The 60948-nt window shown below is 42.9% G+C and overlaps 1 protein-coding gene across 4 annotated transcripts; it reads right to left on the reverse strand.

The window, feature by feature from the left end:
- Window positions 1-27010: 27010 nt before the first annotated feature.
- Window positions 27011-60421, reverse strand: LOC117525900 (arachidonate 15-lipoxygenase B-like). Of its 4 annotated transcripts, none has more exons than XM_034187845.1 (15): window positions 60340-60421; window positions 59908-60083; window positions 58841-59045; window positions 58636-58717; window positions 49719-49841; window positions 47759-47862; window positions 43487-43653; window positions 43136-43279; window positions 31246-31449; window positions 31006-31092; window positions 30741-30910; window positions 29488-29609; window positions 29231-29331; window positions 28982-29152; window positions 27405-27584 (listed from the first exon to the last, which is right to left on the reverse strand). In XM_034187845.1, exons 2-15 carry the CDS (start codon window positions 60058-60060, stop codon window positions 27405-27407), a joined length of 2013 nt encoding a protein of 670 aa, XP_034043736.1. In that variant the 5' UTR covers window positions 60061-60083; window positions 60340-60421. The 4 variants fall into 4 exon arrangements, with proteins under 4 accessions (XP_034043737.1, XP_034043736.1, XP_034043735.1 ...); XM_034187844.1 differs by having other exon boundaries at window positions 60274-60397; XM_034187846.1 differs by lacking the exon at window positions 60340-60421 and having other exon boundaries at window positions 27011-27584; window positions 59908-60060.
- Between the last annotated feature and the right edge of the window lie 527 nt (window positions 60422-60948).

Genomic DNA, 60948 nt, shown 5'->3' on the forward strand with positions numbered 1-60948 from the left:
CTGGCTAATATTTTAACTTCCTTGTCCTCAAACATGTGGTTAGTGTCTTTAAGGTGGAGATTAACTGCAGACTGAGGTCCACTGGCGCCCTCTCTGCGATGCTGGTATAGCCTTTTGTGTAAAGGTTGCTTAGTCTCACCTGGTCCCTTATGTTGACGGTGAACTGTCCGTTCTTTTACAGTCTTATACACCCCTCGCAGGGCCTTCTGGTGGTGTCTGGCCCATCCTTCTAAGCTCTGAGCGTCTATGGAGGGGCCAGACCAGACAACCAATCCAATGGTAGCCATGCGTGTCTACCGAACACAGTGTAATGAGGAGTCATCCCTGTCGTGCTGTGAACGGTGTTATTATAAGCCTGGACCAGGGCTGGCAATTTATCTGGCCAAAACCGCTGTTGGGTCTCTGGGAGAGAGTTAAGCAACTGTAAATGGGTCTGGTTATATCGTTCACAACCACCATTCCCCTGGGGATGGTATGCTGTTGTTCTACTCTTATGGCACCCATACAGTTGACAAAGCTGTTTCATCAAGGATGATTCAAAGGCCGCTCCACGATCGGAGAGTATTCGTTCTGGGTAGCCAAATGTCAAAATCCAATTACTGTATAACGCTCTGGCAGTGGTATCTGTGGACTGGTCCCGAGTAGGGACTGCAACCGCATACTTTGAAAATAGGTCGGTTATCACCAGTATGTATTGATACCTGTCTTCCGGGTGACCAAGAGACAGATAATCAATGCCGACCACTTCAAAAGGGTAGGAGGTCTGAATAGGTTTCAATGGGGCCCTGCCATCAGGCCCAGATTTATTATACACGCAGTGAGGACAAGAGCTGCACCACTTCTCCAAATCTTCCTCCATTCCAGGCCAAAAGCAGCGTTGCTGGAGAATCATCTTTGTTCGAGCCCTACTTGGATGGCCCGTCCCATCATGGTAGGCACTCCATACAGCCAGCGTTTCCTGCTTGGGGACAAGAACCTGAGAGATTACAGTCACAGTCCCCACATCCTCCCATCGCCTTTTCAGCACCCCATCCTCTACTTCAATCTTATCCCAATACCTTATAAGGCCTTTCAGGAATTTGGAAGTGTCAGCATATACCTCAGGGCACGCTCGTTGCAGCTCTTTGTGCAGTCTTATACAGCAGAGGTCAGGGTCCGCCTTCTGCCGGTCCTCCCACGATACTCCTTCTGCCGTAACTTGAAGTGACTGCACCAGGCCATCATCCTGCTCAGGCAATCAGGATAGAGCATCTGCATTTCGGTTCCAAGTGCCAAGCCAATACTTTAGGGTATACTTAAAGTTAGCCAACTGAGATACCCACCTCTATTCCACTGCACCCAGACGGGCTGTATCCAGGTGTACCAAGGGGTTATTGTCAGTAAAAACTGTGAATTCTGCACCATACAGATAATCTTTAAATTTCTCTGTGACCGCCCACTTCAATGCCAGCAGCTCTAGCTTAAACAAACTATAATTTTGGTCATTGCACTCCGTTGGTTTGAGAATGCAGCTCACGTAGGCAATCACCCTCTCCTTCCCGTCCTGTACCTGTGCAAGTACTGCTCCTAGGCCCTCAAAGCTGGCATCCGTGTAAAGACGAAAAGGTTGAGAAAAATCTGCATATCCTAGAATTGGTGCATTTACTAGGGCCCCCTTCAGCTTATCAAAAGCCTGCTGGCACTCTTCCAACCAGGCAACTGGAGCTGTACGATCTTGAGCAGTACCATGGGTCAACGCGTTAAGAGGCAGAGCGATCATAGAAAAGTTTGGTATAAAGCAGCGGTAGTAACCAGCAAACCCAAGGAATGACTTCACCTGTTTTGCTGTCTTAGGGACAGGCCAGTCCTTCACCACCTCCGTTTTTGCTGGATCAGTAGCCACTCCCTCCTCACTGATCACGTGCCCCAGGTATTTCACGCTTCTCTGGAAGAGACAACACTTCTGAGGCTGCAGCTTCAACCCATGTTCTTGCAGCTTCGCAAAAACTTCCTCCAGGTGACGCAGATGGCTGTCAAAATCAGAGGAGAACACCACAACATCATCTAAATAAATGAGCAAAAAGTCATTTACCATATGGCCCAAACACCGCTGCATGAGCCTCTGAAAGGTCGCAGGTGCATTACATAGCCCAAAGGGCATCCTCTCAAATTCATAAAGACCGAAAGGCGTGGTAAAGACAGTCTTCTCCTGGTCAGCTGGATCTACCTCAACTTGCCAATAACCACTTGCCAAATCCAACGTGGAATACCATCTAGCTGCTTTTAACCCTGTTAATGACTCCTCAATGCGGGGGAGGGCATAAGCATCCTTGTGGGTCAGTGCATTCAACTTCCGATAGTCCACACAAAATCGCCAGGAGCCATCTTTTTCTTACCAAAACAATAGGTGCCGCCCATGGGCTGGAACTTTCCGGTACCACTCCACTCTCCAGCATATTCTTCAGCAGGGACCTCAATTCTGTGTACAAGCTCGGGGGCACCGGTCTATAATGCTTCCGGCTTGGTGGAGCTGTGCCTGTGGGGATCTGGTGCTTGACCACTCCCGTGCATCCAAAATCCTCCTCGTGGCATGCAAACACCGACCTCCAGCGAAGTAACAATTCAGTCGTCTCCTGTTGCTGCGCTTCAGTCAAACCACTCCCCTGCAAAGACATGACTGGGTGCAAGTCATTCTGTGTCTCAGCTATATCAGCAACACGCCTTTACTGCCACCTCTATAACATCAGGGGCCACACTGTTCAGCACAAGGTCCTGCTCCCCCCGAATTGCCGCTGGGTCCACTTCGGTGACTCGGGCCAACGGTAGTCGCTGAGGCACCTCTACTGGATAAGGATTTGGATTACAAAACCGGCAGGGTACTCGTCCATCTTTTATGGTGGCCAAAGTCCGCCCAACCAGCCACTCCCCATCACTGCTTGGGAGAGGTTCGATAACAACAATACAGTTAGTAGGAATATCATTTACCTGTGTCCATAACACCATCTCCGTGTATGGGGGGATGGTCATGGGCAACTGGCGTGGAAGTCTGGCAACCCCGTCCACTGTAGGTTGGGGCCCGCTGATGGCGATCCGCTGGCACTCGGTGAAAGCTTTGGTCCACACCTTCCCTTCAGCTGAAGGCAGAGTGGTTTTGAAGGCTGCTAGCCCTGGGTGGTTGCCCTGAGTAAGCGAAGACCAAAGATCTTGAATAATATTCATGCCAAGGATCCCCTTCTCTGGCCCAAGACATCCATCTTCCACAATAATAATTCCCTTTCCATAGATTTCAACTCCAACCACAGAATTTACAGTCACATAGCCTTTATGGAATCTGTAAGCCATTAGCAGCCTGCAGGGTTAGTCAAGGGACCTCTGCAGGGCTAGTCAATTTGATCCCTTCCATATATTTCCTAAACAAAGCCTGGCTCATCAAAGATACTTGTGACCCTGTATCAAGTATAAAGGGGATTGTACAATTATAACTCAGGGTCTGTTGCCGCAGCAGGTTCTGGGGCCTGTATGGAGTGCGCCTTGGGCTCTGAAACAACCGCCCCCACTGCTTGGCCCTCAGCTGCAGGGGTGGCTAAAAATCCTGCGGCTCCCTTGTTCATGCCACTGGTAAGAGGGGGTCCCTGCTTGTGGATGTCCCATTTGAGATTGTGGGGTTGGAGATGGAACTCGGAACTGAGCTTTAATATCCTCCACTATTACAGATGACATAGCCTTTAATTGCTCTTTAATATCCTTCCTTAACTCCCCCAACAGCTCCTCCTTCAGCTCAGAATGCATCTTTTCCCTTAATTTCTCACTGTCAAAGGTGGTTGGTCTAGAAGGAGCGTAGGCTGCGACACGATTTGACACCAGCACATCATCCTCTTCCTCAAGCTCTTTCCCCAAGGCGCGAGCCTCTTTACAAGCAATTTTAAAAGTCATATCATCTCTACGCCGCATTTGGTGACTAAGTTCCTGTTTAAGCGGCCCTTTAAGGAGACCAACCATAAACTGATCCAAAAGCAGGTCGTCCTCCCCAGTCCCATCTACATCAGCATCTTGCCACCTAGAAAACACTTCACGGAGGCGTAAAATAAAAGTTTTAATTGATTCACCAGCCCTCTGTTTACAGTTAAAAAAAATTTACACATAATTTTGCTTTTGTGGCAGGCTTAGCGTAAAGGTTTTGTAAAAAAGCCAATACCTTAGCCCCAGTGTCCTTTTCAGTTGATTTGGCTAGCATTAGCTCCTGCTTGGCTTCCCCTTCCAAGGCTCCCAAAACAAAATCTGCCTGCTGCTGTGGATTTAAACCTTGCGCCCTCAACATTGCTTCCACCTTTGCAGCTTCCCCATTGAATTTTGGAATCCATGCGGCCCCATAAACCATGGCATCATATAGCTGCACTGGGGCCTGGTTGAGCTGGGTCCATTTCTCAGCAGTAGCACTGGTTATCCTGCCGACAACGCCAAAGAAATGTCACCAATCAGGGTCTTTTAATCACCAAGTACAACTCCTAAGAAACAGCCCAAGCTAATGTTGGCAAAATTGAAAACAATTTATTCACAATTAAAATAAATAAGTATTTAACTAAAACTACCAAAAGTCAATATAAAATGTCCGGAACCAGTAAAAGATAATAAAAATAAAAAAAAAGAACCCAAAGCCTCAGTCAGAAAGAATAAAATCACAAATATCTTGCTTTTTAAAAAAAAAAAAAAAGACTCTGCATAGAGCTGGGCATTGACAGTGGGGAGCTGAATGATTATCCCTCCTTTTTTTTTTGACAATACTCCGCAACGTCCGAGTGGTCCCGGGGCTCAGGTCAGACCTCCACTTCGCGGGCGCTGCCCATGCATCTTGTCCTCTCCATCTCCAGCACCTCCGGCCACGGTCCGCGTCTCTCCTCCTCCATACCTCCACACACAGCCAGCTGTACAGACCAGAGGGAGGGGCTGAGGGCCATGCACAATCTCAAAAAGGTGCGCACGCACACACACACAAGCAGTCTGGGAGACGTCCCTTTTACTTAACCATATAGCAAGCGTTGTGCGCGCGTCCTGTCCTTTCGATCCCCTGCGCCTCTGGCCGCAATCTGTGTCTCTCCTTCCCTGTGCTTCCACACCCAGCAAGCTGTACAGATTAGAGGGAGAACTCTAGCATAAACCTCACCAAGACGTGCACGCACACACACAAGCAGTCTAAGACACGTCCCTCTCTTAACTGTTTAGCAGCGTTGTACGTGTCTCTCTCCGTCCTGTCTCTCTACCTGGCGTCCTGCGTCCGCGTCTGCACCTGCGTCAGGCTTCCTCTCTTGTGGGCCTCCCCGCTCCAAGTCCTCCTCCCACACCCACACTCTCTGCGCTTTTATCCCAGTCTGTGGGCCACAGGGGCCAGTGGTAGAAGTTCATGGGGCAATGAACATACAACATACAAAAGCACACACGTGCAAAAGAACCAAAACACAACAATCACATGATGAAAAGAAAAAAGCACGGCAAATCACAGCACAACTATACATGCAACTGACAAGCACAGCAAAAATACAGAAAAAAAAAGACAAAAAAAAAAGCAAGGCCCCTGTGACATATTTGTATTGTAAATTGTGTCGGTAGCATGGCCCAAGCAGAGGGTCACCCCTTTGAGTCTGGTCTGCTTGAGGGTTCTTCCTCAAATCATCAGACGGAGTTTTTCCTTACCACTGTCACCTGTGTGTTTGCTCTAGGGGTTGGTAAGTGTTGGGTATTTTCTCCTCCAAAAATTCTTAAAACCTTTAACAAGACAAACAGAGTCAAAAAACACCAGTGAGACAGAAAGTCAAATTTAGCTCGCGAGGAGTGCAAACAGTCCGTACACGTAGTACCACTGAAAGCACTAAGGACTGTTGCGCCTGCTCACTCTTTTTATTAGGAAAACCTACCCACAGCGTGAAACTTGTCCTAAGGGGGGGGGGGGGGGGGGGGGGGGGGGGAGAACGCATGACAAGTTTCTTCAAGTAAAACAAACACATACGTCAATAAGTGCAGCTGCGTGGAAAAAACAGTTCCTTTGTTTAATCATATCTTTGAAGGTCAGCACATCTCGTTCTTGCAGGCTCCTCTGTTTGCACTTATCATCTGTTCTGCAAAAGCTTGGAGTGTCCTGTTTAAAACAGTAAGCATTTGTACAGCATAAGGTCAAAATAACCTCCATTTCTTCACTCCCAGTCGTTAGTGGCTACAGAAACAAAGGTTGTGCTGTCAGTGTAATAATAACAAGTACATTCTCAGGGTTACGTTAAGACAGGTGCAAAACAGCTCAATAACATTTCATCAGAACAAAAGACAAAGGAACAAATGTTTAACAGTGATAAAAATATATATATATGAAATCTTTAACATTTCCCTCCTGTTATCGCTTGTTAAACATATAGTAGGCATCACCTAGCTTAGCACTTCTTTTGAGATTTTCACTAAGAGGTTCATCATGGTATGTTCTACAGGCTTACACCCCAGAGGTTATCTCATCATTGTCATCATCATCGGTGTCTGGGTCATCATACTTCCATTGGTCTGGGTACAGGTCATGAGAGCCCTCTTCCTCCTCGTCATCGTTTTGCCCCAGGAGTGGATACGAAGCTGGTCCCCCTCCTGGTCCTGGACCTATTGCTGTGGTTATCATTCTATTTGCAAGGCCTCGAAGACATGGAATACAACAACATCCACACAATGTTAGAATTGCAGCAAATACTGCTATAGACACTAATAGTGAAGAAATCAAAGACCTCCATTTTCCCATCCCTTCCAGCCACCAATCCCAGCCTTCGGTGTTTACTCCACTGTGCTCTTTCATCTTCCTGTTCAACGTCCTCAGCCCGTCGATGGCTTGAGTGAGGCTGCCATCTGCAGCTGTGTTGTTGGGAATGAATGTGCAGCATTGTTCTCCGAACATGGCACAAACACCTCCTTTTTCTGCCAACAACATATCCAGAGCAATACGGTTCTGGAAGGCCATAAGGGACGTGGCTTCTAACTGTGAATGGACAGCCTTAAATCCTTCCTCAGTCCAATTTCCTAATTTCTGCACATTGTAGTGGATGTAGTTTATTCTGTCTACGTTCTTATTAATTGAACACCACCAACAGATGGAGGATTCGAATCCAGCTGCTATTTGATCAGCCAGTTTATACTCGTCAGGCACTCCTCTGGGGACTCCTATTGCATCAATATATGTTGGATCTTCCACTCCTTTCCAATCTCTTTTTACTCTATGTCTGGTTATGCCTTTCTGCCAGTCTTCAGGAACGAGAGAGGCTATATATGTCATGACTTCTTCAGGTGTCATGGGTATAGCTTTAACCGGTAACAATAATGATATTAATGCACAATAACCTGACACATGTCTTGGCAGTCTGTCAAAGATTCTGTTATCACCACACCACCACCATACGTCACTCCTACTGACAGGTTTGAATGTGGAATTACTATGGACCACATCCTTACACCAGGCAGTGTGGTTTAAGCTACCCAAAGTCTTACTTGTCCCTGTCAAGTTTACACATGTATGGTTAGCATGTCCAACTTTGCTTGAAAATAAAGGTTTAATCTTAGTCAATTTGGTCAATGGATAGATCTTGTCCCACTTAGAACAATTGTTGTTTGCTGCAATGTATGTCTGTGTCATTACAGTCAGCAGACAGTCTTTGGGTAATGCTGCCGGTATTACCTGTAATATAGGTCTGGGTCCCATACATACAACACAGTCCTTCTTTGTAGCTAGTCCTGCCTGTTCTGCCATTAAAAGCCAATTATTATTTTGTCCACTAATTCCTGTAGTTACTAGGAACCAGTCATCTGTTTTCATGTCTTTTGTATTTCTTATGGATGCACCCTTTGTCCTGCTGAGATCAGTCATAACTGGTTGCTTTAATGTCTTGTTAGCTGTAGCCATGATATTATCTTCACACAATATCAGGGAGAAGTAGGGGTCAGACCCTGTTTTGTGGACCCACAACAAAAACAACCAACATTCTGGATCCGGTGTTCCTGGTGGGATTATGGATTTGTTTTTTGTATCCACTGCAATCAGCAAGCTATCCTCTGTTTGATACATTTTGAGGAATTGGCTTTGGTACTTAGCCCACCCGGTTTGAGCCCAACTAGGCGTCCATCTGTCATACCTATCTGCCACCAAGGTCTCCCATCTCTTATCCTGTTGATCATTTGTCATATACCAATCATAGCCACTATACCATGATCCCTGTTGATCATCCTGTGTCCGTGTCAAGGATGTAAAAGGGACTTTGATTACTACTGAAGCATTTCGGGGAAAGCAGGCCTGTACACCAAATTGATATGCTCTTTGTTTACTACATCGATGCCCTACAGGTATAAGTGGATTGGGGCCTCTGTCCTCTCTTTTTGGCCTATTTAGTTTGTTGATGTGTCCTGTATTGTCGTGTCCGACACTTATGGCTTTCACTAATAAGCCTAATCCAAAAAGAAAAGTAGCATAATAAGGACTGTCCATGGGGTCCAGGGACCCTCGTTCTTTTTGTTTTTTACTTTTGCCATTTCTGCACACTACAGCACACCTATGTTCAGAACAGTGGCTTCTTAATGTCTTCTGCTAGCTTTCGTGTCTAACCTGGATCTTAACACCAAGCTCACACACTATTACTAGTCTTATCCTACTGTTCTTACTGTTTGCCTGTGTCTGCAGAAATGACTTTCTTACAGTGAGTTAAATGAATCCATGTACTTCTTTCCCCAATTTTCAAGGCTGTGGGTGTTGTGAGTAGTACTTGATGGGGCCCTTCCCATTTAGGTGAATGCCAGTGTTTTCTCTTGATGCTTCTTATCAACACCCAGTCTCCAGGTACCACTTTAGGGTCATCCTGTGGAGAAATGGGATCATCAGTGTTTGAAACTCTCCCTCGTTGTCTTTCTAACATCTTCCTCATGTAATCTGCCAAATTGGCTTCCTCAGGTACATCCCAAATTTGCCCATAATATGGCAATCGGTATTTTCTGCCAAACAATGTTTCATACGGTGTCAACCCCATGGTACTAGTTATGTTTATATACATTTTTACCAAATCTACACAATGTGTCCATGGTCTGCCTGTTTCCTCCATTGTCTTTCTAAGTCTGTTTTTTACTGTTCCATTCATCCTTTCCACAAATCCGGCACTTTGTGGATGATAAGCACAGTGATTTTTGAGATTAATCTGTAGCGCTTCTCCTACGTATTGCACTATTGTATTAACAAAATGCGCTCCATTATCTGAATAGACTGTTTCTGGTATTCCAAATCGTGGAATGATGTCTTTGCACAGTGCTTTAGCCACTGTAAGTGCATCTGCATGTTTTGTGGGGAACAATTCTACCCATTTTGAGAAGGCATCAATTATGACTAAACAAAATTCCTTCCCTTCATGTTTACTCAGCTGTATATAATCCATATGAATCATTTGAAAGGGATATTGTGGTGTTGGAAATTTGCCTCTTTGGGGTCTCAAATTGCCTTGTGAGTTGTGTTTTGCACATGTCATGCATGCTCTACAATGCTGTTTTGCATATGCATCGAACCCATAAAGACAAAAAAATAGATTGCAATTGCGATATCATACCCCCTGATGAGACATGCGTCACGCCATGGCTCATGATAGCTGCCCATTTAAACATATTTTTTGGCAATATGGGTTTCTTTTGTGGTCATAAGTACAAATCATTGCATATGTAGCTCCTTTATTTAACCACATTTGTTTTTCTTTTTCAGTTGCCTGCTGTTGCATGTCAGCAAGCAGTGTATGGCCTAAATGCAAATCCGGAGGGGTTTCGTGTAGGAGAAAAATAGAAAAAGCTGCTGCTGCCTTTGCGGTTTTGTCAGCAAAATCATTTCCTTTTGAAACACTGTCAGAGCCTTTGGTGTGAGCCGCACATTTGCATATAGCAATTTGTTTAGGCAATTTCACAGCTTTCAGCAGTGCAGTTAGGAGTGTGGCATGAGTCACTGGTTTTCCAGATGATGTCACCATTCCACGCTCTTCCCACAGTTTTGCAAACACATGCACTGTGCTGAAAGCGTACTGGCTGTCTGTATAGATTGTTACAGCCTTTCCTTTAAATAAATGACAAGCTGCAGTTAGAGCTACTAATTCAGCTGCTTGCGCTGAGAATGATGATGGCAACGAAGTAGAATCCAATACTTCTGAAGTTGTGACAACAGCATATCCAGATTGTGTTTGTCCATAAGCATTTTTAGCGGAGGATCCATCCACATACACAATTGTACTGTGTGGGATGGGCGTATCCAAAAGATCAACACGGGCCTTCATACAGACAGTTGCTACATCAAGACAATTGTGCGGCTCACCATCCTCAGGTAAAGGTATCAATGTGGATGGATTCAATGTTGTACATCACTCTACCGTAAGGTGTGGTTGTGATAATAGCAAGGACATGCACAAAAGATGTCTTGCTGGGGACAAAAAGCTCATGTTTGTCTGCAACAGAAGTGCAGAAACTGCATGTGGAACTTTCAATGTCAGCTGATGGAATAGAACAACATTACTGCTACTTTGAACAGCCATAGAGGCTGCAACAACAGCTTGTACGCATGGTGGTAGAGCACTTGCCACTGCATCCAATTTAGATGAGTAGTAGGCAACTGGCCTTAATTTTGAGCCATACACTTGTACCAAAACACTAGTCATGAACTTATTCTTACAATCAACTGTTTGAATGAATGGTTTACTATAATCTGGTAGTGCCAAAACTGTGGATGACACTAATGTTTGTTTGACTTTTACAAAAGCTTCCTCAGCATCTTTGTTCCATTCCAACACGGTTGACATTGAAATATCATCTTTGTACATCAAATCAGAAAGTGGACTAGTCAATTCTGCATAGCAGGGAATCCATGCCCTGCAGTAATTAGTCAGTCCAAGAAATGACATCATCTGTTTTTTAGTTTGTGGTTTCGGAGCATGTAAAATCGCTTCCTTTCTGTCAGACAGGATCGTGCGCCCTGTGGCTGATAATTCATGTCCTAAATATTTTACTTTATCCCTACACAACTGAACTTTGCTTTTACTCACTTTGTGGCCATTATCAAATAAGAAACATAATAATGCTACTGTGTCAGTTATGCAGTTTTCTCGTGTGTCAGAGGCAATCAAGATGTCATCAACATACACTAATAGTTGGCTATCTGCCGGTGGAACGAAATTGGCTAAACATGCTGACATGACTTGAGAATAAATAGTTGGACTCTCTGCGTAACCCTGCGGTAATCTGGTAAATGTATATCGTTGTCCTTTAAAGGTAAAAGCAAACCAGAATTGACTATCTGGGTCCACTGGTACAGAGAAAAATGCATTACTGATATCTATTACAGAAAAACAACTAGAATTTGATCTCAATGAGTTTAACAGTGTGTGCAGATCTGGAACACATGGAGCTCTTTTTACTACAGCAGCATTTACAGCTTGGAGATCCTGTATCATTCTCCATCCTACTGAGGGCGGAGCCTTTTTTACAGGAAATATGGGTGTGTTACATGGTGAATCTGGACATGGCACTATAACTCCTGCTGTTAACAAATCCTCTATTACTGGTCTGATTCCTTCAATTGCATCAGGTTTCAATGGATACTGTCTTACACATGGTCTGTATTCTGTTTTTGGTCTTATAACTACAGGTTGTGCATTTTTAATCAGTCCTACGTCTGAAGGACCTGTTGTCCACAATCCTGATGGTACTGAAGAAAGAAGATCATCTTCTTCAGGACTCAACTGAAACACTCAGGATTGTGAAGTGGACACATCAATATGTGTTCCAGCTGTCAGCACTAATGAGACATTAACTGGCACTTTATACAATTTAGTTGATGGACTGAACTCCGTTCGTGGTCCAACTCTGCTCCAATCAGTGGCTGACAAAGCTGTCATGACTGTCAGTCCCAAATCTTGCCATTCTGTCAAATATGGTTTACAAAGTGACACATGTAATGGCATACTTGTGAATTTCAATTTTAAAACATCTTCAGTGGCACCTGTCACTGTTATGACAGCTGTTGAGTTGCCATCATGAATCAAATCTGTCATTGTCAGCTTCACAGGTGAAATGTCTTTCAATTTGTTTTCATAGTCACCATCCGGACCTGGAGGATCTTTATGCCACATTGTGACATGCAGGTCAGGTGGTGACATCTTTTGTTCAGGATGTTTCAGTAGGGCTGTTGCTTGCAAGACGACATCTTTACCCCATCCTGCAGCATCTTCTTCAGAAATGTCAAATGTATAGTAATAGTGGAATGTGGGGTCATCGCTTTCTTCTCTCACCATGTTAACACCTCCTGTGCGCTCAACAACTAATTTCCCTTGTTCCACAATTATGGACAAGCCCAATGCAGTCAATCCATCTCGTCCTAAGAGGTTAACTGGACATTGTGGCATGCTCAACACTGACATAGTACATGTCAGGCCAAATGGATCTGTCAACGTTATGGGTTTAGTGAGAGGGACATTTGATGTTTGCCCATTTGCTGAGCGAACTTTGAACGTTTCGCTGCTCAATTTATGGACTGGTATATTATCATTGCATGTAGTTCTACATGCCCCTGTATCACAAAGAAACACTACGGGCCGCCCATTTACTAACAAGGTCACTTCTGGTTTGGGTACTGGATTTCCCAGCAAGGCACACAGATCCATATCACAATCAGACTGCCTATCTGATGTGGAGTCATGGATTATGGATTCTAGTCATTGTGGATATTGTGGCTGCGGAGGAGTATTTCGCTGTGGAGCTCTTTCCGCATTCGGGGGTGGATTTGGACAATTCGTAGACATATGTCCCTCTCTTCCACAGTTCCAACATATCAGGGGATCACGGGGTGATCCTCCCTGTCTGTTCAGTGGTTGCTGTGGCGGCCATGGTCCTTGACGTTGTGGTTGTCCACCTTGTCTATTCTGCCATGGTTTTTGGGGACGTTTCCATTGTTTTTGCTGTCTCATATTACTCTGCTGGTAATATATTTCATCATCCCCTTGTGCCACATACACTCCTTTGTCATTACTTCCTGTCTGCTTTTTCTGTTTCAGGACCTCCTCGGCATGACAACAGTGAGTGTGTGTTTCTTCTAATGTGCCAGTTGGCAAGCCAGTCCAGTGTTTCTGTATCCAAGCTTTTATATCCTTATTGGAATGCTGGATCAGAGCGTTTTTTAATTGTTGTTCATACACCGGTGTTCCTGGCGATATGCCACTATGGACCCTAAAGACACTCTCAAATCTGCATCTAAACTCTGCCCATGGCTCTCCTTCTTTCTGAGTTGTCCTAGTAATTTCAGTATAATTTATCTTTGGGCCCAATACTCCTTTTGCTCGTGTAATCATAGCTTCCACTCTTGTCTGCAACACTGGATTATCATGCTCCAGTGGCTTTCTTTCCGCGTCTACAGGATTCCAGTCCCCACGTACCTGACTCCACTTTGGGCCACATGCTTTCATCCATACCTGTTGGACCTCAGTTCCATCTAGGTGATACGACTTTCTAATGTTTTCTATGTCTTGCATGAATCCCTCAATGTCAACATGAGGTGATGGTATCATGTCAACTGCTGCTTTGATATCATCAGCATTCCATGTTCGATATACAAGCATGGTTGATCGGTGCCCTGGAGTTCCTGCACGAGGATTTGGTACTTCTATCAAAGGATAGGTACCTTCCTGGTCACTGTGTTCCTCCATGGGAGGAGCTGTAGGCACTTTTGTTTGACTGCGTGTTTGTGGCTTTCTTGTTTTTCACTTTTTACTTTAGGTCGCACCGCCATATCATACTGCGGTGGCGGCACATCATCATCCTCTGGTAGAGGAGGGTACAAATGCGTTGTTGCCGGCGGTCCAGCCGTCGGTGGTTTCTGAGGTTGTTCAGGTTCTCTGTGCTGAATTATCACATCTTCTTCTGCCTTACCTACAGCTTTCTTTTTCCTTGCTTTCTCTAATCGTCGCTTCTCTGCTCCCTTCCGTCTGTTCTCTGCTTCCTCCTCCCAAAATGCCACTAAATCTGCCCCTATTTTCTGCTTCTTTTTTTTTATCACCTTTATGTTCCTTTTCCAACCTTTCCTTCAGTTTTTGAATACTAGTCAGGTTCAGTCGTCCGTCAAAGTCATGTTTATTTATCCAGGTCTCCAATTTCTTTGTTGCTTTTGGATTTTTTGCTTCCATAAATTTCCAGTCGTCAGTTGATAAATTTTCCTTATTTTAGACGTCTTTCCCCCCATTTTTATTATTCCTTGTTATAATTTGGACTTCAGACGGGGGCACACCTAGGGTGTTCTAAATCTGAAGTTTCACTTTCTTTGGACGTGACAATTAATTTGCCGTCGTGTGGTTGATTCCTTTCACCTCCCCGTAGGAAGCGGAATCACTTGCCTCTGCATCCACACACACGGTTGTCACTTACGTTGTCCAAAGTATTACACTCTCACACTTTTATTCTCAAAACCGGTATTACTTCGTATTAAAACAGAGGAGTCCGTACCCTCCTTCTGGAATTTAACTACGTGCGTCCCTCGCAACCGTAGAGGAGTCCGCCCTCCTCGCGGAGTTTAACTGCTTTACATTAACAGACTATTCCACGCCATCGCTTACGGAGTTTAACTGTTTATGTGATCACACTTTTATTCCCTACCGGTACGCGTATATAAACAGAGGAGTCCGCACCCTCCTTCGGAATTTAACTACGTGCGTTCCTCGCCATCGTAGAGGAGTCCGACCTCCTTACAGAGTTTAACTGTGTTTCATTAACAGACGATTCTGTATCATCGCTTGCGGAATTTAACTGTTTATGTGATCTGATCACCATTCACTCAGTACTGTTACAAAGAAATTCTACTCACTGACTCGACTTCCTGTCTGTCTTCTTCGGGAAAATCTCGTCAACCAGACGATGCCACCGGCGGTCGACAATTGCAGACACGATCAATCGATCGGACCTTGGCCAAGGATTTACGTCTGGACTTGGCGACCCCGCCGGACACCTCCGGTATTGTTGAGATCCCGGACGTAGCCCCCAGTCAATGTTGGGTATTTTCTCCTCCAAAAATTCTTAAAACCTTTAACAAGACAAACAGAGTCAAAAAACACCAGTGAGACAGAAGTCAAATTTAGCTCGCGGGAGTGCAACAGTCCGTACACGTAGTACCCCTGAAAGCACTAAGGACTGTTGCGCCTGCTCACATCTTTTATTAGGAGAAACCTAACCCACAGCGTGAAACTTGTTCCTAAGGGGGGGGGGGGGGGGGGGGACGGGGGGGGGGGGGGGGGGGGGGGGGGGGGGGGGGGAGACGCATGAAAGTTTCTTCAAGTAAAACAAACAATACATCACTAAGTGCAGCTGCGGGAAAAACAGTTCCTTTGTTGAATCATATCTTGAAGGTCAGCACATCTCTGTTTCTTGCAGGCTCCTCTGTTTTGCACTTATCATCTGTTGCAAAAGCTGGAGTGTCCTGTTTAAAACAGTAAGCATTGTACAGCATAAGGTCAAAATAACCTCCATTTCTTCACTCCCAGTCGTTAGTGGCTACAGAAACAAAGGTTGTGCTGTCAGTGTAATAATAACAAGTACATTCTCAGGGTTACGTTAGACAGGTGCAAAACAGCTCAATACATTTCATCAGAACAAAAGACAAAGGAACAAATGTTTAACAGTGATAAAAAAAATATATATATGAAATCTTTAACAGTAAGGTTAGACCTTACTTGTGTGAAATGGCTTGAGGCAGCTTTGCTGTGATTTGGTGCTATATATATATATAAATGAAATAGAGTTGAAACAGAGAACTTGATGCCTTGTTTCTCATGGTCTGAGAATCCTTCAGGTGCCTTTTGGCAAACTACAGGTGGGCTGCCATGTGCCTTTTACTAAGGAGTGGCTTCCATCTGGCCACTCTACCATACAGGCTTGATTGGTGGACACATCTAATGATCGAGATCCAGGATTGCACTTGATGTGGATCACTGTGTGAAAAATCTGGGCAGTTCTGCTGGAAAAGCCTGGTTATTTGGTGGACACACATTTACAAGTCATAACAGAGAGGTTCTGTATATTCGTCTGCAGATATAGTAAGTTTGAGGTCTTCAATTATTCTGGTCGGTGATCTTGCATTCATGGTGAAAAGACTTGGTCGTGAGTGTTGTGCAGCTCTTTCTGGAGCCTTTAACCTGCTAAGCAGCCTTGTTTCTGCCTCTTCTCTGTGTGCCTCTGAAATCAATATTTGAAGTGGAACAGTAATCCATGTGAACTCCAGCAGTATAACTAGCTCTGTCAATATCAAAATTCTTCTTAAACTGATGTTTAATCACAAATTTTATGTTGTGGGCTGCCTGCTCTGTCTGCTGCTGCTGCTTTTCTCCTCTCTGCACAGGTGGCGTGCCTCAAGCTGATCGACACACCTGTTCCACATGCAATCAGCTCCTGTATTTCAACCCTGTCTCTTCAGTCCATCATCGCCAGAAACTCAGCTAATCCACATGGTAAGCTTGGCCTCGCTACTTTTCCAGAAGTAGAATATTCTGCTAACTTTTTGGTGTTACCACACACCTGTTGTTCGAGCCCCAGCTCAGAGCTAACATCCTCCTTGTTGCTCCCTGCTCCAAGATCAGCTTTTTCTGCAGCCTGAGCGTGGAGCTCTCGCTCTCAGCAATTACCAGCTAAGTGTTTGTCATTTTGCCTTCACTGAGCTCTGCGAGGAATATAGTACAAACTGACTGTGAACTTTTTCTAAGAACAAACCTGAAGAAGAACCTGAACTGAATCAGTCTGTCTAATTATCTGCATATTGGGACCAGCTGTGATAGTTTGTCACTGTTTGACTGTGAGACTCACTTCTGGAAGTTATCAACCAGCACTCACCATCTGTCTCTCCCTCCAGTCTCGTCAACAGCTTGCAGGCGGCCACCTTGCTTCCGGATCCACCTTCCAGGGCAGAAAAAACTCGGGGCTGCGGTACTCCTGTTTCCACCGCTGTGCAGGCCGGTCTCCACACAGATAGACAGTCCATACATTCTGTACATCCATCCTTCCTGTAATAAATCCATGTTTAGCGCCATCTTTTCTGCTCCCTGCTTCTGGGTTCGTATCCATTCGTATCCGAACCGTAACAGGAGTTTCTGGCCATGTCATGGACCCAGCGGGGGCTGACCGGTTGCAGCAGGTGTTACAAATCCAGGGAGAGTATCTTGGAAAACTTCAGCAAGCCGTGGACTCTCTCGCAGGTCACGTAAACTCACTGACAGACCACATGAAACACTATGATACTCGCCTCTCAGACCTCTCCACCCAGATGTCTCAGCTCTCATTCAGCCACACACCACCTCCGTCCGCTCCGGTACAGCTTCTCACCTCCTCCTCCGGCGCTGCCTCCGCGGCACCCCTCAAACTGTTCATTTGTCACCCAGAGCTGTTCGAGGGGAATGTGGACACCTGTGCTGTGTTTTTAATGCAGTGTTCTTTAGTTTTCGATCAGCGCCTGTCACAGTATAGCTCCGATAAATGCCGCATTGCATACATCATCAATTTACTCCGGGGAGAGGCGCGCGCCTGGGCGACCGCGCTTTGGGAACAACGACTCCTCATTGCTTAATTCCTTTTTCAGCTTTCACCAGGGAATTTCGGTTAGTTTTTGATCATCCTGCGCGGAGGGATTCCGTTCACAACTTTACTGATTTAAAACAGGGGTCGCGAGGCGCCGCGGAATACATGTGGAATTCCGCGTATGGGCCACGGAGGCAGAGTGGAACAGCGCGGCACTACAGAGTGTGTTTGTCAACGGCCTGAATGACGCATTAAAAGATGAGCTGGCGGTCCAGGATGAACCTAGAGACTTAGACTCGCTTATCTCGCTTATCAGGCTGGATAATAGGATGAGGGAGCGGCGCCGTGACAAAGGCGTTGGGCTGGACACGGGTCTTTTCCTTCCGCTCGCCCCTCCCCTCAACACACATCAGGCCGCCTCTCCCAGCTCCATCGAGTCCTCCTCAGACACGCCGGCTCCCCCTGCTGGCGAACCTATGCAGCTCGGCAGGGCCAAATTGCCCCCTGAAGAGCGCAGATGGAGACTGGCGTCTGGGGAGTGTCTCTATTGTAGTGCTAAGGGACACAGCCTTAACACCTGCCCCATTCGGCCAAAAGACCATGCTCATCCGTAGGGTCCGGGTTACGGGTGAGCCAAGCCAGGTTCACTGGTGTGGGTTCTAATCGCACCCAAATCCCGGCCACGCTTTATTTTGACAATGAAACACTTTCGGTTCCAGCTCTTATCGACACTGGAGCTGAAGGCGATTTCATTGATACCACTTTTGTGTCTAAATCTAAAATACCTCTAGAGGCACTATCTTCCCCACTGTCCATGCATGCTCTGGATGGCACACCCCTTGCTACTGTCACTCACCGCACCGTTCCTGTTACGCTAGTGGTGTCAGGGAATCACCGTGAGTCCATACCAGTTCTACGTGATTCCGTCCTCCTCCCCCTGGTTCTAGGGCACCCGTGGGTATTCAGACACAATCCTGGAATCAATTGGCAGACCGGGGCCATAACTCAATGGAGCGAAGCCTGTCTCCAGGGGTGCCTTAGTTCCTCGGTTCCTCCCTGCATGAAAGTCAAGGAAAAGGTCACCATGCCCCCTGATTTGTCGTTAGTTCCTCTTGAGTACCACGACCCTTGGTGTGTTCAGCAAGGATCGTGCACTCTTCTTCCACCTCACCGTCCTTATGACTGCTCCATTGATTTGCTTCCTGGCGCTCCTCTCCCATCTGGGAGATTGTACAAACCTTTCCCACCTGGAACGCAATCAGTGGAGACCTATATCTGGGACTCCTTGGCTACGGGATTGATCCGGCCCTCTTCGTCCCCTGTGGGGGCAGGCTTCTTTTTGTTGGGAAGAAGGACGGCACCCTTCGCCCTTCATCGATTTCCGGGGACTAAAACGCCATTACTGTCTGCAATAGGTACCTTTACCCCTTCTGGATTCTGCGTTTAGTTCCTTGCACGGGGCGACTGTATTCACCAAATTAGACCTTCACAATGCCTATCACCTGGTGCGTGTTTGGGAAGGGGAGGAGTGGAAAACTGCCTTCATACCCCTTTGGGACATTTTGATACCTTGTCATGCCCTTCGGTCTCACTAACGCACCAGCCACGTTCCAAGCACGGTGAACGACGTTCTACGGGATTTTTTTATTATTTCATTTTGTCTATCTAGACAATATCTTGATCTTCTCTCCCCGATCCACAAACCCACGTTAAACAGGTGCGACTCGTTCTTCAACGACTGCTGGAGAATAGGTTGTTTGTAAAGGCAGAGAAATGCGGTTTCAACCTCAACACCGTGTCCTTTCTGGGTTTATCATCTCCCACAATCAGGTCAGACCTGACCCAGTGAAGGTCAAAGCGTTGTCAACTGGCCAGTACCATCTACACGCAAACACTTACAGCAGTTTTGGGGTTCACAACTTTTACCAACGTTTTATATGTGGGTTTAGTCAGATCGCCGCTCCCCTTTCCGCCCTTACTTCTTCCAAAACCACGTTTCAGTGGAACCCCCAGGCTGACTCCGCCTTCTCTGCTCTGAAAAAACGGTTTGCCTTGGCTCCAATACTTACCCAGCCTGACCCGGATTGTCAGCTCATCGTCGAGGTGGACGCTTCCGACACAGGGCTAAGAGCGGTTCTTTCCCAGAGGTCTGAGGGAGACAATAGGGTACACCCATGTGCGTATTTCTCGCGGCGCCTTACCCCGCTGAAAAGAACTATGACGTGGGTAACCGGGAACTCCTAGCTGTTAAAGAGGCTCTATCCGAGTGGAGACATTGGCTGGAGGGTGCCGCAGTTCCATTCATTGTGTGGACAGACCACCGCAATCTAGAATATATCCAGAGCGCTAAACGCCCGGCAAGCCAGGTGGTCCCTGTTTTTTGGTAGATTCCATTTCTCTATTTCCTATCACCCGGGCAGTAAAAACCTTAAATCAGATGCCCTATCTCGCCAGTTTTTGCTTCCCGAAGATCCGTCAGAGACCACCGAGACCATCCTGCTTCGGTCCATGGTTGTGGGGGCACTGACCTGGGATGTTGAGCAAGCCGTCCAGGAAGCCCTCACCCGGCATCCGGATCTGGGGGGGAGCCCGCACGGTCGGCTTTTTGTTCCGTTGGAGGTTCGGTCTCAAGTTCTGCACTTCTGCCACTCATCCAAATTGTCATGCCATCCCGGGGTCACCCGTACTCTAGAACTGTTACGTCGTTGTTTCTGGTGGCCCACGGCACAGGCTGATGTGAGGGAGTACATCCGTGCCTGCTCGGTCTGTGCCCATGGCAAGTCCTCCCACCAACTGCCTGTTGGGCTCCTGCAACCTCTCCCAATTCTGAGTCGTCCATGGTCACACCTCGGGATGGACTTTGTCTCAGGACTTCCTCCATCCCAGGGTAACACAGTAGTCCTCACAATCGTGGATCGGTTCTCCAAGGCAGCCCACTTTGTGCCCCTGCCAAAGTTGCCAACCGCCCAGGAGACCGCCGACCTTCTGGTCCTCCACGTCATCTGGTTGCATGGCATATCCCAAGACATTGTATCTGACCGGGGACCCCAGTTCACGTCGCAGGTTTGGCGGAGCTTTTGCACTGTGCTTGGGGCCTCGGTCACCTGTCGTCGGGCAGGCAGAGCGGACCAACCAGGACCTTGAGGCCACCTTACAGTGTGTCTCTGCTGCCCACCCGTCGGACTGGAGCCAACAATACCCTGGGTGGAGTATGCACCACAATTCCCAGGTCTCATCTGCCACGGGACTCTCGCCTTTGAAACCTCCTGCTTATCAGCCGCCCCTCTTTCCTTCTCAGGAGGACGAGGTTTCGGTCCCTTCTGTGCAGCTACACCTCAGGAGATGCCGGCGGGTGTGGAAGACCACCCACTCTGCCCTGCTGAAGACCCGTACCCGGATGCAGGGTCATGCGACGCATCGGACCCCCGCTCCCGCCTGTCGACCCGGCAGGAGGTGTGGCTGTCATCCCAGGATATTCCCCTCCAAGTTGACTCTTCGAAGCTGGCTTCCCGTATATTGGGACCTTTTGTCATCGACCGGGTGGGTAAATCCGGTGGCTGTCCGGCTCTGTCTTCCCCGCTCGCTGCAGATCCACCCGGTCTTCCATGTCTCCAGGTTGAAGCCGGTTAGTGTGAGCCCACTGTGTCCTCCGGCTCCTGCACCACCCCCTGCCCAGATGGTGGGACGGTCATCCGGCCTGGACCGTCCGGAATCTTCTGGATGTTCGTCGGTCGGGGCGGGGCTTCCAGTACTTGGTGGACTGGGAGGGCTACGGGCCCAAAGAATGCTCCTGGGTCAAGCAGGGGCTCATCCTGGATCCCTCCCTCATCCGGGACTTCTATCGGGAGCACCCTGATCATCCTGGTAGGTTGCCTGGGGGCTCCCATTGAGGGCTGGGGTACTGTTTGTGGGCTGCCTACTTCTGTCTGCTGCTGCTGCTGCTTTTTCTCCTCCTCTGCACAGGTGGCGTGCTCAAGCTGATCGACACACCTGTTCCACATGCAATCAGCTCCTGTATTTCAACCCGTCTCTCAGTCCATCATCGCCAGAAACTCAGCTAATCCAACTGGTAAGCTTGGCCTCGCTGCTTTCCCAGAAGTAGAATATTCTGCTAACTTTTTGGTGTTTCCACACACCTGTTGTCGAGCCCCAGCTCAGAGCTGACAACCTCCTTGTTGCTGCCACTCCAAGATCAGCTTTTTCTGCAGCCTGAGCGTGAGCTCTCGCTCTCAGCAATTACAGCTAATTGTTTGTCATTTTGCCTTCACTGAGGCTCTGCGAGGAATATAATACAAACTGACTGTGAACTTTTCCTAAGAACAAACTGAATAAGAACCGAATGAATCCGTCTGTCTAATTATCTGCATATTGGGACCAGCTGTGATAGTTTGTCACTGTTGGACTGTGAGACTCACTTCTGGAAGTTATCAACTCAGCACTCACCATCTGTCTCTCCCTCCAGCCTCGTCGACAGCTTGCAGGCAGCCACCTGGCTCCGGATCCACCTTCCAGAGCAGAAAAACTCGGGGCTGCGGTACTCCTGTTTCCCACCACTGTGCGGGCCGGTCTCCACACGGATAGACAGTCCATACATTCTGTACATCCATCTTTCCTGAATAATCCTTGTTTAACTCCATCTTTTCTGCTCCCTGTTTCTGGGTTCGTATCCATTCGTATCCGAACCGTAACAGTTTAGCCGCAATGATCAGTGACAGATCTGTAAATAAATATGTATGAAATATTGTTCTGTATGCTTCACAGATCGCAGAGTTTGAAAAAAGACAATTTCTACATTGCTGTCTCAGGTAACATTGTCACTTGATGGAATACTTGAGGCAGTATTTTGGTGGTATCTTGGCATCTATTCTAACTCCACTGTGGTGGTGTACAGAAGCAAAACTACAAAAATGGTCACTGTCCAAATACTAATCGTCACCTCTTGGCTGTCAAATGTGCTTTTATTTTCCACTCTTGTTACTCCAGGTACTACAGGCTACTTCACTTGACAAGTTGGTCCTGCTCAAGTTCAACAAAGGCCATCTGCCTTTATTCCCAGAAGAGTTGTGGTTCTGTGAAAAGGTGCAAATCAAATCTCCAGAGGGAGACACCTATGTCCTTCCCATTTACCACTGGATCCATAACAATGAAGTTAACATTTATTGAGAGAGAGAAGGTTTGTAATCTCTGCATTTTCACTGGTTGCAGGAATATTGTTGTGGTCTGGCCCCTGTGTGTCTTTCTGTTAATTGTCATTGTGTTACAGTCCTGTGTTTCTGTCTGTTAGTCGTGTTGTTTCCCTGTTTGCACTCTTGTCCATCTTTGAGTTCCATGTTAGTTTTCTGTCTTTTTTTCCCTTTGTTTTGTACTTGGTTATTTTCTGGAGTTCCTTTTAGTTTGATTATTATTACTATGGTATGTTTTAGTTTCTACTCATCACCCCCAGAGTTCCTTGAGATTTTTGACCCTTTTGTCTTTGTCATTTTCTGTCTGTGTTTGTAGGCATGTCTTCATCACCTGGTCTCCCCCACAGCTTGCTCCTCGTTTTCGAATCACACCAACTCTCGCTCATCTGTTTATTTGTGTTCACTATTTAGGACTACACTGTTTTCTTTTCTGATGCCAGATTATTCTTTGACACCTCCGATGAGTTTTGCTATTTTTTGTGACATCTCTGTACTAATTGCCTCTTTGTTTAACCCAGTTGTTTGTTGCCTTCCTCTGCCTGCATTTTTGTTGAGTTTACAGTGATTCCTGTTGTGCCCTTTTGCACTCCCTCTGTTTGTTGAACTGGACTCCCGTGTTTTGGTGAATAAATCTTTGTTTTCCATTTACATCCTGTGTGGTTACTGCCTGCATGTTTGGGTTCATCCTGTAACTGAGCACATAACAAATATTGGAGGCATTCCTCAACATGGATCCAATTCTTTATATACTCAACAAAAATATAAACGCAACACTTTTGGTTTTGCTCCCATTTTGTATGAGATGAACTCAAAGATCTAAAACTTTTTCCACATACACAATATCACCATTTCCCTCAAATATTGTTCACAAACCAGTCGAAATCTGTGATAGTGAGCACTTCTCCTTTGCTGAGATAATCCATCCCACCTCACAGGTGTGCCATACCAAGATGCTGATTAGACACCATGATTAGTGCACAGGTGTGCCTTAGACTGCCCACAATAAAAGGCCACTCTGAAAGGTGCAGTTTTGTTTTATTGGCGGGGATACCAGTCAGTATCTGGTGTGACCCCCATTTGCCTCATGCAGTGCCACACATCTCCTTCGCATCATCCGTGAAGAGAACACCTCTCCAACGTGCCAAACGCAGCGAATGTGAGCATTTGCCCACTCAAGTCTGTTACGACGACGAACTGGAGTCAGGTCGAGACCCCGATGAGGACGACGAGCATGCAGATGAGCTTCCCTGAGACGGTTTCTGACAGTTTGTGCAGAAATTCTTTGGTTATGCAAACCGATTGTTTCAGCAGTTGTCCGAGTGGCTGGTCTCAGACGATCTTGGAGGTGAACATGCTGGATGTGGAGGTCCTGGGCTGGTGTGGTTACACGTGGTCTGCGGTTGTGAGGCTGGTTGGATGCACTGCCAAATTCTCTGAAACGCCTTTGGAGATGGCTTATGGTAGAGAAATGAACATTCAATACACGAGCAACAGCTCTGGTTGACATTCCTGCTGTCAGCATGCCAACTGCACGCTCCCTCAAATCTTGCGACATCTGTGGCATTGTGCTGTGTGATAAAACTGCACCTTTCAGAGTGGCCTTTTATTGTGGGCAGTCTAAGGCACACCTGTGCACTAATCATGGTGTCTAATCAGCATCTTGGTATGGCACACCTGTGAGGTGGGATGGATTATCTTAGCAAAGGAGAAGTGCTCACTATCACAGATTTCGACTGGTTTGTGAACAATATTTGAGGGAAATGGTGATATTGTGTATGTGGAAAAAGTTTTAGATCTTTGAGTTCATCTCATACAAAATGGGAGCAAAACCAAAAGTGTTGCATTTATATTTGTGTTGAGTGTAGTTTTGATAATATTATGCCTTGACTTTCAATCTGTTTTTTCTTCTTTGAAGCTCTGGTAATCTTTGAAGATGATAATAATGATGGCATGTGCAGCAGGAAGACAGAGTTGAAGCAGAGATCAGGGGGACTATTGGTAAGGATCATGATGCAACCATACTGGCAACACTTTGATATATTTGGCTCATTAAGAATGAATAAGTAAACACCATGCAGGTCTGCCATTGTTACTCCACAAGGAGGTTATGTTTTGTCGCGTCCGTTTGTTGGTTGGTTGGTTGGTTGGTTTGTTAGCAGGATTACTAAAAAAATCCTCAACAGATTTCAATGAAATTTTTACCAGGGGTGTATCTTGACCTAACTTAGAAGTCATTAAATTTCGGTAATGATCCGGATCCAGTAATTTTTTTTAAGGATTCTTTATCATTGCAGGATAGGGGCCAATTTCAACATTTTTGCATCTAACTTCATGAAGACGGTCACAAAGGCTGAACAAAAATTAAGTTACGACACAACAATAATTTAGCATTTGTTTCTCCTCGTTGAATAAACTTATTGCAAAATAAAAAAAAACTTGTGTAGTTCATGCAGTTTCTCTTTATAAATACATTTGCTGAAGATCTAAGGGTTTAACCCTCTGGGACCAACGCTGTCATATACAACGGCTGAGACCAAGCTTACTAAATTATAATAACTTTTAATGATATGAGATAGAAAACTTACTTTTTGCTGAAAAGTTAACTCCACGGACTTTCGAGCCACCGTCCACCATCTTTGTACTCCTCATAGAAGCTGTGTGATGACGTGAGCAATGTGAGTGTCCAGTCGGAATTGGTTCACTGTGACATGGTTTTCCAAAATCCAATAGTAGGGCAGATTTACCTCACGTGACACACCAAAGATTGTTTTTAGGAGTGATGTGTTACTAGTTTATTATGGTTTGCTGTGTGTTTTGAATAAATGTGTGGAAAATTATTTTCCACTTTACTTTTTCCTTTCTTATTTCTGATTGTAAACCATTATTGCACTTATAAAACACAACTATAGCATATATATTTTGAAAGTGCAAGTTGTCCTAAAAAAAAAAAAAAATCATAAAATTTGATTGTGGGATGCAGGGAGAGCTGTTAACAGCAATAATAAAACATTTATGCCAGGTGAGTGAACTGTCCAAAAAATGCCATCGGACCCCAGAGAGTTAACCACTGAATCTGAAACATGACGGTAAATGCGTGAAATGATGTGGAATAAGTCTCTTTGCGAAAGGGTATTCCATGTGATGTCAGTGACCCTATGGCCTTGGCGGAGGTTTGCGCTCTCTGAGTGCTTCTAGTTTACTAATGTATATTCTCATGAAATTACATATATTGTAATATTTGAATGTGTATAAAAACCATGTGTATAAAAACTTCCTCCTGCACACTTAAGTGTAATAATTAAAATACAATACTTCCTTTGAGTAATAATTGGAATTCTTCACCTGTTTAATGCCCTTAACCAGTTATCATATTTATTTTGTTCTAGTTGGGATGTTTATGTGGAGAAGATTCTTCACTGCATCAAAGCCTCTTCTCCTTGTTCTCTGCCATATGAGGTCCAGTTCTCCAGCACCAAGTTTGGACAGTTTTATCTCACCGCAGCTGTAGGGTGAAGACCTCAGATTCTGTCACACACAAGATATTTCTCAGATGTTGTCAGGTGTCATGTTTCTGTAGGAATAGTTTACAATTCAGCAACCTTTGGTGTAAATCCAAGGCAAGGGTTGATAAAAATTTCAGTGCTTTTAAAAATATTGCAGCAGGGGCGGTGGACAAGTGGTTAATGTGCTTGGTTTCAGTGCAGAAGGTTCCAGGTTCAAATCCCACCTCTGCCACATTTCTCCATGTAATGTGGAGTTGCGTCAGGAAGGGCATCCGGCGTAAAACCTGTGCCAATTCAACATGCAGATCCATCTTGGATTTGCTGTGGCAACCCCGAGTGCAAACAGGGGAGCAGCCGAAGGGACATACTTACTAAAAATATTGCAGCAGTCTGGATTTAATACATTAAAAAAAATTATCTTTATTTCTTGACCATTCTTGATTCATGATGTCATGAATATCTATAATCTCCACATGCTTCATGATTGGTGCTGACACAGATGTGATTGAACAGATAGATATCTGTAGTGTTAGAAGCAGTATCAGAGTCTGCTTTATTGGCCAAGTATGTGTATACATGTAGCATGTGGGCACATACAGGGAATTTTGCTCCCATTTAACGTGGCTCTCACTGTGCTTGCATGGTCAAGTTTTGTCAAAAGAATAGTTACTGAGGGAGACTCAGATGAGGAGCATCACTTGTACTGTGAAGGACCATCAGCTTTAACATTAAGAAACAGATGATTAAGAAACAAAAGAGCTATTACCAGTCAGATGCAAAGTTTTAAACACAGAAACACAAGTTTATTATGAAGCTTTATAACACAGCACAACACCAATTAACTTGTAAAACAGGAAAATAAAGACAGTAAATTAAGAAACATAATTTACTCTTATCATTCCAAAAATATCTGATTTCACATTGTGTTCTCTTTCATTGCAAACTGATTTTTATTTCTTTTATAGCAGAAAAAACTGATTGGAAAAAGGTACATTTCCCTCGACTTGTCGTTCTTTAACATTTGTACACAATTGATAATCTTCTGTGTAAATTCAGCATTTCGGGTCAAACACAGAATTGGATTACTTTTTAATTAATTTTCACACATAACAAAGCTGCTTTTGTGCCACTTGACCATCAGCTCAAAACAAATCACCTCTTTTGATGCTCAAATGGCCACGCTGTTTTCTGTCTGTGCTGGATCCAGGTATGTGTATGGGACTTCCAGACCCTGATTTCTGAGTTTGATCGCTTGACTCAAATTTTTAAGCTCTTCTTGGAAATCCTTGATCAGCATAAGTGGAATCTCCTCTGTGAAATGCTCTTCTGGGTAATTGCCAAGAGGAACCTGAAGTCAACAATGATATATATGAAAAAAATAGATTTATTCCCATAAATGCCCCCCAAAAAATAATGGACTAGAAACTATTCTTATAGCTGAGGTTGGCAAATGAAGGTCTTGGTATTGGCCTCTTCAGGCTTTCTGTTTCTGCTCTAGTTCAATTTCAGATTCCTGGAAAAATGTATTTGTTAATCAGTGTTGTAGCTTAATCACTAAACCTCAACGCTGAGTCCAGCCTCAGGTCTGAGTCCAAGTCTTTGAAGAAGAGGCCAAGTCAACTTCCTGTTCCCTGAGTCTGTGTCCTCAAGGTCGAATCTGAGTCAAGGTCTGAGACTATGTCCACTACTTCACTCTGACACAAATGACACAGCTGTCACTTTTGAAATGTCAAATAGCATCAGTGCAGCGCTTTTTAGAAGTGAGCAATGTCAGATATCTGTCAGACATTCTGAACAGTAAAAAAGAAATAAAAAAACACTCAGTAATTTCAGGTATTTAGTTCAGGTTTAGATGACGATACATAAGTAAACTCATTACTAAATGTGCCCCACCCATGATTTTGTCCTATATTTCTGGTAGTGGAAATGAAACAAGCCACAAATACATCAAACTCAGACATGTGTCTCTGCAGTGAGTGTACAGAATTAATTAATTAATCAATGTTTGGGGTTTTCTTTCCATTCAGCCATGTGTCACAACTAAACTAACTCAGTTCACATTAAAGAATCACACGGTTTTACATTAAATTTTGCTTTCACATGAAAATTATTTTGTAGTAACCAACATTCATCAATCACCATTCACAACAACAGTCAGCAGCATTGGTTTAGCACACATAAAAATAGTCCACTGTGTGTGCACCTGTTAATTCTCAGAGAACGAAGGTTTTTTTTTCTGGATTTTACAATAACTTACGAAATTCCTCTTTCAAGGTAGTTTTTTTGTATATGCGCATGTGTTGCATATCAAAATATTCAGAACAATCTCAGCTTTCTGAATGAGGGACATATATTTGTCTAGAACATGATATCAGGATATGAGCTATTAATGGAAGTGTGAAGACAAACTGACCAGGACACAGGAGAGGGTTGTTGGGGCTCTAAGGGTTAAAAGCAACAAACTTCACATGTATAATATTATATTAATTAATTAACTATTAATTATTAATATTAATATTTATTATTACTTATTAATTAATTAATTAATTATATTAATATTAATGTATAATATATTGACATGTATAATATTTCACAAAATGAACATAAAGCACAGCGTTAACTCATTAAATATGAATAATGTTAATACCCCCCCATCACACTTAGTATGAATGAGCACAAGCCAAGCCAAATCAGGCAGAATGTAAGAAATAAATGATTTACATATTTGATTTTTGGGACACTTACAAAGTCGCTGGACTGATGGCTGAGCAGCCACACAGTGGCCATGCCTTGAGCTGTTGCATTGACATCAGGAAAGGTCTGCAGCATTGTGGCTTCACTTGTTGTCCCCTTTTTTGTTGGTGGAGGATGTTGCAAAGAAGAGGGGCTGTTGGGCATCCAGCCACCATAGTCAAACTATAGTGGATAAATTCACTGGTTATTACTGAATATTTGAAGGACAGAAATATTATAATGTTGACAGAATTCTGATACCTGTCCTGAGTTTACAGCGGCATGCTGAGCAGAGCATGTGAAAATCACCATGGTGACAAACTTGATCAATTCAACCACAGTGGACAAACTCCTGGGAATTCCTGAGAATTAAAGACAGTCAATTATTCTACAAGCTGTTCTGACTTACAGATGTCTCCATATATCTTAATGCATTTTATGAGGGTAATGTGAAATTATTGTTACTAAGTAAAATATTATTTACTGTCACAATGGCTTCATATGTCTTTTGTGCCCACCTGAGTTTTCTTGTGAAAATGATCCATGTTCAAATATGTCACTGATCCACTTCTGCAGTTCAGAGTCTTTCTGGACATCAGCGTCACTCTTGTAGTAGTATTTAAGTATTCCCTGGACAAACCTTAGAAAAAAAAATGTGAATAAGGGCTCAAATAATATATAGATTATAGGTTTAATCATGTTTATTGTGGCTATGCTGCATTCACCACACTATGAAACAGCCTTGGGTCTTGACTAGCATCCACCCATGCAGGCAGCCAGTCCATCCCTGCCTTTCAAAAGTCATATCTGTCTGCTGCACGGTGGCTTAGTGGTTAGCACTGTTGCCTCACAGCGAGAAGGTTGTGGGTTCAGTTCCCGTGGCCTTTCTGTGTGGAGTTTGCATGTTCTCCCCATGTTTGTGTGGGTTTCCTCTGGGTGCTCCGATTTCCTCCCACATCCAAAGACATGCGGGTTAGGTGGACTGTAATCTTTAAAATTGTCCGTAGGTGTGTGGGTGTGTCTGTGTTTGTTTGTCTATTTGTGGCCCTGCAACAGACTGGCGTCCTGTCCTGGGTGTACCCCGCCTCGTGCTCTATGACTGCTGGGATAGGTTCCAGCCCCCCGCGACCCTTAATTGGACTAAGCGGTAGAAGATGAATGAATGAATGAATAAATGCATAAGAGCCACATTGTCCCCAGACTGAGACATGGCTCCACAGCCACTCAGTACTCCATAGCCACAAAAGCACAACAGAACCCCCTGACCCAGATACAGAGGGACAGTAAATGGCAAATGGAATGGACTGCATTTTATATGGTCAAAGCTGACCATATAGAACCAAGGATCCTCAGGCTACAAGCCCACCACATTAACCCCTTGACCATCACCTCCCCAACAACAACAATACCCTGTGCAACCAGCAGGCGAAAAGTGACCATGAGGACTACAGACCATGCAGCCACAAAAATAGGGCACAAAATTTTTGCAATGTCAAAAAAAAGGTGTTGACTTATTGAATGCCGCTGTTGACTTTTTATTCTTTCATGAGAACCGTCATTCTAGTGAGATTCTTACAAGAACTTTAATTCCAGTAGTTTCCAAAAACTTCATTTTTTTTTATCCAATACTGCCATAACATAATCTAATGATCTCTCGCTCACAAATAAAAAAAAACATCACCCAACTGTAACTCGTGGACATTCATTCCAACAACAAGATCTTCACAACAATATGACTAAAAACAACATGACACAAGGCGGCCAACAGTACCTGTGGATGATGTCCCAAAGTCTGAGCCCGTCATCTCTGTAGTAGAATTTTGGCACAGACTCCAGACCACGCTCGGCGATGTCATCTGGTATACAGAGTGAGGTGTAGGTGAGTGAAGACAGTGATCTCTTCAGGAGGGTGAACAAACCATCTCCACCAGATGCTGCAAACTAGGAAACAGACAAATATACAGTAGATCTTTTAAAGGCGCACAGAAAAACATTGAATTGCTACTTGTGTAATAACGATGTGCATCATTTGATACCTGTGTGAAAATTCCATCCTCTGATATGAGAAGAGTTCGGGCTAAGACGTTGATCTGCAGGGTGTAACGAGTGTGAGCAATGAGGAGCTGAAGAAAGAAGGGATAAGTCACAAACTATCACATTATTACCATTTAAAATGAAGACGACAAGGTAAAGGCAAATTTGAAAAATCTGCAATATGAAAAAAATATTTAAATGTAAATTATCACTACAGTAAGTTTGTATCTTCTCTTGCTCACCTTGTGGAGAGGATGCACCATGGGTAGGTTGTGAAGCATCGACACTGCAAAAACTTCAGCCACCAGGTGAGTGCGCAGCAGGTGAACACTGACCTGATGTTCATTGAAATCAGCACTTCTGACAAAAAGCTTTGCTGTCAGCCAGTCATACTCAGAATCAGCTGGCAAAAAGATCGGATTGTCTTCTGCAGGTTTCTGCTTCAGCTGCAGAGGAAGAAAAGTGATCATGGAAAGTAAGTCATCACATGTTCCTTTACCTCACAATATTTAAGTGATATTGCAGTACATTCTGCTTGGTAAAGGCCCAGTCAACCCGGGGGTGAACAAACACCCTGCCACATGTTCACAACAAAATGTCACAGGTGTGCACCCCACATGCACTCAACTGCTCTGAAGAAATGTACAAAATACACATTACTCCTGCAACTCTAGAATGAGGTGTTTTTTTATGTGCCATAGTGGTACCACCTTACCACAGTAGTGCCTCAGAGGTGCATATGTACGTGTCTGATAAAATGAGGTTGGACAGAAAAAATGATGAAGCAATTATTGTGAAATCAGATGTATTAATTTATATAGCTCCAAATCACGAGTTCAGAATTAGAATCGCCTTTATCATTGTAATTTGCATTGCAACGAGATTTGAGTTCACCTAAAGGCGCTTCACAAAACATCATTTAAACAAAGCAGAACAAAATGAATTAAAAAATTAAAAACATAAATAAGTAAAAAGAATACGACACTAAGACACGTAGTAACATAAAATACTATTGATAATACAGGGAAAAAAATGTGTCTTCAGTCCAGATTCAGATTCCAAATCTCTACAGAGCTTGATTGACGTGTCTATGCAGGCAGATTGTTCCACAGAGCTGGGGCACAATAAGAAAATGCTCTGTGACCTACTGACTTTTTATTGACCCTAAGGACATACAGAAGTCCTGCACCCTGTGAACACAGGGCCTGAGCCGGTACATAGGGCTCAACCAGGTTGACCAGGTAGGGAGGTGCCAGTCCATGAACAATTTTATAGGCCAGTAATAATACATTAAAGTCCAATCTCAGAGAGATTCGCTGATTAAGCGAGACAAAGGAACACCTCCGTTTCGGAGTGTTAAAGGACAAGTTGGGACATGCCTATCTCGGCTTTCAGTGCTTACCAGTCGAGTGAGTATAAGAGAAATTGTGGAGAGCTGGGCTTGTCCCAACTTGTTCTCTGGCACTCCGAAACGGAGGTGTTCCTTTGCCTCGCTTCATCAGCGAATCGGTCGTGACGTGCGAAGCCTCCGCGCGGCTTTCCATGACAAAATCTCTTGTTAAAAGTGAAATCTGCCGGAAAATGGCTGATGTCCAGCTCTTGTGATAACCAGAGAAATTGCACACGACGGTCCCGGCTCCACACAGCGATCCGTTTAGAAATGATGTGGTGGTTTCTGCCTCTCGATGGCAGCTCGGAGCGCGGCGTGCCGTGCGCCATTGTGGGCAGTCCTTAAAGCTGTAGTAACACTCATTCTCTGTGAAGCCCGTAAAATTTTCACCGAAAGCCAGAAAAATTTTTCGAATGGTTTCCAGCTGCCTGTCTCTAACAGTTTCTGAAAAAATTCTGATGGAAAAAAAGCCCAAATCATTCCACCATTTCCTCGCAATGAAACAACGATGAGAGGGGTGAACCAGTGCTCACTCAAAGCCTGCCCACAGGCAAATGACACAACCGACAGGCATGGAAAAACTCATGCATGCGCACGAAGGTTCAAGCTTGGCTGACGTAAAAACATATGAATCAAATCCATATAGTTTTTGAAAAAAATAAAAAGGTCGGATTCTTTTCTCACAGACCTCGTATAACACACGAACCTAAGCTAAGCGATAGCTGGTCAAATTGATGCCAATGTCTTACTGGACCAAGAAACATCATTTCAGCCTTATCAGAGTTTAAAAAAGTGGAAAGTTACTTGACATTAAGTATGAGCAAGTACACTACTATCTGTATCTGTTCAACCATCGAAATTATCTGTGCCCGCATCTGTACTTGTAGTGGGCGGGGCCTAAACCGGAAGTGGGTGTGGGGATACTCATGAGTCCCCAGCTGAGTGCTAACACATTGGAGTTTACCCCGGTAGATGAGAGGGTCGCCTCCCTGCGCCTTCGGGCAGTCAGGCAGAAAACTCTGACTAGGCCAAAGATCAATGATCGATTTTGTGATTATATCATCTGATCTGAGGCCGCATGTTTGGACACTCCGGTGAAGAGAGGGGCAGAGCTGTCAACTGATCACCATCTGGTGGTGAGTTGGATCAGAGGGTAGTGGAGGACTTTGGACAGACCTGGTGAGCCCAAACGGACAGTGCGGGAGAACTGGGAACATCTGGAGGAGCCCACTGTCTGACAGATCTTCAACTCACACCTCTGGCGGAGCTTTTCTAGCATCCCTGTGCAGGTTGGGGGAATTGAACCAGAATGGGCATTACTCAAAGCTTTCATTGCTGAAGCTGCAGCGGGGTGCTGTGGCCTGAAGGTCTTACATGCCTCAAGAGGTGGCAACCCTCAAACACCGTGGTGAACACCGGTGGTCAGGAAAGCCGTCTGACTGAAGAAGGAGTCCTTTCGGGATATGTGCCAATTACAGGGGCATCAGACTTCTCAGCCTTCCTGGTAAAGTCTACTCCAGGGTGCTGGAAAGGAGGGTTCAGCCAATAGTCGAACCTCTGATTGAAGAGGAAAAATGCGGGTTGCACCCTGGTTGTGGAACAGCTGACCAGCTGTTCACCCTCAAAAGGATCCTGGAGGGTGCCTGGGAGTATGCCTATCCAGTCTACATGTGTTTTGTGGACTTGGACTAGGTGTATGATCGGGTACCCCAGGAGATACTGTGGGAGGTGCTGCGAGAGTATGGAGTGAGGGGGTCCCTTCTCAGGGCCATCCAATCTCTGTACTCACAAAGTGAGACCTGTGTTCGTGTGCTCAGCAGTAAGTCAGACATGTTTCCAGTGGGGGTTGGCCTCCGCCAGGGCTGTGCTTTGTCACCAGTCCTGTTTGTAGTATTCATGGACAGGATATCGAGGCGTAGTCAGGGGAAGGTCTCAGATTTTGCCCTGCCCGGTTCCGCCTTATGGACTCGTCCCCTCTTTGTATCTGTCTGCCCTTCTATGCCCCTATTTTCGCCCTTTGGTTTTGAGTGGTTTGTATTATGGTATTCTCTGGTATTGTTTATCTTTAATGTTTCATTATCTGGGTTACATTCCTGTTGTCATTTATGTTGTTCTCGGTTATTGTTTCTCTTTTGTGATTTATTGCATTTCCTTTTTTACGGTAGGCTCTGGTTTTGTTTTCTGCTTATCATTTATTTTCTGGTCAGCCTATAGTTTGTTTTGCTATTTTTATTGTCTGCGATTGTTGTAACATTTATTCTTCAGTCATGATCAGTTCCGTTCTTGGTGGAAGCAGTTCCTTCTCCACAGTCAGCAACTTCTCCAGTCAGAGCGGTTATGATGCGCACCACTCCATGGTCGTCCATGGAACCAGCTGTGTGCACGCTCTTGGACACCTCTCCAGCACACCTTCCGCAGTGGATTTTGACCATGAACAGGTCTACAAAGTGTCCTCTTCTCTCCCTATCATCAGAGGCTTCACCGAAACAGGCCTTTGAATCCTTCAGGACTGTGAGTTCTTTTTCTTTTCTTTTTTTTTGGATTACTTTTGTGGCTGTGTTACTTTCCATTTTATATGTTGAGTAGGCAGTTCAGTTTCCTTGATCAATGTCCGGTTTGTTTCCTCTGAGTTGTTTCAGTATGTCCGTAATCTTCGTTTCTTTCTTTCTTTTTTTTTTTTTGTATGTTGGATTCCCCATTATTTTCTGGTCTGGTAAGGAGATGGTTGAGAATGTAACGTTGTTTCCCAGCATTATGGCTCAGCTGAATGCTTCTTTGGGCCCTTGTTAAAGATGCTATTTTTTTACTACCCCCAAAGGTCAGTCTGTTGGGTTTTGCATCTTTTACTTTCACTAGCTTTTCTGGGTTGGGCCCCATTTAGTTCTTTTGTTAGGTCAGCAGTTCTCCAGGGATATCATAGCTCTTCATCTCATCTTTCCCATTGGTTATGTTCCTACTCTCAGCAAGGTGTCTCCTTTGGTCATCTTTGCTTTTTTTCTCGAGGTTTATCTGTTCTTGTTTGCCCCCCAATTTGGTATGGTTGCTTTTTTCTCCTTTTACATTTAACCCTTTCGCAGTTTGGTAGCCCCAGTTGCGAGGCGTTTTCATGTGGCGCCGCGCGATGAACGGTTGCGTCCCGACGCGCGAATCTGTCTGCACGTCTTTTATTACAAAATCTCCTTTAACAGTGGAATGTCCAGATAAACTGCTGATCCCGACCTCTTCTGAAACTTCTCTGCTCTCTCACGACATCCTGGGTCAACAGAGGCTTAAATTTGGAAGTTTTCAGCTCGAAACAGGCTGACGACTGCGGCTCAGGGCGCAGTGCGCCGTCCGGCTCCATGGGCAGTCCTTAAGGCGACAGTAACGCTCCATAATCTCTCATCAGCCCTTAAAATTTTCACCGAAAACCGTCTGAATTTCTTGAATGGTGTCCACTCGGATCTGCCTCACAGTTTCTGAAAAAATTTTGATAAAGCAAAGCGCCAGTCTCTCAACAAGTTGTCAGACAAAGGAATTCCGATGGGAGGGGTGGACCAGTGCTCACTCAAAGCCTGCCCACAGGTGAATGACGCAACCGACAGGCGTGAAAAAACTCATGCATGCGCACGAGGGTTCAAGCTTGGCTGACGTAATTGCACGTGATTCAAATCCATATAGTTTTTTAAAAAAATAAAAAGGTCCGTTTCTTTTCTCACAGACCTCGTATTTTTCATAATTGCTTTTTTCTGTCACTTACTCATCTTGCTTTGGTCTGCTTTGTTTTTCACTCACTCACTCACTCACTCACTCACTCACTCACTCACTCACTCACTCACTCACTCACTCACTCACTCACTCACTCACTCACTCACTCACTCACTCACTCACTCACTCACTCACCTCTTTTCCCTCTTTGATTCACTAGACCACACCTCCTTCCAGAACCTTCTCGAACACCTGTTTCTTGTTCCACTGATTACTTCACCTGTGTTATTTAAGCCCTTCACTTTCTCCACTTCAGTGCCAGCTTGTTGATCTTTGCATCCTTGTTCCAGCCTTTTTTTTTTGTCTTGTTTTGCCACACAGTGTTTTTGATCTTGCTCTGTTATCTCGGATATTGCCTTTTGCTTCAGCCCATGAAACTGTGTCTCTTCGTACCTTTTGAACTCAGCCTGTGTTTGACCACACATTTTTGCCTTGTACTTACCTGTATCTTTGCCACCCTGCCTGCCTTTCTGTGTACCGGACCATGGCCTGCTTATAAGATAAAGTTCCTTTTACCTCCAACGTGTTGGCTGAGAGTTTGCATATTGTGTCCTCCCACCTTCTGTGCCACGTGACTACGTATCATGAGAGGAGGGGGGTTTGCAGTTTGGTTGGCTCAGGGTCTCATCACTGCTTTTTGCAGATGATGTAGTCATGTTGGCTTCATCTGCCTGTGACCTCCAGCACTCACTGGAACGGTTCGCAGCCGAGTGTGAAGCTGCTTGGGAGTGTCACTGTCATGTATCTGTTGCTGCTGTTTTTGTCTGTCATGCCCACCTGTCACTCCACTCTCATCTCCTGTCTTACCTTTGTCTCATCTGGCCACACCCTCTTCCCTGCACCTGTTTCACATCATGCTCTGATCACCCCCTGTGTATGTAAGCCTCATGTGACCTGTTGTCCTTTGCTAGTTCGTTGTGCCACCTGACTTGTGCATATGCCCTCATTCCAAGCTTTTCTTGTATTGCCATAGTTCTGTCCTCTGTAGCGGAGAGCTGTGATCAAACAGCCAACATCTTAAGCTTGCATTAAGCAGAGGCCATGAAGTTTAAACTCTGTACAGCAAGGCCTGGTATATCTCCAGGTGTCAAAGAGGAGATGCTCCAAGCCAGGCACAGCTTGGATCTGTGTCAAACCACCACCACTAATCAAGATTTAAGACTCCCCAAAGTGCATTCCTCATGGAGCTGTGAATTCTTATCAGTACTCCAAACCAGATGTATCAGCTCCCCTCTTACAATAAAGAACCCTCCACAGAAAAAGACACTTTCTTCACCAAAAGTCCTAAAAAGAGGTTTTTCACACTAGACTCAAAAGAAAACAACTCACTGAAGGATTACTATCAATCCACTGATTATGGCAAAGTTTCTTTGGTTCAAATCGACTCAGTATTACGTTTTTTCTAATTTCTACAAATAAATACAAAATCCAGCTATGGCGCAAGAGTGACCCCTGTTGGATGATCAGGGGAAGGGCAGGTGACCGACTCCTGCAGACTTAAAATTGTAACCACGTTTTTAAAAAGGAAATTTCATTGTATTGTTGTAACAAAAGGAAAAAAAGGGGGGGAAAGGAAACATGTCACTTTTTTCTATTTATGCATGAAAGTATTATATTTGATGTGTTATACTCTGTTCATTGGGGAATGTTTACTTAGTGTGTCTTTTTATATGTGTGTGTGGTATATAATCCCAGGTAAACCAGTTACAAGATTTATTCTACAGGACTTGTTTGGTTTCAAAACAGAATTTTAGGGCCACGCTGATTCATATATATAAAACTAAGACGAAGGAAACTCCAGAAACTACATTACCCAGAATTCTTGGGGGTGGAGCTTGTTAAACCTTTAAAAGAGCTGGCGCCCGGGAATTCACTCTCTAAGCTCTTTTCTCTTAACTCTTAGCTCTTCACTTTTCTGCATTTGCCGTACGCTTCTTGAGTCTAAAGATGCGGCCTAGCCATCAACAAAACAATTTATGACTCTTTGTTAAAAGCCATGTGCTACTTAAAACTCCTTTCTTGTTTTGTTCAATTACTTTTTCCGACAGATAACTTTTGCAACTTTTGTCAAGTTAAACGCGCAGGCGCCTTTAACTTCCTTTTTCGAATTTTCAAATTAAACCTTTTTTCCTTTCTTCAACTCAAAATTCCTTTCACGAACATTCTTCTTCTAAAGTCAGCTATTTTTGCATTGAGTATTGATTTCACTCAGCTTCCAAAAGATGACGACGAAAGACAAATTTTTGATTTTTGATAGAGAATAAAGATGCTCAAACCTTTATTCTGATGAGCCAGACTCCAGAGTGCTGCAGAGAAAAACATCCAGGTCAGCTGAGACGTTCAACAGCGACTTGAACCGCCACCGTGAAATCAGAGCACAACAACAGAAATCATCCCCGCAACTGACAAAACCGAGTGGTTCGGACCGGCAGAGCCTCTTTGTCAAGGTCCCTGACAAAGCTGTGTGACAGAAGGAGCGTTGACTGAACCAGACGGCGGATGGAGCGTCGACTGAACCAGTCGGCGTCCAGCATCGGACCTCACAGAGACCCGCTGCACTGCGCAAAGTAAGACTGGGTTATGTTGTCAGATAAATGGAGTGGCTTTATTTAACTCGATTCAAAATCATTAATCTTCTCTCAAGTTAATAAATACCAAAGTAAATTTCCTGTTAAATTAGGATGAATCTTACTCCTAAAACTCCTGCTATGAAACCAAATTATCTGAACGTCATATAATCATTGCTCATTGAATGTCGTCATCATTAAATTGCTCACTGTGATGTCCTGTTATTAATGTCCTGTTATTTAACTCCTGCCAGAGTTAAATAAATATCTTAAATGTGTGAAGTTGTCTGTGATTTTTGTATGGTTTTACAAAGGGTGTCAGATCTGACCTGTGTAGCTTACGCCTGAAAGTTTGAGACTGATTTTAATATTTCCTATCGACTGACCCTAAAATCAATGATATGATAACCTGGTTGTAATAACATTAAGGCAGCGGTGGTCGAGGTAAAATTATCCACAGGTGATAATTTTCAATATTCCAAACACATTATTATATTCATCCTGTGGCTTTCTACCTACACCTCTCACCTCATTTGACCCTAGCTCACTTTGTTGACCTTGATTCTGCCTACACCTTTGAACCTGCTTCTCTGTGACTGAACCTCACTTGTTTCTTGACCTTTTTTTGTCACCACCCTGTGTACCTCCACTAATTGGATTGCCTTCCTGTGTACCGAACCTCATTCTGTTTTTTGATAAAACGTTTACAAATCCAACACCTGAATTATGAGTCTGCGTGTGTGTCCATCTGCCTCCCATGCCATGTCTCCTCAGTTCCTGACAGGTTTACATGTTCAGTTGGCAAAAACTTTACACTGAATGCCCTTCCTGATGCAACTCCCCATTACATGGAAAATGGGCAGTGGTGGTGTTTGACTGGAAACTTTTCACACGTGAAAGAAGTGCACTCACTGCTTGGCCACTGATGCAATTAGATATTTATCAATCAATCAATCAATCAATCAATCAACCCACAGCGGAGGACAGGATTGGACTGGACTCCCCTGAAATCTGATTGGACACAGATGATTGACATGTCACGGAACTGCACGTCTGGTTGAAAAGAGCTGCATTTTGAAATCAGTGACACATATTAACTGCTAGGCTCCTCCAGTATATATATATATATTGTGTACCACAAAAAGTTCAATTCCACCTTAGTAGAAGAAGAAAAAAGTTTGATTTAAATTTGAACTGAACACGCTGTTTGAACCATGGACTCATAATGACACCAAAGTTATATTAGTGAGTAAATGACCGTATTTTATGCCTGAAATGTGGTCCAGGTTTTCTCCTTTAATTCGAGTTTCCTTATATATGCGTTTGTCTCCAGTGATTTTTAAAATGAACAGGCAGCTGTTGATTCATGAGATATAACGTGAAGATGCTCACACTGAAAGAAATACAAGTAATTTACTCCTCTGTTCTGTATAAAACCTTTGTAACCTCTTAATTTTGCTCTCTGAAGGACTTATTTTTAAATAATCTCTTAATTTTGCTGTTTGAGTGACACACCAGTGACACAACTTTAGATAAATCTAAAGTTATCTTCCTTAAACTCAAACTGAAACATACCTCTACAACTTGATATAAATCAATTAAAAATATAAAATCCAGCTTCCTGATGAAGTGGTGTAGAGGAGGACTTTCTTAAAAAGTAGACCCGATAGTTCAGCTACAATTTGCCAGAAAGTACATCTGAGATGCAAGCCTAGATTTGATCTTTTAGTGAAAGAAACATTTGTATTTCTTCATAATGTAAATAAAGGCCAAGACATATTCAGTGACTTGAAAATGTTCATGTATCCATCCCCTGACTTGTCTGAAGAAAACTGACAATAAAACTGATTATTATTTACAGGTATTATCAAGTTTTAGAGATTTGCTTTCAGTTTGAGTTTGAGGAAGATATCTTAGAAATTTTTATTCTTTATATTTTTTTGCATTTCTTGTATTTGAAATAGCATAAACAAAGTACAATGTGTGAAATACCAAGTGTTCCAATACTTCTGGAGGGCACTGTATCCTAACCTTATGATGAGTGCAAAATGAGTGTGGTATTATTACTGTTTTGTTTAAGAATATTTAATTTTCTCTGTTGCTGCACTTTGTGTGAAATCATAGTCATATCATACATAATATTGATATGACAATATTGAGATACTATACTTTGGCCATATTGGACAGCCCTACTGTCAACTAGCTGAAAACTTTCAATATTAATTTACATCTACATAAAAAAAAAAATGCTTAAAGTGACAGGGGGTTAAGATTCAAGATTCAATACTTTATTGCCATGCAACCAATGCAAGTTGCTAGGGATTTGTTTCAGTGTGCTCGTAAACAAGAGACATAAAAGCATAAGCATACACACAATACTCCACATAAAATCATGCACATTATATCTGAAGAAAAAAAAATAGACCCCCTTAACCTGAGTCAGGTTAAAGTGTCAAGTGCAAACATAGACTCTCAGCAGTGGCTTGTTAAAGTGCTAAGTGCAGTAGTACAAAAGAGGGCTGTAATTAGGGGGTCTGGAGCCCCCAGAGAAGCTGAAAGGCAAAAAAAGAAAAATTCTTAAAGATGCTTGGCTGGTCAGTAACACACAGTTACTGAAATGTGTGGTGGGTTTTACAAATAAATCTATATTTGTAAATGTAATTTTTTTGATTTGTAAAAAAAAGGCAATTTGAAAAGTGAAAATTCTGTTTTTAAGTCCATCACTTTTAGCGAATGTATGTTCACACCACTGAGCAGCCACACATGAGACGTCAGCCAACCACTGATGTCAGGAAACTAATGTACTCATAATGCAATGTGGCATGTGTGTCTAAACGATAAAACCTTCAAAATTAGTGCATTACTTTAAAATAAAACATATAGCTGATATTTCACTTTGTAAAATGACAGATGTGATATTAATTTAAATAACTTGTCTGGAATTAGTTTGTTTAAAATTATAACCATAAGTCAAAACTGTCTGTCTGTGCAAGACTCCAGTGAAACGACCGGCAGGTCTGTATGGTGTGAAGAGAAATTATCTTTTTTTTCTGCTCTATCTGATCACCGGGTCTCTTTTGCTGAGAGAAGGCTGATCTGAGATAGAAGCGCTGACTTGTTGATGTGTCAGTAGCTGCCGTGTACTCAGGGCTTAATTTGAGGGGGAGCAAGCCGGAGCGCGCTCCGGAACCTCGGACGCTGGCTCCACCAGCTATTTATCCCTTTATCTACGGCGATGGTGCCCACGCCATATTTTCCATATGCGTATTTTGTTTTACCATAACTCTGCCATAGTTTGTCCAATCCGAATGGTTCAAAGGGCATTGTAAAGCTAACACCAAGGGCTTTCCAATGATCTATGATGTATTACGGTAAACATAGCCTGTGATGTCATAATGCAGAGGAAAAACACGGACGTTTCACACTAGTGCGCCGCTGATTCTCATTACCGTAAGTTCTCATGTAAGCCCTCAATCTGAAAAATTTCAACACTGACAGCAAGCCAAGAACCCGTGCTCTCCAACAGTATGCTATATGTTGCATATATTACGTTAAAGTACGTTCGGTGACTTTTGAAATGAGGGAAAGTATGAAAAAGAGCGCAAAAGTGGCAGAAAACAGACAGACAGAGACAGACAGCAAACATAAATGTAGTAATTTTTGAGGAAAAGGCAGGGTGTTAGTGTCATTTGTGAAGGTGTGTGTGCGTGTTTGTGTGGGTGTGCAGTTTATTTTAAGTGTGACGCACAGCATTGTTCGCAAGCCCCCCCCCCCCCCCTTCTTTTTTTTTCCTGCACCGGAGCCACCCATCCTCTGCGCTCCGGGACCTCCCACTTTACAAATTAAGCACTGCATGTACTGAAGTCAACACTGAAAGTTATCGGTTTAGCTTTTATCTATAACTTCTAAATTCTTTAGGGATTTATCGGTTTAGCTTTATAAAAGCTAACTTTTCAGTTATTGGATTAACGGTTATCGAAACTAACTTTTTGGTTAGCTGTGCCCACCACTGGTAACATGTATTAAGTAAATGAAATTAAGTAAATGAATTAAGTTCTTTGAAATTATGTTTCTTAATTTCAAAGAATTTAAACCAATTGAAACAATTCAATTAATTTGGTTCAAGTATTTTCTTTTTCAATGTAGGCATAACCAAGGAATGATATGTAACACCTTTAGTTTGAATGATGCTCTTCTTTATCAACATTCAAGTATCAGAATTATTCCGGAGTATCAGCAATATTTGTATAAGGTATGTTCACCTGAGAGGGCAGCATGATGGCTTAGTGGTTAGTACCATTACCTCACAGCAAGAAAGTTCCCAGGTTTGCTTCTGACCTGGTTCTTTCTGTGTGGAGTCTGCATTTTCTCTCTCTCACATGCATGATCCTTAATTGGAATAGGTGGGTTTAGAAAATGAAAGTTCACCTGAATAGCGATTGGCATCATCTTGTCATCAGGAGTTTTGTGTAGCAGGACGAGGGGAGCCGCTAAGTACTGCTTCTTCCCATTGATGGTGTTTGTTTCTAGTCCATCTAGATGACTGTAGTCACACAGGAATATGTTGCCATTCTGTTTTAAAGAACAACCCCAGTTACAGTGAAGATCAGAAACAAGTTGAATAACAGTGTGTGCAGTGTGAATATTACACTACAACTATTGTATAATTTAATTGAAACACACACCATTCCCACATATTATATGTCCAGTGACAAAACATGGACATAGGAACTCATCCCTCAAACTAACAATCAATCAGTACACCAAATAAAAGCATACCTGCATTTCTGTAGCCAGGCATTTTGCATCATGCAGGAACACCATCTCATCAGTGACAGGGAAATTCTTTGGCAGGGCTTTGCAGCGTTGGATGAACATGGGGTTGATTCCATTTAGATACTGGTAGCCAAAAAACGCATCTTCCTTCCAATGTTCCTCGACATAATCTGTTGATAAAAAGGCTTAGCTTGTAAACTTTAGCTTTACTGATGCACTTGTGTTATCAATAAGCTGCAGTGTGTAGTTTTTCCACTCAATTTTTTACTGAGTGCTCCCTTGTCCCAATATTGATGAGTCAGTTTCTCTAATCACATCACAAAAAAAGGCAATACATCTTCAGGGTTGTCATGGGTGTCTTGGTGTTGTCCCTAATGAGTCTCCTTTTTACATGACCATTTAGTTTTTGAGAAGTGCCTCCAGACAAATTTACCATATAGCAAATTATACAGTATTTTTTTTTTGTCTTTCTGATGCCTGATTCTGTTTTTTCTCTCTGTTTAAGGTGCAGCTCCATCCAGAGATGGGAGTTGTATTCGTGTTGGCGATCCTCCTGTCCTGTGCGCCAATAGCATTTCTTGTATATTCGTCCGTGAATTGTTCTGTAATTTATGTTTGTAGCATGGCCCAAGCAGAGGGTCACCCCTTTGAGTCTGGTCTGCTTGAGGTTTCTTCCTCAGAGGGAGTTTTTCCTTACCACTGTTGCTCTGGGGATTGGTAAGGTTAGACCTTACCTGTGTGAAGCTCTTTGAGGCAACTCTGTTGTGATTTGGTGCTATATAAATGAAAATAAATTGAAGGTTTCTGTGTACCTTTGTGTTTGTTTCATTAAATTAAAACAAGAAGAACAACAAAAAAAGGGGAAATGTCAAATGTTGAACACTTCCTGGATCAACACTTCCTGGTTTGACAATAGATGAGATCTTGTGGAATCTCACGGGAATTCAGTGGCAAGTTTACACTGTAAAAGGAAGTGCCAAATTTTGAGCCTACAGTGAAACAGGAAATGTCAAATGTTGAATAGTTCCTGGATCGACACTTCCTGGATGACAATAGATGAGATCTCGTGAGATCTTGCAGGAATTCAGTGACAAGTTGAGACGGAAACATGAAGTGCCAAATTTTGAGTCCACAGTGAAACAGGAAATGTCAAATGTTGAACACTTCCTGGCATGTGCAGAGCAAGAGGGGAGGCCAGGGTGGCAGTGGACTCCCCTGAAATCTGATTTTGTGGAATCTCACAGGAATTCAGTGGCAAGTTCACACTGAAACAGGAAGTGCCAAATTTTGAACCCACAGTGAAACTGGAAATATCAAATGTTGAACACTTCCTGGATTGACAATAGAGATCTTGTGGAATCTTACCAGAATTCAGTGGCAAGTTGAGACTGAAACAGGAAGTGCCAAATTTTGAGTCCACAGTGAAACAGAAAATGTCAAATGTTTACCTTTAAAAAGTTTTTTCTTTTTTATAATTCCCCTTGTTTTTTAGTTAAGTTGTTCTTCAGTATGTTGTTTTTGCTGTTGTATTTAATCCTCTGTTAGGTTTCTGTGTACCTTTGTGTTTGTTTCATTAAATTAAAACAACAAAAAAAGGGAAATGTCAAATGTTGAACACTTCCTGGATCAACACTTCCTGGTTTGACAATAGATGAGATCTTGTGGAATCTCACGGGAATTCAGTGGCAAATTTACACTGTAAAAGGAAGTGCCAAATTTTGAGCCTACAGTGAAACAGGAAATGTCAAATGTTGAATAGTTCCTGGATCGACACTTCCAGGATGACAATAGATGAGATCTCGCAGGAACTCAGTGGCAAGCTGAGACTGAAACATGAAGTGCCAAATTTTGAGTCCACAGTGAAACAGGAAATGTCAAATGTTGAACACTTCCTGGCATGGCAGAGTTAGAGGGGAGGTCAGGGTGGCACTGGACCCCCATGAAATCTGATTGGACAGCCCAGGTACCACGCCAGATGATTGACATGTCACGGCACTGCACATGTGGTTGAAATGAGCAAGCTTCATTTTGAAATCAGTGACACATATTGACTGCTAGGTCCCTCCTGTACAGTAGCTGGTGTACCACAAAAGTTGTAATCCACCTTAGTAGAAGAAGAAAAAGTTTCGAGCTAGATTTGAACCTGAACATGTCATCTGAATCATGGACTCCTAATGACACCAAAGTTATATCAGTGAGTAAATGACCGTATTTTACTGTATGCCAGAACTGAGGTCCTAGTCATTAAAAGCGGCATTCTCCTTTAATATGGGTTGCCTTTATATATATATATATATATATATATATATATATATATATATATATATATATATACGTGTTTCTCCGGTGATGTTAGATGAATAAAACGAGCAAACAGCAGCTGATTCATACTCTGCTGGTTTATATGAAACGTAAGATGCTTGGGTTAAATGAAATAGAGCTACTTTATTCCTCATCTGTTCTGTATAAAAGCTCTGGACTTCACCACAGTGCTCCTGTGTTGTGAGAGCGGTGACCAAAAGCCGGTGATTTACATCAGTAGCACCTTATTTAATGATTGCTTCACAGCGGTTATGTTCAACAGCACAAGACATCTAGAAGTTGTGTCTTTTATTGAAGTAAAGACAGTTATTTTAGTTATTTGAAGAAACATGATCGAGAATAATATGTTTCGTTTAACAAGTCCAGTATAAGGACTGGAAGGCCTTTTTTAATAAGTGACTGATTTGTTCATTTTCACTGTTGCTGCACTTTGTCTGAAATCATAGTTATATCGTATAATATCATATCGATAGAGATATAATATTTGGCTTCAATATTGAGACACGATAATTTGGCCATATTGTGCAGCCCTACTGTCAACTAGCTGAAAGGTTTGAATATTAATTTACATCTACACTCAACAAAAATATAAACGCAACACTTTTGGTTTTGCTCCCATTTTGTATGAGATGAACTCAAAGATCTAAAACATTTTCCACATACACAATATCACCATTTCCCTCAAATATTGTTCACAAACCAGTCTAAATCTGTGATAGTGAGCACTTCTCCTTTGCTGAGATAATCCATCCCACCTCACAGGTGTGCCATACCAAGATGCTGATTAGACACCATGATTAATGCACAGGTGTGCCTTAGACTTAGTGGACCAACATTCCACAGGCCACAATTGACAACCTGATCAACTCTATGCGAAGGAGATGTGTTGCACTGCATGGGGCAAATGGTGGTCACACCAGATACTGACTGGTATCCCCCCCAATAAAACAAAACTGCACCTTTCAGAGTGGCCTTTTATTGTGGGCAGTCTAAGGCACACCTGTGCACTAATCATGGTGTCTAATCAGCATCTTGATATGGCACACCTGTGAGGTGGGATGGATTATCTCAGCAAAGAAGAAGTGCTCACTATCACAGATTTAGACTGGTTTGTGAACAATATTTGAGGGAAATGGTGATATTGTGTATGTGGAAAAAGTTTTAGATCTTTGAGTTCATCTCATACAAAATGGGAGCAAAACCAAAAGTGTTGCATTTATATTTTTGTTGAGTATACATTTAAAAAATGCTTAAAGTGGCAGGGGGTTAAGAGAGCTGTAGTTAGGAGGGTCTGTGGAGTGAAGCCTCCTTAAAGCTGAAAGCTTTTAGCCATGCTAATGCTCCCAAGAAGCACTGACTGAAAATAAAGTCTGAATAACCAAATTAAGATGGTGAGGACTTTCCAGCCATGGTAGACGCAAATAAAGAAAAATGGTAAAAATGGTGGGGGGTTAAGAGGGCTGTCATTGGAATGAAGTCTGGGGAGCAAAGCTCCCCAGAAGCTGAATGTTTTTAGCCATGCTAATGCTCCCCAGAAGCATTTGCTGAAAAAAAATCTGACAGACCTAAATGACATGGTGAGATGCTTGAAGAGCTTCACTTGTTCATGCCCGTGACATATACATAGTATATATAAGATGTCTGAAATTTGGTTTGCATTTATGAAGTTCCATACAGGTTGAAGGTAGCACACACGGAATATTTAGAATATTTGTTTTAGCAACTGTTCAGGGGTCTCATGCTCGCTTATAATGTTATGAATCCAGTATTTCAGAGAGAACCCCAGAAGTTCAGTTCCCTGATGTTCTTATGGAGGGGGATTCCCTCCGTGTGTGTGTGTGTGTGTGTGTGTGTGTGTGTGTGTGTGTGTGTGTGTGTGTGTGTGTGTGTGTGTGTGTGTGTGTGTGTGTGTGTGTGTGTGTGTGTGTGTGTGTGTTACAGCATGCATGGTACCTGATATGTCAGTCTGGTAGCAGGAGAACGCACGTCGAATGTCATCAATATTTTGCCAAGGCATCTGGCAGTCAGCCAGCCCCTCTAGTTTGAGCTCAATCAGCCTGTATTGAAATACAAATTAACAGAAACTAGATGGGCAATCTGAGAGTTTATTCTGACAAGTCTTTCCCCCATCTACATGCTACACATTGGAATGTTAATGCAGATTTACTGCAGACACCAAATCAGATATCAAAGAATTACAAAATTCAGTGCATCCAGAAAGTATTCACAGTGCTTCGGTTTTTGCACATTTTGTTATGTTACAGCCTTATTCCAAAAGGGAGTAAATTCATTTTCCCCTTCAAAATTGTACTCACAGCACCTCATAATGACATGATTATTTTTTTAAATTGTTAAAAATTTATTAAAATTAAAAAACTAAGGAATCACATAAGTATTCACACTCTTTGCTCAATACTTTGTTGATGCAGCTTCATCAGCAGTTACAGCCTCAAGTCTTCTTGGATATGATGCCACAGGCTTGGTGCACCTATGTTTGGGCAGTTTTCCCCATTCCTCTTTGCAGCATCTCTCAAGCTCCATCAGGTTTGATGGGGAGTGTTGGTGCACAGCCATTTTCACATCTCTCCAGATATGTTCAGTCTGACTCAGGTCTGGGCTCTGGCTGGGCCACTCAAAGACATTCACAGAGTTGTCCTGAAGCCACTCCTTTGATATCTTGGCTGTGTGCTTTGGGTCACTGTCCTACTGAAAGATGAACTGTCACCCGAATCTGAGGTCAAGAGCACTCTGGAGCAGATTTTCATGCAGGATGCCTCTTTAAATCATATAATCACATAGACATCTGTGGTTGCACTGGATTGTTGTTTTGGCAGAAGTGTGGAGAACCTTCCCTTTTTCAACTTAGGCCTTTAGGTGAATTTGGCAGACTCCAGGCAGGCTGCCATGTTCCTTTTACTGAGAAGTGGCATCCTTGTGGCCACTCTACCACACAGGCCCAATTGGGGGATTGATACAGAGATGGTTGTCCTTCTCGAAAGTTCTCCTCTGTCCACAGAGGAATACTGGAGCTCTGACAGAGTGACTGTCGGCTTCTCGGTCACCTCCCTGACTAAGGCCTTCTCTTCCAATTGCTTAGTTTAGACGGGTAGCCAGCTCTAGGAAGAATCTTGGTGGATCCGGACGTCTTCCTTTTATGGATGATGAAGTCCACTGTGCTCATTGGGACCTTCAGTGCAGGAGAAATGTTTCTGTACCCTTCCCAGATTTTGTGCCTCAAGACAATCCTGTCTCAGAGGTCTACAGACAGTTCCTTTGATTTCATGCTTGGTTTGTGCTCTGACACTCACTGTCAGCTGTGGGACATTATATGTAGACAGGTGTGTGCCTTTCCACCTCATGTCAAATCAACTGAATTTACCCCAGGTGGACTCTACTTAAGCTGTAGAAACATCTCAAGGATGATCAGTGGAAACAGGATGCACCTGAGCTCAATTTTCAACTTCATGGCAAAGGCTATGAATAATTATGTACATGTGATTTCTTATTTTTTATGAATTTGCAAAATCCCCAAAAAACATTTTCACATTGTCTTTATGGGGTATTGTGTGTAGAATTTTGAGTCAAAAATTAATTTAATCCATTTTGGAAGAAGGCTGTAATAAAAAAGTGAATACTTTCTGGATGCACTGTCTGTAACATATCCCATGACAGAGCTCTGCTTGATCACATCAATGTTAACGGCAACCATGAAGTGTATAGATGTTTGTGCCATCATAAGGCATGCATGTACCCGCACGGTGGCTGAGTGGTTAGCACTGCTGCCGCACAGAAAGAAAGTCGTGAGATTGCTTCCCACCTGAGGTCTTTCTGTGTGCAGTTTGCATGTTCTCCCCGTGTTTGTGTGGGCTGCCTTGAGATGCTCCGGCTGTGTGATAGAAGCTAAGGACTTTACCCTGAAGTTTTAGTGAAGAAAAACTCTGTTGTCTTGGTGAAGGAGAACTGGACCTCATATGGCAATGAAAGTGGACCTTCCGTTTTGATGCAATGAGGTATCCCCTCCTTATAAACATCCCAACTAGGAAAAGAAACCAGAGAAAAGAAAACTGGTGAAGAGCATTAAACAGGTGAAAGAAAATGTCTATATACTAAGCATGAGAGGTCCCATTTTTTTGTCCTCATTGTTCTCTGGATCTGCTCACCTCACACATCATCTCTACACTCTCGATCTTCCCATATCCTCTAGTTATGGATGCACATCATGTCTCCTTCACAAATTCCCTTAACTGCCCACATTTTGTGGTTAATTCGAACTGCTGATCTGTGATATACCACCAATTTCTGCCAGATGACATTTTCGCCCAGCGAGTATGCAGCCGCCCAGTTTCCATGTTTTGTTTGTTTTTTTTTGTCATTCAAGTTTTTATTAATTTTCCTTTTTCACACAAGCAACCGCTTATAACAACCCAAAAGGCAAAGCAAATAAAAAGTTAATAAAAAAATAAATAAAATTGAAATGTAATGTGTAAAATAATCAGTGGCACAGTCATGGTGTTTTGATGATGGCAGAGTCTTGTTCTTTAAGAAATGACATGAAATATAACCAGATTTTGCTGGTTTTATCCTGGACCTTATTTACTTTGGAGATGAACGCCTCATAAGCCGCAGTCTCTGACATCAGTGTAATCCAGTCCTCAAGTTTAGGCTGATGCAGGCTCTTCCAAATCCATAGAATTGATCTGGTGGCCACTATAAATGCAGCCATCAAAAATCTGAATAGTTTTTTCGTAGATGAAGGGGACAAGAAGGACTTATCCCCCAACAGGCACAATTGTGGCACTGCTGGGATAGTTATCCCAGTCCATTTTTCCAGATTTTTAATGACCTCCGTCCAAAATGGAAAGACCAATGGACATTCCCAGAGACAGTGCAGGTATGTCCCTATATCAATGCCACATTTCCAGCAAACATTACTTTGAAGTAGTCCCATTTTAAACAGCTTTGACGGTGTAAAATAGTATTGATGTATCACTTTGTAATGGATAAACTTGCTTCTGGCATCTCTAGTTGCCCAGCCTATATTTGAAATTATATTACTCCACCTTTCTTCACTAATTTCAATTTGTAAATCCCTTTGCCAGGTCAATCTTAAGCCATTACAAAGTGCTCCTCGATTACCCAAAAGTTTCTTATAAAACATTGACGCTGTTTGTTGAGTACCTGGCCTATTCAACCAATCCTGTAATGTACTCTCGTTCTGTATCTGATTTAAACCAAACACTGAGCCCACGCTACTCCTAATCTGTAAATATTTCCAGAAGTCCCCTTTATCAACCAAATTAAATGTTTCTCTTATCATGTTAAAGGACATAAAGTTATCTTCTCTATATAGATGTTCTATTTTGTGCACCACTTGTTCAAGCCATTTCCGCCACAGAAAGGGAGATTTTCCAATACGCACTAACGGGTTATTCCATACCGAAGAATAGGTCCGTTTGTATGGAGAGATTCGTAATATTTTATGTCTTTGCCCATGCCCACTGTGAATGTTGTATGATTGGATTATGTTGTATTGAATTTGTAGATTTTTGGGAAAGCAATTGAATAATATTAAATGGGGCCGCAATTTCCTTTTCCAGTTTAATCCACCCTACCTCCGGTTGCTCATTTTTCCAATGATTAGATAATTTATTCATTTCAAATGCAAGATTATATAATTCCAGGTCCGGAAGAGCCAGCCCTCCACATTCCCTCAAAGCTGTGAGTTTTGCTATTCCAATTCTTGCTTTTTTACCATTCCAAAGAAAATCCCTAATTAATAAATTATATCGTTTAAAAAAAATGTTACCTATTGTTATTGGTATCATCATTGATATATAATTAAATTGAGGAGCAACCAACATTTTAATAGTATTAATTTTTCCCCACAAAGTAAAATTCAGCAATTTCCACTTATCTAAATTAATTTTCAATTTTTGTAATAACCGCTCTAAATTTATTTACTTATGTTTGTCAGTTCTGAACATAACCTAATTCCCAAATACTTCATTCCGACTGGAACCCACCTAAACTGGAATGGAGAAAGAAGAGGTTGGAGACATCTCTTTGACACTGGCAAAACTTCTGACTTTTGCCAGTTTATAGCCTGATCTTCCTCTTTGTCTTTCGGCTGTTCCCGTTAGGGGTCGCCACAGCAGATCAATCGTTTCCATCTCACCCTGTCCTCTGTATCTTCCTCTGTCACACCAACCACCTGCATGTCCTCTCTCAGCACATCCATGAACCTCCTCTTTGGTCTCCCTGTTCTCCTCCTGCCTGGTGGCTCCATCCTCAGCATCCTTCTCCCTATATACCCTGGGTCCCTCCTCTGCACATGTCCAAACCATCTCAATCTCGCCTCTCTGACTTTGTCTCCAAACCGTCCCACCTGAGCTGTCCCTCTGATATGTTCATTCCTATTCTTGTCCATTCTTGTCACTCCTAAAGAGAATCTCAACATCTTCAGCTCTGCCACCTCCAGCTCTGCCTCCTGTCTTTTTGTTAGTGCCACGGTCTCTAAACCATACAACATAGCTGGTCTCACTACTGTTTTGTAAACTTTCCCCTTCACTCTTGCTGATATTCTTCGGTCACAAATCACTCCTGCCACCTTTCTCCACCCACACCCTGCCTGCACTCTCTTCTTCACTTCTCTACCACACTCTCCATTACTTTGAACAGTTGACCCCAAATATTTAAACTCATCTACTTTCACCACTTCTACTCCTTGTAACTGCACTATTCCACTGGGCTCCCTCTCATTCACACACATGTACTCAGTCTTGCTTCTACTGACTTTCATTCCCCTTCTCTCCAAAGCATATCTCCACTTCTCCAGACTAGACTCAACTTGCTCTCTACTCTCACTACAGATCACAATGTCATCTGCAAACATTATAGTCCATGGGGACTCCTGTCTGATCTCATCTGTCAACCTGTCCATCACCACTGCAAACAAGAAAGGACTCAGAGCTGATCCTTGGTGTAATCCCACCTCCACCTTGAATGAGTCTGTCATTCCGACTGCGCATCTCACCGCTGTCACACTATTCTTGTACATGTCCTGCACTACCCTAACATACTTCTCTGCCACTCCAGACTTCCTCATACAATGCCACAACTCTTCTCTTGGCACCCTATCATAGCTTTTTCTAAGTCCACAAACACACAATGTAACTCTTTCTGTCCTTCTCTGTACTTTTCCAACAGTATTCTCAGAGCAAACATTGCATCTGTAGTGTTCTTTCTCGGCATGAAACCATATTGCTGCTCACAGATCTTCACCTGTTTTCTAAGCCTAGCTTCTACTACTCTTTCCCATAACTTCATGCTGTGGCTGATCAGCTTTATGCCTCTGTAGTTACTGCAGCTCTGCACATCACCCTTGTTCTTGAAAATAGGAACCAGCACACTTCGTCTCCACTCCTAAGGCATCCTCTCACTTTCCAAGATTTTATTAAACAATCTGGTTAGAAACTCTACTGCCATCTCTCCTAAACATTTCCATGCCTCCATTGGAATATCATCTGGACCAACTGCCTTTCCACTCTTCATCCTCTTCATAGCAGCCCTCACTTCTTCCTTGCTAATCTCTTTTACTTCCTGATTTACTCTCACCACATCATCCAGCCTTTTCTCTCGCTCATTTTCTTTATTCATCAACTCTTCAAAATATTCCCTCCACCTTCTCAGCACACACTCCTCACTTGTCAGCACATTACCATGTGCATCTTTTACCACCCTAACCTGCTGCACATCCTTTCCAGCTCTGTCCCTTTGTCTGGCCAATCGGTACAAGTCCTTTTCTCCTTCCTTACTATTCAACTTCTTGTACAGCTCGCAATATGCCTTTTCCTTTGCTTTTGCCACTTCTCTTCTCGCCTTACACCACATCTCCTTCTACTCCTGTCTACTTTCTTCATCTCTCCGACTATCCCAAAACTTTTTCACCAACCCCTTTCTCCTTATGCTTTCCTGGACCTCTTCATTCCACCACCAAGTCTCCTTGTCTTCCTTCCACTGTCCAGATGTCATACCCAGTACTGCCCTAGCTGTCTCCCTCACCACATCTGCAATACTTTTCCAGTTGTCCAAAATTGCTTCCCCTCCAACTAGTGCTTCTCTCACCTGCTCGCTAAATTTCACACAACAGTCTTCCTCCTTCAATTTCCACCATCTGATCCTTTGTTGAGCTCTCACTCTCTTCTTCTTCTTTACCTCTAAAGTCATCCTACAAACAACCATCCTATGCTGTCTAGTGACACTCTCTCCTGCTACCACCTTACAGTCTGTGATTTCTTTTAGCTTGCATCTCCTATAAAGAATGTAGTCCACCCGTGTGCACCTTCCTCCACTCTTATATGTTACCCTGTGCTCCTCCCTTTTCTTAAAGTAGGTATTCACCACAGCCATTTCCATCCTTTTTGCAAAATCAACTACCATCTGTCCTTCCCCATTCCTATCCTTGATACCATATCTACCCATTACTTCCTCATCACCTCTGTTCCCTTCACCAACATGCCCATTGAAGTCTGCTCCTATCACCACTCTTTCATGCTTGGGCACACTCTCCACCACCTCATCTAACACACTCCAGAAATCTTCTTTCTCCTTCATCTCACAACCTACCTGTGGGGCATATGCACTGATGATATTCATCATCACCCCTTCAATTTCCAACTTCACACTCATCACCCTGTCAGACACTCGCTTAACCTCCAACACACTTTTAACATACTCTTCCTTTAAAATGACTCCAACACCATTTCTCTTCCTGTCCTCACCATGGCACAACAACTTGTACCCACCGCCGATGCTCCTGCTCTTACTTCCCTTCCACTTGGTCTCTTGCACACACAATATGTCTACCTTTCTCCTCTCCATCATATCCGCCAGCTCTCTCCCTTTACCAGTCATACTACCAACATTCAAAGTCCCCACTCTCATTTCCACCCTTCTAGTTTTCTTCTTCTCCCGCTGTTCGTGGCAACGTTTTCCTCCTCTTCTTCTTCGTCTTCACCCAGCAGTAGCCCAATTTCCACCGGCACCCTGTTGGGCAATAGCACTGGTGACGGACGTTGTTAACCCGGGCCGCGACCGATCCGGTATGGGAATTCAATTCTGAGTCTGCATAGTTGGGTTGGCTTGTTTTACGCCGGATGCCCTTCCTGACGCAACCCTCCTCATTTATCCGGGCTTGGGACCGGCACTCAGAATGTACTGGCTGCACACCCCATGTGGCAGAGTTTTATTTTATAGCCTGATAACTCTGAAAATTTGTCAATTATGCATAAAACCTTTGGAACTGAAGAGGAAGGGTCTCTTATAAAGAGCAAAATATCATCAGCATACAGAAACATTTTATGCTCTTCTGAACCGTGGATTACTCCCCTGATGCTTTTATCGTTTCTAACAGTGGCCGCTAATGGTTCTAAAAATAATATGAATAATAGAGGGCTGAGAGGATCCCCTTGCTTTGTCCCTCTCCCTAATCTAAAGAATGGTGATACCAATCCATTTGTTAAAACTGCCGCCCTTGGATCGGAATAAATAACACTCACCCATCTAATTAATCCCTCGCCAAACCCAAATGCTCTAACAGTATATTTAAGAAAGCTCCATTCTACTCTATCAAAGGCTTTATGAGCATCCAATGATAAAGCCACTATTGGAGTGCTATTATTTCTACTCGTCCACATAAGATGTAAGAGCCTTCAGACATTGTCAGATGAAGTTCTTCCCTTCACAAAGCCAACTTGATCCGAGTGAATCAGGCTTGGCAATATTCTTTCCATTCTTAGGGCAATAACCTTAGTCAATATTTTACAATCGACATTAATCAAACTCACTGGCCTAAAGCTACCTGGATCTGTAGGATCTTTATCCTTTTTGTAAATAAGCGAAATCAAAGCCTCGTTAAAAGTGTCAGGCATCTTTCCCGATGAAAAGGACTCTTGGTAAACCTCAGTTAGAACAGGAGCCAGTCTATCCGTTAGCTTTTTATAATATTCAGATGGAAACCCATCTAATCCAGGTGATTTTCCTACTTTCATTACAGATGTGGCCTTTTTCACCTCCTCCACTGTTATAGGACTGTCTAAACCTTTCTGCTGGTCTTCTGTCAATCTTGGCAAATGAAATTTAGAAAATAATTTGTCACACCTCTATTTATCATATACTACCTCTGACTCATAAAGTTTCTTATAAAATGTCAAAAAGACTTTGTTTATGTCACTAGTACTGGTCTTTAGTATCCCGTTCTCATCTTTAATAGCAGGTATTGTATAACTAGCCTCTTTCTTTTTAAGCTGCCTGGCTAACAGCCAACCTGTTTTCTCTCCATGCTCATAAAAATTACTGTTTAATCTAAATAGGGCATATTCAACTTTTTTATTATATATTTCATTTATCTGTAATTTTAGGTCACAAACATGTTTCAATGTATCATCTGAATAGTGTGCTGATAGCTTCCTCTCCAGTTCCTTCAGTTCTGTTTCCAATGTTATCTTTTTTGAATGTTCCCTTTTTTGTCTGCTGGCATAAGCAATAATCTGCCCTCTCATATAAGCTTTTGATGCCTCCCAAACTGTTACAATCTTTTCTGTTGAGCCTATATTAATTTTGAAAAAACTATTCAGCTCATCTTCCAGCAACTTAAGAAATTCAGGGCTTTGCAACAAAGACACATTTAATCTCCATCTACCCCTTCTACCTAGATCTGGCTCCAAAATCACTCCCAGGTGCACAGGCGCATGATCAGTTAAAGCTGTTGGTCCCATTATACAATCTGATACATTCCCAACCAGATTATTACTTACTAAAAAGTAATCAATTCTAGAATGTGATTTGTGTTTATGTGAATAAAATGTATACTCCCTCTCTCTCGGGTTGACTACTCTCCATATGTCCACTAGTCCAAGATCTTCCATCATTAGTGTAATAGCCATTCTTTCTTTTGGTTTATTTCTGGTGAAGGTGGTCTTATCTAATGCAACATCTAAAACTTGATTAAAATCTCCCGCAATTATTGTATGATCCCCTGACAAGCCCCCCATTATTTTGTTTACTTTATGGAAAAAATGTGCATCCTCTATATTTGGGGCGTAGATATTACATAAATTAACCTTAACCCCATTAACATTAGCTTCCACACATATCACTCTTCCTTCTGAATCCTTTTGTTCTTTTATAATAGAAAAATTAAGTTTTTTGTGCACCAAAATAGCCACCCCCTGCTTTTTCCTTGTATATGAACTGTGAAACACCTGCCCAACCCAATCCCTCCTTAATTTAAGTACCTCTAAGTCTGACAAATGTGTTTCCTGTATAAAGGCCACCTGAGTCTGTTGTGATTTCAGGTATGTTAGGCATTTCTTAAGCTTTATCGGGTTCTGAAGTCCATTTACATTCCAAGTTGTCATTCTTACACACTTAGCCATTATAAAAAAATATATATTATAATAGACCTTGCTGCCACTGAAAAGATAAAATGTAAAGAAAAAAGTGCCATTATTCCTCCATTTAAACACTCAAATACACATAAAAAAACATATTCTTAAGAACGAACAATTGAAGTAACCCCACGAACTCCCAGTTTCCATGTTTGATATTCAATGCATTGTGACTGAGCACTGCTTTTTTTCGTCCATATCTCATCAAGGTAGGTCACTGAAAATTATGTGAAGATGTTTTCTAGGACAAAACATCCACAGATTCCAAATCTGCCATCACATTTGCACCAGCTATTATGGTTCAGGCACTATGGGCCCCGTTTTGAAGCTGAAAATAGTGCTCAGGCAGGCCCCCTCCCCCCAAAAAAGCATAAAAACAGTATAGTTTTGTGAAAGCATTTCTTCTTAATTATTGCAAACAAATATCAGTTTGTTTTTATTACACTTTCTCTCCAGTCTTGCCTTGAATTTTGTGCATTGTTATAACTTATTTGAATCTGTCATTCCCATCATACTTCAGTATACACTAGGTGGTGCTTTGAAAGCTTTCTTTTGAAAGCTAACACATTGTCTCAGTATACTGCTGCACACTTTTCTGGGTCAGTGACTCATGGTTAGTAGACTATTTCTTCACCGTCCAAAGGACGGGTAATTTGCTAGTTGTTCTCTAAATATAACATTAAAGTGTGTAAGAATTCATATTCATACACTATCCCCATTAGTACACCATTGCAGACCTGCATGGGGCCATTCAAAAATTATATAATGCAAAAAAAAGGCTATTTTTGACACCCCCTCCCCGCTGTAACACCTTGTAACACAGGCACACACACCCCTCCCTGTTACATACCTGATCTTACCTCTCCCTTCATTTTTTTCATAAGTGACACTCTGTATCACTGACCTTGTAATTTGTTTCAAAAAACTGTGTACTTTAATTCCTGTCTTATTGTGTGATGCCTTGCACAATATACGTTTGTTGGTGTGCTGTCTGCCGTGGGAGGCCTGAAGTTAATTACTCAAATTATGGTTTTGCTGTACCTGGAGACTGTTCAAAGAGATTATATTGTATATTCTAAATGACACTGTATCAGTGACCGTGCAATTTGTTGGCAAATATTGTAATTTTAATTAATTACTAAATTTTAATTCCTGTCTGACGCCTTGCACAATAAAAGTTGTGGTTGTTGTAAAATACAGATTCTTTTTTTGTAACATCTGGCCATACTGCCCCCCCCCACCCATGTAACATTCCATAACAAAGTACTGCACTCCCCCCCCCCCCCCCAAGGCATTGCATAATTTCTGAATGACCCCCCATGGTGTTTTCTTGTTATTCATTCAAATATCTCAAAGTGTACAGTTTGGATGTGAGATCCTCACCAATAGACCTCTGCTCTCTGCTTCAGCTCCTTCTCCCGACTGTACCTTCCAAGATTATGATTGTCTTCAAAGATTTTCAGAGCTTTAAAGAAGAGAAGGCGCACAATGAAAACCAAAATGATCAAGAATTAGTTCAATGTTTGTCTATAAGCTTGAGGACTGCATCCTGCATTCTACAGCCATTGAAATTGTACAGGTTCCACACCTTTTCCATCTCGAAAATAGTGAACTTCACTGTCTGCGATCCACTGGTAGACAGGAAAGGTATAGGTGTGTCCCTCTGGAGATCTGACTTCCACCTTGGCACAGAACCAAGAATCTTCTGGGAACAAAGGCAGTTGCTTTTTGTCAAGTTCGATCAGCACCAGCTTGCCAAGCGAAGTAGGGCACCACACTTTGAAAACTGTCACCTGGAGTAATGAGAGTGGAAAATATCCAAGATACGAAGAAGAAAGCACATTTAACAACCAAGAGGTGAGGTGTCACATCCATGTCTCAGTAATTAGTGTTAAAGCTACAGTGCAGAAGGTTGTGGAGGATTTACTGACGTAATGGTGAGGTTGAAGATAGCAATCAACCAAAGACTTCCTGTTCATCCACATAATGCAACTGCGGTGACCGTCAGATGTTGTGATACTTCCAAATTGATGCCGGCCTGGGACAGGCTCCAGCTCCCCCGTGACCCTTAACTGGAATCAGCGGGTATAGAAAGTGTATGAATGAATGAATGAATGATTTCCCCTCCTACGACTGCACTGTATCAAGTGAGATAAGCTGAGGTAGTCTATATTGAACCGAATATACCCCCACTCCGTGTGTCTATATTCAAGATATGTCTTTGGAAAAAATAACTTCTGAACACCAAATTTTTTTTAAAAAAGAGAATACTTGAAAAAATGTCGTCAGTCAATTCTCCACATGTGGAACTTTCTGCACATGCTCACTCAGCAGTTGCATAATGACATCAGATTGATGACCTACTCCCCAAAAATGAAGGGACTGTGTAAGAAAATGGCTGTATTTCCAAAATGGAACATGTGATATTTTTCTAGATCAGATCACTTGAATAAAATCTTAAACTGCAAGCACATGCTGAATGTTGTATTTCAATCCCAGAAGTCAAATGACTAAAAACTGTCTCACTGTCCAAAGTTCTGTAACCTGACTGCAGCTATATTTAATGTAAAATCATGACAGTTGCTGTCACAACTTATCTGTCCTACAAGTTATGAAGGGACAAGTTGTAGTAAGAAAAACATATTCCAAACTCACTGCTCCGCTGAAGAAACCTGCAAGCATTTTGCTGGAGACAAGCCATGTGCGATCGCTCTCCCCGTCGGTGCCCACCAGCTTAATGTAGACGTTGTTGAAAGTGGTGGCCAGAGACAGGTTACCAGTAAATACAGTCACTTCATAAAGCAACATTTTCACCCTGGATAAAATGAATCCTGGTGAGAAAACATTAATAACAATTATTCACAGTGATGAGAAGAACCACATAAACACCCACCACAGAAATCCTTTAAGACAATGGTATCCTAGGAAATAGTGCACAACAAAACAGAATTCATGCTGTTATTTGTCTTTATGATACTGTGTTACACACATTAACATCTCAAACTGAAGTAATTCTCTTACCTCTCTGTGCCTGTGAAACTCAGAAGATCTGACGATAATACGGTATCTGGTAAACATTCCACTTACTTTTTATATGTTCACATCTGTAGGAGTGTCCCTCAAAAGTACACAGCGTCCCTCAAGGAGTGTCCCTCAAAAGTACACAGCGTCCCTCAAGGAGTGTCCCTCAAAAGTACACAGCGATGTGTTCATGTGACTTACACAAAACCCATCTGACGGTTATTACTAATATCAAGAATTGCAGAGCATGTTCAGACATGTGAAATGAGAAACGTTAATGTGATGATGCCCAAAGGCAGTTCAACTGTCACTTTTTCCCACTGATGAAGAACATGAGAATGACACTAAAACATTGAACTGACTGATCCATATTTGTGATTAAGTATTGAAGTCTTTTTATCCAAAAGTGGTAACTCTATTTACATAACTATTTTTTCCACAAATTGCCAGATATTTTTTATTTTTTATTTATTTATTTTTTTTGCAGGAGGCCTACAGGTACAGTGAGGAAAATAAGTATTTGAACACCCTGCGATTTTGCAAGTTCTCCCCCTTAGAAATCATGGAGGGGTCTGAAATTTTCATCTTAGGTGCATGTCCACTGTGAGAGACATAATCTTTAAAAAAAAAATCCAGAAATCACAATGTATGATTTTTTAAAAATAATTTATTCGT

Source organism: Thalassophryne amazonica, chromosome 15, assembly GCF_902500255.1.
Source record: "Thalassophryne amazonica chromosome 15, fThaAma1.1, whole genome shotgun sequence".
In the NCBI taxonomy this organism is placed as follows: Eukaryota; Metazoa; Chordata; class Actinopteri; order Batrachoidiformes; family Batrachoididae; genus Thalassophryne; species Thalassophryne amazonica.

Coding starts and splice junctions, on each gene's coding strand:
- LOC117525900 (XM_034187846.1), bottom strand. CDS start 60,060: ATGTTGCTTTATGAAGTGACTGTATTTACTGGTAACCTGTCTCTGGCC. Junction 31,093..31,245: donor TGGTGCATCCTCTCCACAAG/GTGAGCAAGAGA, acceptor TTCTTTCTTCAG/CTCCTCATTGCTCACACTCG. Junction 29,610..30,740: donor CTTTGGGACATCATCCACAG/GTACTGTTGGCC, acceptor TTTTTTTCTAAG/GTTTGTCCAGGGAATACTTA.